Source organism: Eschrichtius robustus, chromosome 12, assembly GCF_028021215.1.
Source record: "Eschrichtius robustus isolate mEscRob2 chromosome 12, mEscRob2.pri, whole genome shotgun sequence".
NCBI classification, from domain to species: Eukaryota; Metazoa; Chordata; class Mammalia; order Artiodactyla; family Eschrichtiidae; genus Eschrichtius; species Eschrichtius robustus.
Window position 1 is genome coordinate 88576369 of NC_090835.1, and position 61630 is coordinate 88637998.

The 61630-nt window shown below is 41.1% G+C and overlaps 1 protein-coding gene and 2 pseudogenes across 1 annotated transcript; 2 read left to right on the forward strand and 1 right to left on the reverse strand.

Moving 5' to 3' along the window:
- Nucleotides 1-10007: 10007 nt before the first annotated feature.
- LOC137773968 (myc-associated zinc finger protein-like) lies at nucleotides 10008-12805 on the forward strand (annotated as a pseudogene).
- A 4927-nt stretch (nucleotides 12806-17732) lies between these two features.
- LOC137774117 (tissue alpha-L-fucosidase pseudogene) lies at nucleotides 17733-18591 on the reverse strand (annotated as a pseudogene).
- Nucleotides 18592-21017: 2426 nt separating this feature from the next.
- On the forward strand, nucleotides 21018-49933 carry LOC137773969 (cytidine monophosphate-N-acetylneuraminic acid hydroxylase). Its single transcript, XM_068559099.1, has 9 exons — nucleotides 21018-21108; nucleotides 22294-22431; nucleotides 24843-24978; nucleotides 32542-32682; nucleotides 36215-36389; nucleotides 37969-38085; nucleotides 42648-42763; nucleotides 45946-46042; nucleotides 48783-49933. Exons 1-8 carry the CDS (start codon nucleotides 21099-21101, stop codon nucleotides 46019-46021), a joined length of 909 nt encoding a protein of 302 aa, XP_068415200.1. The 5' UTR covers nucleotides 21018-21098; the 3' UTR covers nucleotides 46022-46042; nucleotides 48783-49933.
- The last annotated feature ends 11697 nt before the right edge of the window (nucleotides 49934-61630 follow it).

Consider the following 61630-nt stretch of genomic DNA (forward strand, 5'->3'; position numbering starts at 1 on the left):
AAGCTGCAGCCAAAACAGAACTCCTAATGGCCAAGCCCAGCTTATCCCCAGACCTGTCCCTCCTCCAGCCTTCTCCATCTTGGTAAATGACGCTGCTTCCACTCAACTGAACAAAACCTGGTGGTCACTCTTGAGTCTTCTTTTTCCTTAAACCCCCATATCCAAACCATTAATAAATCCTGTGCCAAAACACCTTCAGAATCCATCCACTTCTCTCCGTCTGCACTGTCTCCAACCAAGTGCAAGTCACAGTCACCTTTTTTCTGCACAACGGGCCTCCCTGCTTCCATGCTTGCTTCCTGCAGTCCATCCTGCTTACAGCACACAGCTTGATATTTTATTTTATTTTTGTTAATTTAATTTAATTTTATATTGGAGAATAGTTGATTTACAATGTTGTGTTAGTTTCAGGCTGGTTAGTACCAGACTGATATTTTAAAAATTCAAATAAATTCGTGTCATTCCCCTGCTTAAAACTCTCCAGTGAGCTTCCTATCACACTGAAGAAGGTGCATCCCTTTGACCCGGCAATTCCACATCCGAGACCATATGCCTAAGATCTTAATAATCACTGATATGTCAAAAGATATGGCTATGAGAATGTTCATTCACAGCAATACTATCTACAAAAGAGAAAAATTGAAAACAATTTAAACACTAGAAATAATTCCACTGTGTCTTAAAAGTGATACTATTGAAGAAACTAAAATAATAAGAGTGATTTTTGATAAATAAAGCAGATTATAAATATTACATATAGTATGGCCCTATTCTGAAAAAACATGTACGCATAAGCACCTATGGATGGGGGCAGGCTGACCACTGGTTACCTGTGAGGGGAGCTGAATAGTGGGCTTCCTGGGCTGGACCTCCAGTCTGGGAACTTTGATTACACTACCTCTACATCTTTTTCAGGCTATAATTATTGTATATGGAATAGGCTATCAGGGCCAGTGCTGTCCAGGTGTCTCGGTGAGACCAACTCCTAATCACTTTTTAAAGAAGGGTCTGACCTGCAAAGGCATTCTCCCAGTTCCCAGAGCAGAGATGTCACTTACTGAGGTGCATGTCCTTTTCCGGTCACCCCCCAAAAGAGATAGAATGCTATTCTGGGGAAAGTTGCTAATTGCTTTGACTACAAGTTCATCCTCCCCCTGCCCCTCAAAGGGATGCCTCGGTTACTAGGTTCTTTTGCCAGTAAGCCTCATTCCATGTCTGTTGACCTAGCCTAGGAAACCTGCAGACTGCATTGTTAGCAGGAACTGTACAAATACTGTTAAATTTATTTGGCAGAAAACAGGTGAGAAGCAAAGGTTTGAACATATCAAACTGTTTGTGTAAGTGAAAGGACAATAGACTATCAACTTTATGAGTATGTAACCCAGAAATCTGCTTAGGGACCTTTATAAAACCTCTAAGTCTTTTGGACAAGACCTATAGGAGACATTATAGCAAAGTGGTTAAGAGTGAATGGCGCAGGACAGCCTGGGTTCAGATCCTGATGCTCAAACACACAATTAAATGACTTGGGGCAAGTTAGTCAATCTCTTTGTTCTTTAGTTTCCTCACTAGGATATAATACTGGTAGTAACTATCTTATTGCGTTGTTGAAAGAATTTTCAAAGTGAGCAGCTGTTAAATTCTCAGAACTTGGTACACAGAGCATAATGTTTTATTTGTATATGTATGTCTCAAATAATCTGCACATCACCCCTGTAACTGGGACCTTAGGAGCAGGAGGAAGGGATTTCCCACCCAGCAGAAAATTGGATCAATTGGAAAATAGATCGAGGCTGGGAACTGATGCAGAGGGCTGATGTTTGCTGCTGTGGCAGGTGAAGGGCAGGGCTAGAGGTGGCAGCAGGGTCAGTGGAGGGCTGGAGATAACAAGACCCACTGAAGTTTTTAGCCTTTGCGCCAGTGAGGAAATGCTGTGAGAGTGGAAAATTTTGTTAACAGAGCCCACTTTTCAGTCCAGTGCTACTTACACTGTAGTGATTTCCTACCACATCCCAAGAAAGAGAAGGATGGCTTGATCTCGTACGAACTGAGATTATTTGATTTTATTATTATTATAAATAACAATATATGGTCATCATTAAAAAGGTAAAAGTCAGGAAAGTAGAAGGAAGAAGACGCTCACTTGCACTCCCATCACCTCAAGACAACACCTGTTTTGGTATCTTCCAGTCGTCACCGAGGTCCCCTTCCTTCCTCTCCCCAGCCTTCTCCTCCTCCTTCTCTTAACTGAGATATAATTCATGTACCATAAAATTCACCTTTTTAGAGTGTGCAACTCAATGGTTTTTAGTATTTTCACATGTTGTGCCATTACCACCACTATCTAATTCCAGAACATTCTCATCATCCCCAAAAGAAACCTTGTAACTATTAGCAGTCAGTCCCATTCCCCTCTTCCCTCAGCCCCTGGCCAACCACTAATCTACTTTCTGTCGCTATGGCTTTTCCTGTATTGAACCAGGCTGGCATAAACCCCACTTGGTCATGGTCATAATTATTCTTTATATTGCCAAATTGTATTTGCTAATATTTGGTTAAGGATTTTTATGTCTATATTCATAAGGAATATTGGTCTGTAGTTTTTTGTGTGTGATGTCTTTGTCTGATTTTGGGATCAGGGTAGTAATACTGCCCTCATAAAGTGAGTTAGGAAGTGTTCCCTCCTCTTCTGTTTATTGGAAGAATTTGTGAAGTTTGGTATTGATTCTTCTTTAGACATTTGGTCAAATTCACCAGTGAAGCCATCTGGGCTTGGGCTAATGTTTGTGAAGTTTTTTGTTTACTAATTAAATCTCTTTATTTGTTACGGGTCTTCTCAGATATTCTATTTCTTCTTGAGTCAATTTTGTTAGTTTGTTTCTTCCTAGGAGTTTCTGCATTTCATCTGGGTTATCAATTTGTTGATATATAATATTTATTATATTTCCTATGTTCTTTTTTATTTCTGTAAGATTGATATTAATGTCCCCCTTTTCATTCCTGATTTTAGTAATTTGAAACTTTTCTCTTTTTTCTTGGTTAGTCTAGCTAAAGGATTGGAAATTTTGTTAATCTTTTCAAAGAACAAACTTTTGTTTTCATTGATTTTCTCTCGTTTTTCTAGTCTCAATTCCGTTTATTTTAGCTCTAATTTTTTAATATTTCCTTCCTTTTGTTTGCTTTGGGTTTAGTTTGCTCTTCTTTTTCTAATTTCATAAGGTGGAAGGTTCGGTTTTTTACTTGAGATCTTTTTTATTATAGGTGTGTTCCTTTTATGCACTGCACTGTTTTAGCTGCATTCCATAAGTTTCAGAATATTATGTTTTCATTTTTCCTTGTCACAAAGTATTTTCTCATTTTTCTTGTGATCTTCCTCCTTAAACCATTTGTATTTAGAAGTATGTTGTCTGATTTCTACATATTTGTGAATTTTCCAACTTTCTTCTCTTATTGTTATCTAATTTCATTTCATCGTGGTCAGAGAACATACTTTATATGACTTGATCCTTTTTACTTTATTTTATGGCCTAACGTATGGTTTGTACTGGTTTGTGGAGAATATTCTGCATGTACTTGAGAAGAATGTGTATTTTATTGTTGGGTGGAGTGTTCTGTCTATGTCTGTTGGGTCTGGTTGGTTTATAGTATTGTTTGAGTCTTCTATTTCCTTGTTGACCTTCTATCTAGTTGTTCCAACTTCCAGTCATCTTTTTAAGCATACTTTTACAAATAATTATAATTATTCTATATATTATTTTTGCATCCTTTTTTTGTCTTGTTAATTTATTATATTAGTCATATTATGTCAGATTCTATATATACATAATTTTAAAGTATGCTTACATTAAATATTAACTTAAATAATTTATTTAGCCATTTCTCTGTTGTTGGAATTTAGGCTGTTCACAGATTTTTTTTTTTTTTTTTTTTGCCATCAAAACCAAAACTGTGATCTTTCTGCTTAAGAACTTCTCTGTTTTTGGAGTTTTTTCTGTAAGATAGGTGAATTACTGGTAACAGGGTATGACTAATTAATGCTTTTACCCATATTTAACACCTCATACATCGTAACATAAAGATGGGCTTCACATGGACTAATAGCCTAAATGAAAAAGGTCAGACTGTAAAAGTAACAGAAGAAATGTAGAATATCTTTGTGACCTAGAAATTGGTAGCACTTCCTGACTCTTCAAACAATACTTCAGAAGTACAGCTCAAAGGATAACCCCCCCACCAACACACACACACACACACACACACACACACACACACACACACACATACACACACACACAAAACCCTGGTGAATGTGATTTCATCAGCACTAAAGATTTCTGCTAATTGGAGGACACCATGGACAAAGTTAAAAGACGTATGACAGTTTGGGTGACTATTTTGCAATATTGGCAACCAACAAGGGAATATTATCTAGCATATAGGAGGAAGTAATGCAAATTGACAAGAAAAAGATAGGAAACCCAATATAAAAATGCAGAAAGGATATGAACTAGCATTTTACAGAAGAATCCGCAAAGGTCAATAAGCCCATGAAGATATGCTCAAACTCGTTAATTATCAGAAAACTGCAAAGTAAAGCAATGAGGTGTTACTCTATGTCTTTTTGACTGATAGAAAGAAACGAAGGTGCCGCAGAATGTTGTCAGAGATATAAGGGTATAGAAATAGTCATGCCTGTGGTGGGAATGTGGCTGGTACAGCCACGCTAGAGAGGAACCCGACAGTGACTAGTCAGGGGAGGTTTATGAATACGCCATGACCCATCACTCCCATTCCTCTTTGTATACCAAAGAAACCTTGTTGTGGCAGAGTCTATGGGTCCACCACTGGGAGAGTGAATCAGTAAAATGCGGTGAACCAGGGAATACTAAACTGCAGTTAGAGGAAATGGACTAGATGTACATGTGGTAACATGAATGAATCTTAAAAACAGGGTATTGAGTGAAAAAGAGTAAGAAACAGACTGGAGACCCAATACCGTTTATATAAACTAAAGATGCACATATACAATATAATACATATTTTGCATGACCCTTCAAATTGTAGCCTGTAGGGGAGGAGGAGGAAATAAGAGTGGGAAACAGAGATAAAGGGAATAAGTAAGTTAAGTAAGTAAGTAGCTTTGCCTGGACCGAATATCATGTGTCATGAACTGAAAAATATGATTAGCACAGTCGTCTTTACTTGAGGTACTAAATGAATGAATGAGTCCATTATTCATTCATTCATTCTTTAATATGTATCGCATTACAATCCATTTTTTAGAATGAACCAGTTTTTGTTCCCTCTAACTAGTTAATAAGCCTGCCTTTTCTCTTCATGCCTTACCAGCTCAGGGCATTCTTACTTTTTCAGACTTTCCTCGTTTGAGTCAAAAAGAGCATTGTTGTTTTAAATTACACTTGTTTCTCAAATATGTTGCTAATATTTTCCAAACATGTTTGCCAATTTTCTTTGGTGGTAGAACTTTTTCATTTTACATTTGTATCTATTCAGATTTTCCACTGGAATTGTTTCCATTGCTATTAAACTTAGAAGTCCTCCCTTTGATATTCTATTTTTTCATACTTTTTAACCACTTGGTTGCTTTTCTTTGTGTCTTTAATCAACTGGAATACTTAGCTAAACAGTTGCACAGCACCGTTGTTAGATAGCCCTTCCTTTTCCACCAATCTATGATCCCACTCTTAGAATATTAAACTGTTATTTAATTAGGATCCTCTCCTTGACCCTCCTTATGCCAATAATCAATGATTTAATTATTACAGTTTTCTAAAATGTTTTTGCTCTAATTCTTCTTCATTATTCTTCCTTATAAAAAGATTTTAATGAATTCCATTTGTTTGTTCTTCTGGATAAATATTAAGTTATAACCCAAATAACCTAGATTGCATCAGTTTGTGCAGTCAAAATAAGGATAACACATTCTCCTGCTTTATAGAGGCAGGGAGTTGGCAGATGTTATGCTTTTCTTCCATGCATAAATGCATTATCTTTGTGCGAGGGGCATAAAAACTTTTATGGTGTTTGCTTTGAAATAATAGTTAAGAGTTACAGACTCTTATTTTTTTCTGCTTTTCTTGAGAGAGAACAATTCTAAAGAAGGAAAATCCTTAAGAGTGGATATCAGTGCAGTTTTCTGAGAGTCTTCCATAATGCCTTGTATTTTCGAAATGGTATTTGCTAGTATATAATTTTGTTTGTCCAATACTGAACTTTCTTTTTAACTCTTCATTCTTGGAAGGTAAAATAATTGCCATAATAATTATATTATTTTTCAAATCCCTTCTCTGTGCCAGGCATAGTGCTAGACACTATAGGATTTATTATATAATTTAATCCCTACAACAACTCTGCAAAGTATGTATCATGATCCTATTTTACAGATCAGGAAACTGCAGCCCAGGAAGCTGATAATAGGCAGCCCAGTCATAATCCCAACCCAGATGTTTCCAAATCCAGCATTCTTTCTATTTCATGACACTGTTCTCTGGCAATCATATAGCCTGGAAATAATAATAATATGTATCTTTATTATATCACTTGCATTTTCAAGGACATAGTTTAATAAGAATAGTGCTATTAAGCATCCTTTGTGTGTTCCTGATTTTATTAAGAAAGCCAATTGTGTTTTACTATTAAATAAGTTGATAACTATTACTAGGAAAAATATTAATTAATATGCTTCTATTACACTCTTAAGCAATATTTAAAAGGTGTAAAAATAACAGAGTGAACAACCATGTGCCCAGTGCTCAGCTTAAGACATAAAACATTAACAGCAGAAGATCTTTAAATACCTTTCCTTGATCATATTACATACCCCCTCATCCCCCAGAGGTAATCACTCTTCTGAATTTGGGGTTTCAGGATAGCGATTCTTAATTACTGTGTTAGTTACATTCACAAAAGGAAAAAAGATGGCACCCTCAAATTGGGATGATTTGTAGAGCGTGTTTTCATCAAAGGATATTTTATAAGGTGTGGATGTGGGAGAATCACAGGGAAGGTGGAGTAACCTGGAGTTGATAACAACCAAATTATCTGTCTTTAGGCCCAAAGGGATGAGGGGGGAGCAGTTTCCAGAATCTGGAAGAAGAGAGAGTCATAAAGAATTGGCTTCTATGAGATGAGCAGTGACCTCTGTCCATGCCCAGAGCATAACTAGTTCAAGGTGACCTTACAGGGAAAGAGGCAGAGGTATTAGCGACCCAACCTCACTGAGTTCTCTTACCATCTCACCCTGGAGCTTCCCAATAGCCAAACTCACCTAAAAGGAGGAGAGTGTGGGAACCCTTTGATGTGGTCCAGCTAAGTCAACCTCCTGAAGGAGACAGTAGGTGGACAAGGGTGGAGACAGGTAGAGAAGAGGGGGTTTGTAGGGACCAACTGAAGCTATCTGGTGCGATCATGTTTCTAGCTTTTAAAATGCTCTTTTAAAAATGAAAAAGTAATATACTTTATTTGGGGCTTTTGTTGAGATAATCTTATATCTAAATTTCCCAACTTGAGGTGCCCAGTGTGGGCCGGAGCAGTGCCTGGGTTGGGAAAGGGGGCTGTGCACCCCAAGAGAGTCTTAGGAGACATGGAATGATGACCATTAATTAATCAATTAACTCAATTAACAGATTAATTAATTAATCAATTAACAGATATTTATCAAATGCCAATTGTGAGTCAGGCAACGTTCTTGGCACACTACTGACAGAGCATCAAACAAACCACGATGCCAGCTCTCACAGAGCTCATAGTCTTATAGGGGAGACAGACCATAAGCAAACAATATACAATACGTCCAGTGACAATAGGGCTGGGAAGAAAAAAATGAGGGTAGAGGGCCGGAGAGTGCTCTTTGAGATGGAGTGGTCACAAGGCCCTGTCTGATAATATGACAGCTGAGTCCCAGATGAAGCCAGGTAGTGGGCAGTGCTGATACTGAGGAGAGCTTTCCAAGGAGATCGTCTAAATGTGTTATCAGTGTTGTCAGGGGCAGAGAGGGAGAATATGTAGCCACGAGGGTGAAGCTAGGGCAGTGAGAGAGCAAAACAGACTTTAGGGGACGTAATTCTTTAAGTTTTCAACTCTTCTTTCTTACAGTCCCTCAAGTTGACCTTGAAAATTGAAATTTGACAGCATATATAAATTTTTGTTTTCAACTATTAGGGAATATTAAAAAATGCACCATTTTTCATTTTAGGGGTAATTTTTACCTCAGTTTCTTCCATTAGCAGTTGTCTTATAGTGAGTATAATTATTCATTTGGAAAGTGTAGGCAAAACATTTTTTTTATATGCTTTGAAGAAAGTAGGAAAATGCTTGGCTTTGAGGGCAGGGCAATGATGCCATTTCCACAGGGACTGCTTTGGTCTAGGACCTCACTTGCTTTCATTGAGCAGTTAGTAAAATTGCTGGCATTTATTAGGATGACTGTCCTTGGAGGTGGCTAGGGTTATAGATAAAAACAGTGAAGAATGGAGAAGTCAAGTAAGTTGTCCAAGGTCATCCAGCTATTAAGCTATTAAGTGGGAGAGTGAGGGCTCCAAACAGGCCATCTTTCTCCTGAGTGCATGTCCATCAGTGGTTTGCTGATGGCCTCCCAAAACAATGGGAGGGCTCTCAAATATGGTCCCACCTCCCTCCAATTGATCCTCTCCATGTGTCTCACAGTGGTCTTCCTAAAATGAAGTTCTGATTTTAATACTCCCTTGCTATAGCATTTAGGTATTGCTTTCAGCCATTGTAATAGAAAACACAAATAAGAGTGGCCCAATCATATCTGAGGTTTTCTTACATCACAAGAAGTTGGAAAGCAGGCAGTCTTGGGCATTACGGCTTTGGTTAATCAAGGAGCCAAGTTCCTTCTGTCTTCCCATTCTGTCATCTTTAGTATCTGACTTTTTTCCTCAGGGTCTCAAGATGGCTCCTGCTCCTCCAAGCATGGCAACCAAGTTTCACACAAGGGGCGGGGGGAAGATGAAGGGTGAACAGTCCAGATCCGTTGAGTTTGTCCCTCTTTGTCAGGAAAATAAATGTGTTCCTGGAAGTCCCACTACTACACTTCTGCTCACATCTCACTGGGCAGAACTATATAAACTGTACGTAGAGCTATGGCCACTCATAATTGCTAGGGGGTCTGGGAAATCATGATCTTTAGATAGGTGTATCACCACTCCTTAAAAAAAAAAAAAATTAGATGCTAATAGTAAAGAAGAAGGAGAAAATAGATTTTGTGCAAGCCACCAGCACGTCTGCTACAATTGCTTAAAATTCTTCATTGACCCCTCATTGCCACAAGATAAAATCCAAACTCCTCCTTAGCAGGGAATCTAGGGTCCTTCATGACCTTCTCTGACCTACCTGTCTATCCTGGCCTGGCTCAGACACCATTTTCCTCGGTCATAAATGAGTAGTCACTTTGTGCATATCAAGCTCTCTCGTGCCTCTATGCCTTTACACATGCTGTTGTCTCATCCTGTTTGCTTCACATCATCATATTTCTTTTGTTGGGCCCAGATACCTCATCTTTCAAGTCTAGCTGGAGCGTTACCTCCTACTTGAAATCGGCTTTGACTCTTAGAACCAAACTAGGTACTCCTTCCTGGACACTCCCCTAGCACCTTGAACTCATCTCTAGCAATCATTCATCTGATGGTAATGAAGCTGTTGGTGTGTGGCTGTGTCCCTGACACACTTGAGATCTCATGAGTTCCTTAAGTGTAATATGAAGAAAGAAATGAATGGGGCGCCCTCCCCGAGGCGCCGGCTGGGCGAGCTGCGGAGCTGGGGCGGAGGCTGTTCCCTCGCTCCCCCCACCCGCCCGGCCAGGCTCCAACCGCCGCCGCCTGCGCCCCCGGCCCCCGGCCCCCGGCCCCGCGGGGCCTCCCGCCCCGCGGGGCCTCCCGCCCCCATCCAGGGGGCGTCGCCACCGCCATCACCGCCGCGCTCCACGGCCCGTCAGGCGCCCTCCTTCCCTCCCTCCCTCCAGCCCGCCGGCTTGCGATGGCGGCAGAGCGGCCCGCCGGCCATGCATTCGGCGCAGCCCGCGCCCCCGGCCCCCGCTGAGCCCCGCCGTGGCGAAGGCCATGTTCCCCGTGTTCCCTTGTACGGTGCTGCGCCCCCCTTCCCCGTGCTGGGCCTGGACTGCCGGGGGTGGGGGGCGGCCTCTCGAACTCCTTCCTCCCACCTCAGGGTCACGCCCAGAACCCCCCGCAGGTCGGGGCTGAGCTCCAGCGCGGCTTCTCTGCCTCCCAGGGCTGCGCCCAGAGTCCATTCCAGGCCGCGCCGGCGCCCCCACCCACGCCCCAGGCCCCGGCGGCCGAGCGCCTCCAGGGTGACTTGCTCCCGGTTCTCGCCGCCGCCCAGGAGTCCGCCGCGGCCGCCGCCGTTGCTGCTGCGCCCCCGGCCCCGGCCGCCGCTTCCACTGTGGACACAGCAGTTCTGAAGCAGCCCCCGGCGCCCCCTCCGCCGCCCCTGCCGGTGTCGGCGCCCGCCGCCGAGGCCGCGCCCCCTGTCTCTGCCGCCACCATCGCTGCAGCTGCGGCCAGCGCCGTCGTTGCCCCAACCGCGACGGTCGCCGTGGCCCCAGTCGCATCTGCCTTGGAGAAGCAGCATAGAGCAAGGGGCCCTACCTCTGCGCCCTGTGCGCCAAGGAGTTCAAGAACGGCTACAGCCTCCGGAGGCACGACGCCATCCACGCGGGAGCCAAAGTCGGCTGGGTCCCCTCGGGTGCTATGAAGATGCCCACCATGGTGCCCCTGAGCCTCCTGAACGTGCCCCAGCTGAGCAGAGCCGGCGGCCGAGCGGCTGCAGTGGCCGCGGGTGCCGTGGGTGCCGTGGAAAGCGCATCCAGAAGAACCACGCCTGCGAGATGTGCGGCGAGGCCTTCCGCGACGTCTACCCTCGGAACCGACAGAAGGACCGCAGGAGCTACCACGTGTGCTCACACGACGGCGCAGTGCACAAGCCCTACAGCTGCTCCCACTGTGGCAAGAGCTTCCCCCGGCGGGATCACCTCAACAGTCACGTCAGACGAGTGCACTCAACAGACCGGCCCTTCGGATGTGAGCACTGCGAGGCAGCTTTTGCTACGAAGTTCAAGGATCGAGTGCGGGTCCGCACAGTACGACACGAAGATAAGGCGCCGGGTCATGTGTGTGGCAAGATGTTGAGCTCGGCTTATATTTCGGACCACATGAAGGTGCGTAGCCAGGGCCCTCACCACGTCCGTGAGCTCTGCAACAAAGGCTTCACCACAGCAGCATACGGGTTGACCTCATCCTGTGCAAGCTGTGCAGCGTGCACTGCGAGACCCTGCCCAGCTGGCCGGCCACATGCGGACCCATGGGGGGGGGGGCGACGCCCCTGTCCCGGAGACGCCTCCCCGGCCACAGCCCACCAGGTGAGGGGGACCCCCGCACCCACCAGGTACAGGTGAGGCCTGTCCAATGGTGGCGGCAGCCCCTTCCAGAGCTGTGGCTCCCTTTCGGGGGCCGAGGGGGTGCGTGTGAGCTCTCAGCCACTTCCCTCCCAGCCCTGGTGAGCTCCAAGTTGGTGCGGGGGAGAGGGGAGAATGGAGGAAAGTCCCTCCGTACCATCTCCTCTTCCCCTGTCTCTTCCCACCAACTCCTCACTACTTGCCCCACCAACCAAGGAGCCTCCAGAAGGAAAGGAGGAAGAAATGTTTTCTTAGGGGAATTTGCTAGGTTTTAACGATTTGTTTCTCCTGCTCCTCACTTCTCCCTATCAGACCTGACCCCATATGCACACCTGGCCCCTCAGTCGTGTTGAAACCCCCTGGACGGTGGGCAGGGGTGGCAGAGGACAGGAGCGGCCCCTGCCCTCACCCCCTCTCCTCTCTGTAACCCCCTGCCCTACCCTTCCAGGGATTTGTGAGCCTTCTCCCTTGATGGTCCTTCTTGCTGTCCTCGTTCCAGTGCCCACCCTACTGTCTACTGCCCCTCCCTGGGGAGTTGGTGCTTTTTGTTTTTTCCAGGAGGAGGGAGGAGAGGAAGGAGGGAAATCAAAGATTCTGTCCCAGAGAGGGGGAAAGGTGAGATTTGAGAAGGGGCAGAAGCAGGGAAAGCACAGTTTGTACCTTCATAAGGTGGGGTTGTTTGGGGTCAGGCCCTAAACATCATCCTGCTTGAGAATCTGTCAGGGGAAAACAAGTCAAGGGGAGCAAAAGAAGGAGCCACTAGGGCCAGAGGTAGGGCAAGAGATGGAATCTTAGGGGGCCAGGGTAAATGGGGGGATCCAGGGACTAGAGGTGCTCCCTGGGGGTGGGGGGAATGCAGCCACAGTGTCTCCCCCTTCCCTCTTCCACCCCAGCTCCAGCCCTGGCCTTTTCTTTTCATCCCTCCCCCCACGACAGAAGCTGTGGCCCTGGCCATGTCATTGTGTTCCTGTGTCCCCTGCATGTTCCCCACCCTTCACCCCCTCCTTTTGTGCAGACCCCATTACAATAAATTTTAAATTAAAAAAAAAAAAAGAAATGAATGGGTGATGGTCTTCAGCCTTCATCTCAGTAGATATTGCTTGACCCAAATGAGCATTGCCTTTTGTTTTTATTTCCCTTTGATTTTTGTACTCTGTGTACCTGAGCCATGCATTTCCATTTCAGTGATGCTTTTTAAAAGTCATTTTGTTATTGTTGTTAATCCAGATTTGTTCCCCTTTGGTTCTAGTTGTGGAAAAGAATGAAGAAAATGGACTTTTGTTTCTAGAACTGAATCCTCCTAACCCCTGGGATTCAGAGCCCAGATCTCCTGAAGATTTGGCTTTTGGGGAAGTGCAGGTAAGGAAACATTAAATTGTAATAATCTTAAAAACAAAAATAGAACTAAGATTTCCTCTTATATATATATTTACATCCTGTATTACCTTGAATATTCTTGGAGGTGGCTGGTTAGGACATATAATATAGTTATTCTGAACTCTTGAGCAAATTTTTTAGGAACCCCCAGAACTTGGCAGGGATTACAAGGAAATACATCCAGAAAAAAACAAAATAAAACAAAAAAACTTTTAGTGGAGGTCCCAAAGGAGAGTCATGCAAAACTATTGGTGGAAGTTCAGAAATTGCCCTTGATACCAAATCGCTATCAGGTAAAATGGCCAGTTGTATATTTCTGCACATTGCCCTGAGAACTTTACAAACCTTCTTGTGCATTTTCCTACCTTTAGAAGAGAGTTTCCTCCAGAGAAAAACACTTTGATAGTTTGAGAGAGGTAAACAATCAAAAATTAATTTTTCTGGAGTATTTGAGAATCTTTTCATTTGAGAAAATGGGCTGTTACTTTTTTGAGGAAACAAATGGGAACCTATATAGAGTAGGCATTATCACCTGAATTTGATTTCTTTTTTTTTTTTTTATAAATTTATTTATTTTTGGCTGCGTTGGGTCTTCGTTGCTGCGCATGGGTTTTTCTCTAGTTGCAGAGAGCGAGGGCTACTCTTCGCTGTGGTGCGCGGGCTTCTCATTGCGGTCACTTCTCTTGTTGCGGAGCACGGGCTCTAGGCGCGTGGGCTCAGTAGTTGTGGCACACGGGCTTAGTTGCTTCGCGGCATGTGGGATCTTCCCGGACCAGGGCTCGAACCCGTGTCCCCTGCATTGGCAGGAGGATTCTTAACCACTGCGCCACCAGGGAAGCCCTGATTTCTTGATGTCTCCTTACCCTCTTTATTGGCTTTTCACACTGGAGTTTCTATTACCTTATCTCTGCTCCTGGTGTTTTCCTTTTTCCTGTGGATATGCCAGATCAGGGGAAGGAAGTGAGGGATTGATTTAGAATCCTCTAGTCTATGCCAGTCTCTAAGTCATTGTTTATAGCCATTCTCAGAGGACCCTGACATCCTGAGTGAGTCAGCAGGTAATTTAGAAGAGAAAGCCTTACAAGCCTGTTTAGCCAGGCTGCATGGCTATGCCAACCCAATCTCGGGTGGCCTCAGCCTGCAGCGGCTTGAAGCAGAATCTCAGTTCCCTGACCAGAGATTGAAGCCAGGCCACGGCAGTGAGAGCACTGAATCCTCACCACTAGACTGTGAGGGCCAGTGACAAGGCCTTGGCTTGTCTGCTTTGTAGAAATAAATTTCAACAAAGAGACGAAAAGTAGTGAAACAAGTAAAGTGTTTATTAGGAGGAAAAATGTACGTGTGAATAGACACACGTGGGTGGGCTCAGAGAGAGATAGTTGTCCCTTCGTGGTAGTTTAAATCACTTATATGGGGCATTTCTTCTGGGTTTCCTCTGGCCAATCATCTTGCTTTGCCTGGCTCTGAGTCCGTATTTGGTTATAACTCAGGGTCCTCCCCTGTGTGTATGTGCATCTCTTAGCCAAGATGGATTCTAGTCCAGAGGCCTATGGGAAAGTTGACATCACCTACTGTGGGGTGGCGCCCCCTCCCTTTTTGGCCCTCGAGGAGCCTTTCTGCGCATGTGTAGTCAGGAAGGTCTCCTTGACCTCGAGAATGAGGTATATGTGGTCTCTTTATCTTTTATCTGGGCAGGACTCAGCTCCTCTCTGCTCCAGCTATTATCTTTGTCTTGGAGTATCTGTCCACAGGCGACAAAGTTCAGCTGCTCAGCCTGGGGCCCATCTATCTCCTGCCTTAAACCCACCAGGAATCATTCATTCATGTACCTATTCCCAGCCACTCCAGCATTTAAATCCCCAAGTGTCTGCCATAACATCTCTAATTGCCCTTCCTTGTAAATTGTGCTTTGAAGGACTGGCCGCAAACGCTATTCTGCAGTGCAGACTGTAAATAAATATTTAGGAGCTAATTTAAAGAGAGTAGAGCTGGGTAAATCAATTGGTTTGACACCTAAAACCCACCATGAACATTTCTATTCTACTAAACTAGTGACCTGTGCTGAGAGTTGTATTCTATATAAACACTCCTGCTGGGTCTCACTTGCATCCTGTTTCACTGAACATACTTAGGAGCCAAGTTCTCCAATGTGACTTGTCAGCTAAGCAGCCGAGTTCATTTTTGCTGGCTGGTAATGATTTAATAATCTGAATCTCACTGTCTTCCGACAGATAACATACCTGACTCATGCCTGCATGGACCTCAAGCTGGGAGACAAGAGGATGGTGTTTGACCCTTGGTTAATCGGTCCTGCTTTTGCCCGAGGATGGTGGTTACTACATGAGCCTCCATCTGACTGGCTGGAGAGGCTGTACCAAGCGGACCTAATTTACATCAGTCACATGCACTCAGACCATCTGAGGTAATGAAGTCTGAGCACTCAACTCTGAAGAAAATGCTGCAGTAAAGGCATCGCTGGTTTTCAGGTTCTTGTGCAATCACTGCTCATTTTGAGGTAGATTCAGTTGGGCTGATGATAAGAGGACTAATTTAGATAAATGCTTACATTTGCATAGCATAATTTTTAAAGTGCTTTCACGCTTTATACCATTGGGAATGCGAAAGGAGCTATTGTGGGAAGGAGGACAGGGGTTAATAACCCTCCACCCTCTCACTTCCCACCCTCACCCTCAGGGTACTTGGTGAAAGTCTAGGTTTAAGGATTATTAATGTTGACTCCCTTTTTTAGTTCAACATTTATGGTAGGAATCAGCACACGTTTCCTATAAAGGGCCAGGGTGTAACTATTTTTGGCTTCACAAGCCATATGGTTGGTGTTGCAGTGACACAGTTCTGCTGTTGTAGCACAAAGCAGCCATAAACGGTCCTGAATTAGCCTGATTGTCTTCTAATAAACCTCATTTATGGACCATGACATGTGAATATCATAAAATTTTCATGTGTCACCAAATAGGATTGCCCTTCTGATTTCCTTTTCAGCCATTTAAGAGGGTAAAAGGTATTCCTAGCTTACAGCAGCAGGTCACTGTGGTTTGCCAACTCCTGATTCGTAGCATTTCAACAACACTGAACTCCCAGCTTTTGAACCCTGAGTCCACTTCATCCTTCACTGAAACCAGAGCCATGTGATACTAGGATAGGAACTGAAACTTCCTTAACCCAGGCAATCAAAAAGGAGGGAGAAAGAGGAACTTGGATTTACAAAACCACACACATTTGTGAATGAACTGTTACCAGAAGAGGCAGGGTCATATTCCCAATCCCCTGGTGTCATTTCAGGGTCCTGTTTGTTCATGCTTATTCAGAAGTTTGTGTCACGACTGCTGGGCTGCCAGTGTAAACATCTAGCAGTGCCCACAGTGTTCTAAAATGAAGCAACTTCACCGTATTTTTTTTCTGTGACTTTACATGACAAAATTCACATGAAGGACATACTTTGATCGAAATGTCCATGGTGAGGGAAAATATGTTGTTTGCTGGTTGACTGGACCCTTGACTTTTCTATTGAAAGCATATGAGATCTCTAAGGCACGAGTATGTTCTCTCTTTTTTTTAAGGAAACGGTTTAAAAACAAGTAATTAACTGCTTTAGTAACAAATTAGCTGCAACACACTTAAAAACTGAACATCACCCACTGGGATATTGTGGTGCCACAATTAAAAATCGACTTGTCTACTGCGCAATACCTTTGTTCCATACAAGCTTCTGGAACCAAACACGTACAACTGCAGAATTATGAGAGGCCTGGGTTCATGCATTGTGTAATAACAGTGTTGTGTGGTACTAATTTTATATAGCTTGTATAGAGAGAACAGTAAACCAGGTGATTGCTTTATAGTACCTGTCACAAGATGCCGTTTGCCTAAGGTCCTGATGAGGGACATTCTATGGGAAAGTCCTGAATTATAGGGAAGATAAGAACTTTTCAAGTCACTTAGCCCAGTTATTTCTCAACCACTGTCCTGAAAACCAGTTTCATTTTAATTTCAGGGAATTGTGTGGGCAAAGTTGCCAGGCATTAAAACACTGGTCCTCTACTGTAGTATCACAGTGCATTGGTTGTGTAGTGTATTGTGAATAGTTTATTACTGAAAGTTACCAAAACTTATAATTTTCACTCCTTTGAGTTTATTTCTCTGATATAGAATAGACCCTTACATTCTGACTCTTACCTAGTCAACTAATAAACACCAAAGTCATTTGTCCCCAGTCCTCTTGTCTGACTTTGATTTACTGAATAAAACCTCCTTTATTTACAAAAACAAGGGGGAAAGGCCAATGTGCTTTAGAAAACAGTCTTTTTTTTTTTTTGGTAGAAAATAATTTGATGTACAAATTTATTTATTTGATTGTATTAAAGAAAGCAGGACAGAATCACATTCATTTTCTTCATAGTATCACTGTAAATAGACTGAATTTCAGAGCTGTTAGTTTGCTTTGGAAACTTCTAAAAAGCTGACTGTTAGCAGCCTAGGAAGCATTTTCCTTCCCCTCCAGTATCTCTTGCTCCTGGGGGTAGGTGGGGGTAATTGCTCACATTTGATGCTAAATAAATAGCATGTGGTGGATTTTGCCAAATCCTTTTCAGCTCCTCCCATAGGCAACAGGATGACTTGGCTTATTCTTGATCTGAAGTCATTTGAGTAAACAAGCAGGTTATGAAACACAGAATGGAGTGAAGTTTCCATCGTAGATAATTCCCAAAGTTAGGATGGGCTTAACTGTTCAATCCCTTCTGCTGATCAGAGAGAGAGATGCTAGCAATGGATCTCAGATCTTTGATCCTGTGAGACATCAGCGTAACATAATCCATTCCTTTTATTAAAATGCGTTGGAAAAGAGATGTCTGAGTAGACAAGAGTAGTTATTACTGTGATGGTACTATAAGAGGAAAGTCAAAGTGTAGGCAGTGTCCCTTTCTTGTTGAACTCCTGTCAGCTTTACAGTCCAAGCAAACTCAGTCGGAAGAGCAGACGGTGGTAACTGGGACAGGTACATGAGGAGACCTTTATCTGGATTTGTGGACCACTTCAGATCGTTTTCGATTCCCAGCTTTGTTAACTCTGTAGTCAAAGTAGTTATGGGGGATTTAAGGCTTAAGATTCCATCTTCTGGCCAGTGCAGGAAAATGGCATAAACAGGTGATCCTTTTGAGGTATACCACACAGAGGTGGTGTTTGTTTCAGATTGTACCCTCCATGGTTTGGAGGCACAGATAGCCTCCCCACTGATGCTCAGCCACTCCCCAACAGCAAGAAGCCTTTCTTGGAAAATGGGAGCAATCAGTCCATCTTTAGTTGGTCCAATGTTGAGAAGATAGTTGCCTCCCAAACTTACTGTCTGAATCAGTTCCGAAATGATTCGAGATTCACTTGTGATGTCACCCATTGCCATGTCGTGACGATAGCCCCAGGACAGCTTGTCTGTTGAGGTGCACATCTCCCACTTGTGATCTGGCAAGGTCTCTGGCCTGAATTTATCTTGACAGTTGTAGTATCCTCCATGGCGACAGTAAATGACCCCATAGGTCATTTACTATGACCACATTCTTAACTGGCCTATCATTGTAGAGCCAAGCAAGAAAATCTGTAGAGTTCCAATAAGTATCAGGACATTCCCACTCTCCATCAGACCAAATCAAGTCAGGTTTGTACCTGTTTAAGGCTTGTAAATAACAAGAGCCAGGATTCAAATACAAATCTGCCAGATGCCAAATCCTCTTCAGGGTCCGGCAGACCATGTTGCCCTTCTTCAGGGTCCTGCTAACAAGGTCATATAGCTCTGGCATTGTTTTTGCACAGACAAAATGCTGTGTTTTGAAGCCGTTTTTCTTATCACATAGGTAGAGAGGATGGAACCATTCTAAGAGTGAGTGATAGAGTCCATAGCGTATGTTCCTATTTCAGATGGCTGTTCCCAACTCACCAACCAAATCACGATGGGGCCCCAGATCCTTAGAGTTCCACTTCCAAGACACAGGACTTGGCCAGTTTGTGAAGCCTTCGTGATGCCTTGTTGTCAGAACTACATACCTGCTGGTGTTGGAGGGTTTCCTGCAGAGGCGGGGGGTGGCTGTGGCTCACCGTGAGGACAAGGACACTGGCAGCAGAAGTTCTGGGCTAGAAAACAGTCTTTAGTCAAAGAAATGTGATTTATTATGTAAATATATGAGTATCGTAATGGATGATATTATTAATAGATGCCAGTAAGAATTGTCAACAATTTAAAAATCGCAAAGCAATAAACATCCATTTTAGAATAACTTATCCTAACTCCTAAAGTCCTTTAAAGTAGAAGATTTAAGTGGTTAACCCAGAGACTGAAGACGTGTTCAAAGAATCCTTGATTTTTTGAATCCTTTGTTTTTAGAGAAGAAAACCTACTGATTTTTTTCCTCTGGATTCTACTTATTTAATATAGTTCTGGAACTTGAATATTAGTGAAGTTAATAAGTGCTGATATGCTGATTTTGTTTATAATTTTCTTATTATTAAATATCTTATTTCCCCTGACATTATACTCTATGCACAAGTCTGATTCTTAAACCAGATAGCACATTCATTAAAGTTGGAATTGCCTTCTTTTTTTTTTTTGAACCTTTTATTTTATATTGGAGTATAGTTGATTAACAGTGTTGTGCTTGTTTCAGGTGTACAGCAAAGTGATTCATTTATACATATACATGTATCTATTCTTTTTCAAATTCTTTTCCCATTTAAGTTGTTACATAATATTGATCAGAGTTCCCTGTGCTGTACAGTAGGTCCTTGTTGGTTATCCATTTAAAATATAGCACTGTGTACATGTCAATCTCAAATTGTCTTCTAATAGAAGAAGCACTAAGTTTAGGATCAGAAAACCTGAATTTGAATACCAATTTACTATCTGTTAGTCATGTATTTCTGAATATGTGTCCTCATTTATTAAAAGCAAACAAAAAATTAGAGGGTTTTTTGGTGAGAATCAAATAAAATAACATGTGAAATTGCCTAGCACCATGACTGATATATAATAGATATCTAAACAGCCATTTATTTGTTTATTATTCATGTTTTACCATATCCCACAGTGGTATATAATTCTTTTATGTAATGGATGCTCAGAAATGAGAATTGACAATCTATGTAGGTACTAAAAAAATGCTTGGATGGTTAATGGTGTACTGAGTTGGGATTACTACAGATGGTGAATGTCATTTTCCTCTACACTAAATTTTACTGTCTTGCCTACCTGCTAACCAACTCTCCTAAAGGACAAAGAACTCATTCTTTATACCACAGTGTGACTATCAACCTTTGATGGTTGAAAAACTGTCTCCAGTGATGGGCAGCTCATAGGTTCTCCTTGTTTAATGGCCAAGACCTTTCTCTTATTGGGAGCTGCTAGTTGAGGGATGAGAAAAAATGAAGATCATGGAGACCTTCACCTACCAGAAACCTCTTCAGCAGGACTTTTCCACTCTGCAACTTCTGTTAGAACTACCTTTGTTCAAAGCAGCATCAGTGTGGAAGATGGAATTTGCACTCTTGGTTTGATATACACACTGTGGTATATGGTATGTTCTCACAATAAAGAGAAACCTCCTAGGAAATTCCCCTCATTGTTACAGTCAACCTTGAGAAAAAACTCTTCTTTTGGACTCTGCGGAGAGTCTGGTTTTTCAGTACCTTTCTTCTTTTTTTTTTTTTTATAATTTTGCTTGTAGCCTTTTTTCACGTTTATTTATTTATTTATTTATTTTTGCTGTGTTGGGTCTTCGTTTCTGTGCGAGGGCTTTCTCTAGTTGTTGCAAGTGGGGGCCACTCTTCATCGCGGTGCGCGGGCCTCTCACTATCGCGGCCTCTCTTGTTGCGGAGCACAGGCTCCAGAAGCGCAGGCTCAGCAGTTGTGGCTCATGGGCCCAGTTGCTCCGTGGCATGTGGGATCTTCCCAGACCAGGGCTCGAACCCGTGTCCCCTGCATTGGCAGGCAGATTCTCAACCACTGCGCCACCAGGGAAGCCCAGTACCTTTCTTCTTGGTCAACATGTTGGTGTAAGGAGCAGACTGTCTCTTATACTAGATGATTCTATTTTTTCCCCTTTCAACCTTCAAATTCTTCTGATCCTAGTTACCCCACACTGAAGAAGGTTGCTGGAAGAAGACCAGATATTCCCATTTATGTCGGAAACACGGAAAGACCTGTCTTTTGGAATCTGAAGCAGAGTGGTGTCCAGTTGACTAATATCAATGTAGTGCCATTTGGAATATGGCAGCAGGTCAGATATCTGTGTTCTTTCCACACTTTTCAGTTATGCTTTCTGGGGTAAATTTTAGGCGAGGTAGTCGCTTTAAACACTAAAGAAACAATGGCCTACTTTTTCTGTACATAGTACTGTGTAAATACATAGCACTGTGTAGATCTCTATTTGAGCTAAAATAAAAGGTGGCTTTTCTCTCCATTTATCAATGGTATGATTCTACTGGATAATAAATCCAGTTCTGAATAAAAGGGATTTCTTTCCAGAAGAGATGACAATTTCTTCAAATATTGAATTAAAAGCCAAACTGACATAAACAGTTATTGGTTTTATTGTTAAAATTCCAGGTAGACAAAAATCTTCGATTCATGATCTTGATGGATGGTGTTCATCCTGAGATGGACACTTGCATTATTGTGGAATACAAAGGTATTTTCTTATTCTCATTAACAGTGAAAAATGAAAAATATTCTTGGTAAGAAGGATAATAAGAGCTATCCAAAATTTCATCCTATGTTCATCTTCTTCTTCCATCTTCATTTTCCATAGAATACAATATATTCTATCCCTGTCTTAGGAAAAGGGGGTGTCATTCAGATAATCTTACAGAGAACAAATTAGCAGTAACGTGCTCGATGTAGTGACAGGTGCAAAGATTTTTTTTCATAAGGCAACAGATATTCTATATTTCACCTATAGTAACTTATTCAAAACTGCCTTTATTGAATAAGTGTTTTACTTTCATCTTGAAATATTATGATGTAACGTAATCGTACCCTTCTGCCTTTCATGTGAGAAGATGGCTTTACACCAACAATCATTGAATAGAATTTCCAGGGGGTTGAGAGATTTGTGTTGATTTGGTTACTCTTTCCCCTGCATCCTTTGGGCTCAACATCTGAAGATAGCTGGCCGAGGAAAGTAGTCTTTCTACGATCCAGAGTGGAATCAAGCTAACTCTCCTCACCCAGAACCCACCAATCAGACAGGATGAGCTTATTCACTTGAAAGTTCAAAATGTGCTATTGAAGAGTTTAGATTTTGAAATCTTACTCTCTCTTTTCCTTGGACATAAGCAACTCTTCTATAATTGAATGAGTCAGATTATACAGACTTACATGGAAGACTTTGTTGACCTGGAATTTCAAACTGTGGTTTTCAAGATTTCACCTTGAGTATTGATGCCACTTTATTTTTCCACAGGTCATAAAATACTCAATACAGTGGATTGCACCAGACCCAATGGGGGAAGGCTGCCTATGAAGGTTGATCTAATGATGAGTGATTTTGCCGGAGGGGCATCAGGCTTTCCGATGACTTTCAGTGGTGGAAAATTTACTGGTAATACTTGATATCAAAGTGATGCCAAGGAGCAGGCATGGCGCTTTGCTAAATGCTGTGCGAATCAATACAGAGATAATTAAGACATGGTCCTTCCCCACAAGAAGCTTACAATCTTTTTGGGAAACCAGACTTGCAAATCACAGATACACAAGCTAAAGTTTCCAGCTCAGAATATGCTGATGGAGCATGAAGGAAACACTAAGGAGATTAGGGGGCATCTCAGGAAAAGTCAAGAAAAAGAATCATTTGGATCAATTTGATTCCTGATGTAGACTGTAGAGCAGAACAGGAAGAGTCTGACATTGGTAATCCAGGCTTAAATGCTCTTGGAATGTGGTTCAGAATAGGGTGTGGGCAACTCGAGGTGGGCACATCCCCTTGGACTTGTGGAATGCCCATACAGGGGAGGGATGAGGCAAAGGAAGCCCCTCTAAAGTATGAGGTTTCTGGGGGCCGGGGAAATAGTGGTCAAAGAGTACAGACTTCTAGTTATAAGATGAGTAAGTTCTGGGGATGTAACGTACAGCACGATGACTATAGTTAACAGTAGCGTGCTATATACTTAAAAGTTGCTAAGAGGGTAGATCTTACATGTTCTCATCACACACACAAAATGGTAATATGTGAGGTGATGGAGGGTAACCAGCCTTATCGTGGTAATCATTTAGCCATACATGCATGTAATGAACCCATCCTGGTGTATACCTTTAACTTATGTAATATTATATATCAGTTATATCTCAAAGCTTGAAAAAAATGTGGGGTCCAAGGCAGAAGCTCTTCTCCTCTGGGTCTAAGGGTGGTGCTAGGGTTGGGATGGGGGAGGGCGTGTAAGTGGTATATTTTGTTCCTACTTTTGCTCAGTATGTAAGCATTTCTAGCACTGTAAGTTCTCAATATATGTCCACTTAATAAATTAATATTTTCTGTAAGTGGTCTCTGTTTAGCAATGTGGCAGAAATGCCCTACTTGCAGTATGAGGAAAGCCTGTCCAGTTCCTTCCTTTCTTCTCTGAGTCTGTGGTCATTGCCTCCCAGAATGAGTCACCAGTGAGAGATAGAGGGGAGGTGCTGTCTTTACGGGGTTAACAGTGTGACTGGGGAGGTGACATATACCTACTAAAGGGTAGCTAGCATACCTCCATTCTTATGTGAGTGTGTGTGTGTGTGTGTGCGTGCGTGCGTGTGTGTGCGCACACACGCACATACATTTAAAAAGGTCTAGAATATACCAAAATGTTAATAGTGGTTATGTCTACCTTATGGATAACTTATTTTTTTCTGTATCCTTGTCTGTGTTTATCAGATTTTCATAGCAGTAGCAGTAGGAGCAGTTCCCTGACATGGTACCCCACATGCTCTGGGCCCTGCCTAATTTCAACTTCCTTTACTGCCTGTATCCCCATTGCTTGACAAGTGTCAGCCCATACTGGCCCGCTTTTTGTTCCTCAGACCCAATACACCAAGTCCATCTGTGCCCTGGACCTTTGTATGTGCTGTTTCCACTGCCTGGAGTGCTATTGCTTTTGACCTCCACATGGTCGGCAACTTCTATGTCTCTGTCTGTGTTCTGTGATTCCAGTGTCATCTTCACTAACTGCCCTAATATGCCCCTCCACCCCACACCTCATCACCCCAGCCACTCTCCATCCCGTGGCCCTGTTTTACTTTCTTCCTAGCTCATCACTCTTTGAAATGAACTTATTTCCTTATTCCTTATTTGCTTCTTTCACTAGAATGAATGCTCCATAAGAGCAGGGACCTGCTTTATCTTGTTCACCACTGTATTCTCAGTGCCTAGAACTACGTCTGGCACATAGTAGGTGCTCAATAAATATCAATCAAATGAACGAACGAGCAAACGAACAAATGAACAACCTGTGAGGTAGGCAACATGATTCTATTTTACAGAGGAGAAAACAGACTTAAAGAATTTAAGTGGTGGAGCTGCATTTTGATCCTAAATCTTAACTGACTCCAACATCCACGCCCTTGACCACTGTGCATCGCCTGGGTGTAATGAACATGCTTTGCTTTTATAATCCATCCAAATAGCAAAGCCATTTCCATGTTAGTAGAGAGTTAAGCATTACAAGAATTACAGTGCCCTTAAAATATGCATGCATGCAAGATACAACTACACATGCCACGCTGTTTATTCAGCTAGGGTCCAAATGAATTGCCATTAACAAGGAGAGGGTTCAGTGTCTCTGGCTGGTTTGGGAACATTTTCCTAGTAACCAACTGAAATTTGCAAAATAAAGCCACTAATGACAAGGAGCTTTGCTCTATGTCTGCATTAGTCAGCTGTCAATTTTTATCTCCTGAAAGCCTTCTAATCTACTAGAACTCTTGTTTTCCTGTGATTTCTGAACAGAGGAAATTCTAATCCAAACCCTGTTATTCCAGAGGAATGGAAAGCCCAATTCATTAAAACAGAAAGGAAGAAACTCCTGAACTACAAGGCTCGGCTGGTGAAGGACCTACAACCCCGAATTTATTGCCCTTTTGCTGGGTATTTTGTGGAATCTCACCCATCAGACAAGTATGGCTGGACGTTTTGCATAACATATTTACACACGAGTTAATGTATGCTGGGATGAATGATTTAGCTGTGAATACAACATGAAATGAGAAAAAGTAATTAGTAGGAGTCTGGAGCTTATTTAACAAGCTACCTGGGAACAGAGAGCCATGCTTGACAGCTAGAGTTAATTCAGATAGATTTTGTCCAGAAGGATCCTGGAAAGAATGAAGGCAACTGATATGTATTCAGTATACACTAGGAATTGAACTGGGGCTTTTAATCATTTAGTCTTCCAATGACACTGTAAGGTAGGTGTTATTATGCCTGTTTAAGTTAGGGAATCTGAAACTCAGAGAGGCTAAGGGACTTGCTTGAAGTCACCCCGCTGGAAACACTGGAGGTGAGAAATGAATACTGGTATGCCTAGCTCTAAAGCTATTTTCTCTATACCACACTACCTCTCAGAACAGAGACTGTATGATTATCAAGTTATTTTCTCATTTTTGAGTATCTAAAAGGACTTCTCTTGCAGCGACATAACTTCTAGATCTTGTTTTTCAAGTGTATTTTTGGAGGTCAATGAGTTTTCTCTGAGAATGTTTAAATGTTGAGTTTTCATTTTAATGGTCAAATGAATGACAATCTTAATACTGGGTATTGCACAAGATTTCATAAATGTGAATATTCACACTTATGGTTCTTTTTTGGTCACATTGATACCAAGTCATCATTAAAGATTTAGCAGTTAACTTTTAATAAAATGTTTCTCAAACAGGAGAAACTTCAAATTTAAGAAACATTGGTTTTAGTTCAGCTTAACTACTGTTTTTAGATTGGATTGTCCTTCTTTGGACTTTACTACTGTCAGGTGCCTGTGCTGGGGAAGTGCTTTTCCTTTTCTCTCAAAACATGGACCCTGTGATCCAAAATTTCTTATGAATTACTAAAGCCAAACTAAACATTTGCAATATTGTTAGTGTCCTTTTGAGATTTTGAGTAGACCTGCTAGGGCCAAACTATGAGAACACTTATTATTTATATTACAATCACATTAACTATATAAATTAGTTTAGTATAAATGATATCATTTTGTTATTTAGTCCAAAAACAAGGCATGTCTTTTCATTTGTATAGGTTTTCTTTTGTGTCATTCAGTGGCATGTTAAAGTTTTCTTTATATAAGACTCACACACTTCTGGTTATGTTTATTCCTAGATATTTTCACTTTTTCTTTTGGTTGCTATTGCAAATGCAGTCTTTTCTATAATTATATTTCCTAAGTAGTAGTTGTTTTAATTGTTTGGAATAGTTTTCAGCTGATTTTCTTTAAATCATCTGCAAATAGTGGTAGTGATACCTCCTTTCATTACTTTATATGTCTGATTCATTGATGTTGTTTTGTTGGATTATTTCAAGTAAAATATTCCTGACTTAGAATGTTTATGCTCACTTAACTATGAAGGATGGAAGATGGAGTAGGTACAGTGGAATTAATGGAGGTAGACAGCAAATGAAGGACTTAGTGAACCAGGGAAGGGTTGTCTGTGTCAAGTGACAATGATACAGAACCAGGGGAATGAGCTACTCCAATATTACTAGAAGTTGATGGCCCTGGAAAACTTCCCTTCAATTTCCCCCAAACCCTTCAGTTTTCTAAAGAAAATACTAGTTATCAGTGAATAGGTGTGTCTCACACTCAATCTTGATCTAGAGCGAAATGACAGTTAATGTGACAAAAATAAACTTCTCAGTGCCAACCAATGTAGACATGGCACAAAGGTTTCACTTAAATGCACTAAGATTCAGTGTAGTTAAGAATCAGTATGGCATAGACACCAAACAATCAGAACAGATAACAGGTAGTGCTGGATCAGGTCCTGGAGGCTCTGCTCTCTCAAACTTTAATCCTTTAGTTGACTGAATTGAGAGAGAGCTAGGAGGCCCCAGGGGAGGGTCAGGTGCCTGGGACAGCAAAGAGGGCACTCAGGGAAGCAGCTTTGAACCAACTGGCATAGAACTATTTCAGTATTTTAGCAACTGTTATGCCTTCTGGCTGAACAACAATCTGTCCTTAGAGCAATGGAAAAAGAGAAGAGATTCTGCTGCCATTTCCAGCTCTCACATCACACTACGTGGAAATACCCAAGAACTAAGGGATTAGACTGTGGTGGTATTTTGCATACCACACTGCTTTGGACAGTGGTGAGCATCTGTTAAAAGATATAAAGAGAAAGCATGTCTAAGATAAATCCAGGAGAGTCTGAAAAGGTGAAAACAGTGGGTTGTTCTATCACTTTCATGTTCTTAGTTATGGGTCACTCAAGTAAAAAGTACAAAATCGATAGCTATATTTGCCACATGACACTGTGGAGAGTATTAAAGTCAGGCCAGTGAGGAAGTATTATGGAACTTGAATTTTTTAAAAAACTCGGAGAATTTCCTAAATTGGCTTCATGTTAAATGTTCCATGTCAAAGCAGGTAGTCTGAATGTAGATAAGTTAAGCATCCTTTGGGATGATCTACGGTCTAAGGTTTAACTAGAGAAGATGAACCAGACAAGATAATGGACATTTGAAGTGACTTAATCTATTACCTAAAATGTGAGAAGGAAATAATTTTTTGCATCGGACCCACAAAGGGTTCTCTGCCTGAGAGGTTAAAAATGGAATTGTAGCCCAGACTCAGATGTATTAGAGAGGTAGAGAGATGGGCTGTATCTGTGGAAAAACAGAAATACAAGCAGAGAAAAGAATGCATTGTTCATATGGAAAACTTCAAGTAACTGGATTTCTAGTCATAAACCATGGAGACTAGAAGGTGGTAAGATAGTATTTTTAAATTGCTTAAAGAAAAGAATGGTCAAGATAGACTCTATATCCAGTGAAAATATCCTTCAGGAGTGAGGGTAAAATAAAAACATTCCCAGATGAAGGAAAACTAAGGCAATTCATTATAAGAAGACCTACTTTAAAAGAAATGCCAAAGAAAGTTATTTAGATAAAAGGGAAATGACACTAGAGGGAAACTTGTGGAGGGACCACACTACCCAATTGTAAGACTTGCTATAAAGCTCCAGTAATCAAGACAGCATGATATTGATGAAGGGATAAACACATAGATTAATGGAATAGAGTCCAAAAACAGAGCCACCCAAATATAGCCATTTGATTTTTGACAAAGGTACAAAAACAATTCAGTGGAGAAAAGATAGTCTTTTCAATAAATGTTATTGAATGTTGAGCAATTAATTGGACATTCATATGCAAAAACTGAACCTCAATATAGTAGACCCTGCACTGTATACCAAAAAATAAGTCAAAATAGGTCATAGATCGAAATGTAAATGTAAAAGTATGAAATTTTTAGAGGAAAATATAGGAGAAAATCTTCATGACCTTGGGTTAAGCAAAGACTTCTTAGGACACCAAAAGCACAATCCATAAGTGAAAATTTTAGTAAAATGGGCTTTATCAAAATTAAAATTTTTGCTCTGTGAAAGACACTGCTAAGAGAATGAAATGATAAACTACAGACCATGAGAAAAAGTTTGCAAATCATATATCTCATTAACAATTTGTATCTAGTATATATAATGAACTTTCAAAAATCAGTGTAAGGAAACAAAGAACTCAATAATAAATGGGCAAAACATTTTGAACAGGTACTCCACCAAAGAAGATATATTGATGCAAATGAGCATAAGAAATGACGTGCCCATATCACTAGTCATTAGAGAATGCAGATTAAAACCACAATGAAATAAGAATTAAAGTTAATAAAATTTTGAAAGATTAACACTATCCAGTTATGGCAAAGATACAGAGCAATAGGACCTCTCAGACATTGCTGTTGAGAATTCAAAATGATACAGCTATCTGGAAAGCAGTATGGCTGTTGCTTTAAATATACATTTATCATACGACCCAGAAATTCCATTCATGGGTATTTACCCTAGAGAAGCTAAACTTTTATTCACACAAAACTGTACACAAATATTAATAGTAGTTCTAGTCATAATTACCGAATCAACTCAAATGTCCTGCAACAGGTGAATGGATAAACAAACCGTGGTATATCCACACCATGGAATACAATAAAAAATAAATAACTATTGATATACACAACAACCTGGTTGAATCTCAAAGGTATCGTGCTGAGTGAAAGAAGTCAGTCTCAAAAGATTATATATTGTGATTCCACTTATATGACATTCTGAGAAAGGCAAAACTATTGGGATGGAGAAAAAAGTCAGTGGTTGCCAGAGGTTAGGCTGAGGGGAAGGGAGGGTTTGACTAAAAAGGGCCAACATGGGGGATTTTTGAGAGAACAGAATATAGAGCAGAGAGAAGTGCTCTGTATCCTGATTTTAGTAGTAACACAAATCTATACATGTGTTAAAATTCATAGAGCTGTTCACCAAAAAAAGTCCAAAAATTGGATCTAAGTAAATCTTAAAAATCAAAAAAACAACAACAAAAAAGCTAACAGTTATTCTTAACACTTCAGTCATGTTAATTAAAGCTACATATTTATTTAGGTCATATTTGTGATACAACAAATATATATGCACATCTTATATAATACACAACCCCTTGAAAAAACCAAAATATACAATTAATCCATTTGGTAGTATTTGAAGCATAGTTTTATTATTTTAAATGTTAAAATCTTTTAGATGTTTTAATTTTGCTTTTATAAGATTCTGTCAATTGTATAGAGCATCTATTTGATCACAAAGTGACTCAGCCCCTAACGTTAATAGTGTTTTTATGAGCAAGTACCAGTACCATCTGCTTCATTGCTGATCACTTTATGACCAGTACCTGGAGCATTTTGTGAACAAAGGTCAGGGACTGCCCACATGCAGACGGGGAATGCATATGTCTTTCTACTCTGAGACTACACTTACCTGTAAATTTGTTGGATAGTAAAGAAACCAGTCCTTGAGGTAAGTTTTTATGATGAAATCCTGTAAGTACTCGCCATAATTTCTCATCCATTGAGGCAGCAGAGTACAGTAGGGGAAATGGTGTACATGGAATTTAGGGTCTTTCCTACTACCACTTATTAGGACCAATTTTTTTGACTTCTCTGGGCTTCATCGTTAAAACCTGACTGTTTTCACTTTGAAGTTCTTCTTTGTCCTCTGATGACATATCTATATGTGTCTAGTCACTTAATATGTCCTTTTGCTGATATGTTTCCTTCTTTATTACCTTCTTGTTGATATTACTTAGCTGTCCCTCATCTTCCAAATATTTCCAGAAAGATTGGCCTAAGGTTAAAATATAGTTTCTTTCGATCAATGCTGTTCATCATTCATTCATTCATTTATTGAGCAGCATGTGCTAGGTGCTGGAGAACTAGAGATGAAATGACTGTCTTCAGAGTTGGAAGAGAAAAACAATGGTAATACAGAATGATAAATGTTATGGTACATGTATGTTCTGAGAGGCAATGGGATACAGATGGGAGTCGGAAAATGACTACTGGATGAGACTATGAAGCAAAGTTTTGAAGTATGAGTAGACACCCACCAGCAAAGATGGAAAGATGCTGAGATGACAGGTTGCAGTTCAGTGTAGGGGACTGAGGCGGGTGTATTGAGGGGGGGCAGTGGGAACCAGACAGTGAACACCACTGTGTGCCACTCCACATGGCTTGGATTTTATCCTTAAGAATGGGGAACCTGGTGAAGGAGTCTAACAAGGAACAGAGACATGATCAGATGTGCACTGGAGAGGTTAGGTTGTATGTCTGTGTGGTGGGAAGGGAGACAGGAATGTCGATCCTGGAGTACAGTTTGAAAATCATTACAATAATCTCGGAAGGACTGATGAATGACAGTGGGGACTGAGAATTCAGATTCTAGAAATAAAAAAGAGGTTGAATTGCAAGAACTTGGAGACGAACTGGGTATGATGGTTTCTTACTTAAGGACACTTGACTACTTAATGTGATGCTGCCATTTAAAGTAGTTATAAGTCACACTTTTGTGTATTAGTAGTTGGCAGATGTTACCCTCTGTACACACAATACCCCTCAGAGGGCAGTGTCTGGGTATTAATATTATTTTAGAGAGGCAGACAAAGAAGCATCAAGAAGTTAAAGACTTTTGTGAACACCACACATGTTTTAGGAAGAGTGATCTGATAGCATCCCAGTTCGGAGGCAGGGAGATCAGTTGGTGAACCATTTTGAGACTAGAGCTAGTAAGATGATGAGACAAAGAGGTGACACTGCTTCAAATTGAGGACTGCGCCAGTGGGAGGACACTCACATGTGTAGGAAGGGACAAGTTAGACATCTTTGGGTGGAGAGATATCTTTACTCATGTCTGCAAGATCATAAATGATGTAAGTCACCTTGGTGCTATAGAAATACAAATGCTTACATATGTTTTGTGTTTGTCTATCTGACTGAAAATATCTATCCAGTCTAGGTAACCCAGTTGTAGCTCAAGAAAGTAAAATTCCCTTGAACAGAAATGTCTGTCCATGTAACCCAGGTCTGACGAAACACAGTGACAAATCCTAGATCTCTCTTTTTCTGCTCCAGCATCACCACAATTACCTTCCCATATGACATTAAAATTGATGATTTACAGCTTTTCCAGAAAGATTGTGGCTTGGAATTAAATTTGGGAGATACCCAGCGCAATAGCACAATTAGAAACTAGATCTCAGGATGGACTCTGAGGATGTGTGTGCTCTTTTGTAACAGGTGGATTTTAATGGTTTTGAATGGAAAACCTTTTTGCGGGGAGGGGGTTTATAAACAACAGAAATTTATTTCTCAAACTTCTGGAGACTGGAAAGTCCAAGATCCAGGCACTGGCAGATTTGGTATCTAGTGAGGGCCCACTTCCTGGTTCATAGACACCTGTCTTTTTAAATAGAACCTCACATGATGGAAGGGGTTGGAAAGACTTATCAGACTTTACTCCCAAGGCTGGGGAGAGGCTCCGCCTTGTGGCCTCCTGGGAAGGATAAGCCCTGCTTTGGCGGTGGAGAGCTGGGTGGACACTGCCGACCTGGGGCAAGTCACCTGACCCCTCTGATCCTTAGTCTCTTTCTCTATAAAACAAGAGTAATTAATAATGGCAGGTATCTCAGTGGGTGGTGAAGATAAAATCAATTCGTTCATGTTAAACGCTTAGTATATACCTGTCAAGTAATATTTAATCATCTATATATTTCATTAATATTAAATATAAGAAAATGAATAACTATGCTATAAACTGAAACTAACACACTACTGTAAATAACTATACTTCAATTTTAAAAAACTGGAAAAAAATACAAGATTGTGCTATTCCTACTTCTTTATAATAGTCTTGCTACCTGTAACTTCAATTCCAATCACTATGTGATTATACTAAAAAACAAAGTATAGATAATAGCTGTTCCCTAATTAGGGACATTAGCCCAAATATAGTCTTTATTTTTCATGGGATAAGTGCAGGGGGATTGGGAAGTAGGAATGCAGAGGAAACAAACAAACAAAAATTCTGTCATTTTTCTAATCAAAATTTCATCTGAGAGTAAACTTTCTTACATGGGAATGTTCTTATTTCTCAGGTATATTAAGGAAACAAACATCAAAAATGACCCAAATGAACTCAACAATCTTATCAAGAAAAATTCTGATGTGTTAACATGGACCCCACGACCTGGAGCCACTCTTGATCTGGGTAGGATGCTAAAGGATCCAACAGACAGGTGTGGCTTAAATACTTATAGAGAAAAAAATGATTCAGGGATTTTTTCAATTTTATGAGAAAATAAAGGACATACCTATGGTCTCTTGGTAGGTCCCTAGTTGTCAGAATATTAAGTTTTTATTGAGTAGCATCCTGAGTTTGTCATGCATTAAGATCCACACATCACTTTTTAAAATGGAAGTCTTTTTTTTTTTTTTTTTTAATTAATAGCTACTTTATTTATTTATTTATTTATTTTTGGCTGTGTTGGGTCTTCGTTTCTGTGCGAGGGCTTTCTCTAGTTGTGGCAAGTGGGGGCCACTCGTCATCGCGGTGTGCAGGCCTTTCACTATTGCGGCCCTTCCCATTGCGGGGCACAGGCTCCAGACGCGCAGGCTCAGTAATTGTGGCTCACAGGCCTACTTGCTCCGCGGCATGTGGGATCTTCCCAGACCAGGGCTCGAACCCGTGTCCCCTGCATTAGCAGGCAGATTCTCAACCACTGCGCCACCAGGGAAGCCCCTAAAATGGAAGTCTTAACTGTCTAAAGAAAATAAACTATTAAATAAGTATCTTTCAAATCTAGGGGAAAAAAGACTGAGTTTGTTCTCAGTCCTATATAATAATTTTCTCATCCTATGTAATAATTACTCAAACGTTTTCCTCATCTCAGAGCCTTACTTGAGAACAAAGAGTGAGGAAGTTTTTTCTATGAAGGACAATTGATGCAGCTCAAAAATAAGTTATCTGAAGTAAAAAGCAATAAGCATGAGAATTCGTTTTCATATCAGTATAAACATTACCCAACTGCCAATTCCACAGACAGTACCTTTGAACAAGTAACAGTGCACTGGGAGTGCAATTCAGGAAAAGTTACTATTGATGTCACAGACCTATAATTTTACATATACTTGTCTTGAGCCAAATGGAACAGTTAGTTCTTCACCCTTATTTAGAAATGGACTGAACGTGTTGGAGAGCTGGGCACACAGCTGTCAAAAGCACACCCCTCTCCTGGCCTTACCCTTGCAAAGTTGGTGTGAATGGCGCAGCCAGCTGATTATGCCCTTTTGCTGACTTCCCATATCCAACTAGTTACCAAATCTGGTCAATTCTTCATAAATCTCTCACAAATCCACCACTCGTCTCCAGCCTCTTCCGTCGTGACCTTAATTCGGCCTCTCACAATTTTTTTTCACCTAGCTTCAAGCAGCGGCCCTTGACTTGGCTCTGTGCCTCCACCCTGCTCTCCTCTGATCTGTCCTCCATGCCAGCCTTTTTCAATCTGCTGGCCACAGTCCGCTGGTGGGTTGTAAAATCAATGGCATTGATCACGACCAGCATTTAAAAAAATGAAATAGAATAAAACAGAATAGACCTGAGTACATTGCCCGAGTACATATAACAAGGAGTAGTATTATTTCAGGAGACTTTGTTTCACAGGTATGCTTGGTATGTGGACCCCCAGGGTCCTCAAGTAAAATATAATTCTTACTGGGATCATAAGCAAGGAAAGCCTCCACTCTGCATTGTTGCCGAAGAAACCTTTTTTAAATGCAAAACTCTTCCTGTTCCTTTCCCTGCTTAAAATGCCTTAGGATCTCCCCAGTACCTCTAGGATAAAAGCAGTTTGTATTCTCCAGATCAAGGGTGAGAGAAGTTTTTAATTATTTCAGGATTTAGCAGGACATTCAAGAGTCTGGCATTTGGCACTTGCAGAATTCTCCATCATTTCTCTCCATTTCCCCAGGTGTATCCTATGGTAATAATCCTCAAACTTGAATGAACATCAGAATAACTTGAGGCACTTGGATAAATGCAGCTCCCTGGGCGCGACCCCCTGAGATTCTGATTCAGTAGATCTGAGGCAGAGCCTGGGAATCTGCATTTGTATCATTGTGTCACACCAAAGCATTCTGGGTAACAAGAGAGTCGATATTGTTGGATTCTCAGTAGTAAGACAGAGTGTAAGGACACAGGGAGACAAAGTGCTTAACTCTGCCTTGTGAGGGGAGGAGGGGCCAGGAGAGAACAGGAAATGTGGTCAAGGAAATCTCAATCTGAAGTCTTAGGCATTTGAGCTATGTCTTAGAGATCAGGAGAAGGTTATAATTAAGAGAGACAGATGGAGATTCCGGTCAGAGGGACTGACACGTGCTGGAGAAGGGAGGTGTAAATAGTGTCCTGAGTTTGGTGAGTGCAGATACTTTAAGTGAATAGACCTATGCCATTCATTCGGAAATGATTTATTGAACTCCTTCTGTATACCTGGCATCATACTAAGTACAAGGAAACAGCTGTGACGAGGTCCTTCCCTCATGAATCCAACCATCCACCTGACTGTAGGGTTGGTAAGTGAAGGTGGAGGAAAAGGATGAGATGGGAATGCCCTGTTGGGCCAGGGTCGGAAAGGACTTGTGAGACAGTCCAAGGAACTTGCCTGTGAGTAAGAAGAACTTGAGAAAGTTATAAAGCGAAGAAGGAACATTACTGCGTTGTGTTTTAGAAAAACTACTTTACTTTTTGGAAGACCATGTCCTGGGGAAGAGGCCACAGGGGGAAGAACTAGAGTCAGGGAGGCCAGCTGGAGACTGAGGCTTTATCCAGGGAGAGATTAGTGAGGCTGTAAACTGAGATGGGGGGAGGAGTTGGAGAAGCAGATTTGACATTCATTTAGAAGTTAGAAACTTTAGGTTTTGATAAGTAATTTATTATTGAAACCAGTGCCTCTCTAGCTTTGGGCAAATAATGGACTAAAAGTGTTGTTTTGATAAGTGGGACATAGTTACCAAATCTCTACTAGCCAGGTGCCCATTTCCCTCCTCATCTTTCCCTTATCCAGATCACACCCTATTCTATTGCCAGGATTCAAGATTCCACGTTCCTTTCAATGATCCATCTTCACACTGGATGGACAGCTCTAGGAATGTCAGAGAACTCTCTCGTCCATATTGCTGACTGGGCTTACATACAGAGTTGCCCATCTGTCTGAGAGCTGTGGTTTGATTAGTATAGTGAGAGGACCATATATTAGAGACACAAAATTCTGCGTATATCTCAAAGATAGGCTAAAGTCATTCCTATGTTCAACAAATATTTATGGTGCCCCTTCTATGTGCCAGTCATGGTTGCTGCTCTCATCAAACTTATATTCTAGTGGAGGTGGGGGGCAGGGCAGGAGTGAGCAGACTTCCACAAAATCAATATGACCACTTATATTCAACATTTCCATAATTTAGTTATTTGAGCCGAAAGGGTCCACATTAGTGGTTTTCCAATTTTTGTTTCCCCGACGCGGACTTTTATCTTTAAATGTATTCTGACTTGGAGAGCCATCACACTAAACAATTAACAGGAGCTGTTCTGGTTTAGGCTGGGCTGGGGCCCTACCCCTCAGTGTTCCCCGAGGCTCTTCTGTGAGACCCCTTGGTATCATCTGAACAGTCTTAAAGCTGCTTGTCTGGTTGACTGTTGAAATTGAAGTGCTAATTTCTGCCTTCCTTATTTGTTGCTTTCTTCTTTCCTTGTTCTCTCACGTTTGTGTCTTTAAGCAAAGGCATCATAGAGCCTCCAGAGGGGACTAAAATTTACAAGGATTCCTGGGACTTCGGACCATATTTGAGAATCTTGAATGCTGCTGTAGGAGATGAAATATTTCGTCACTCATGCTGGATAAAAGAATACTTCACTTGGGCTGGATTTAAGGATTATAACCTGGTGGTCAGGGTATGCTATGAAGTATTATTTGTCTTTACTGTCTTGTATTATGAAGTATTCCAATTTGTTTCTCAAAAAAACATTTATTAAGCCCTACCATCTGCTTCACAGAAAATAGATTGGACAATGTGCTAAAACAATCCCTTGTTGAAAACGTAGGGGACGTTCCGAGGTCCAGCTCAGTTTCTCTCTGGGAGCACTTTTTCCTCCCATCACCATTGTTAGTTTTTGTTTTGTGGGTGTTTTGTTGTGTTGTGTTTGTAGCAGAAACAGGCACTTAAACTGTGGAACAGGCAAGTGGGCTCCACTGGAGAGGTGGTGTCCTGTAGCAGCAGAGAGGCAGGTAATTCTTATCTGCAGCTGTGGTAAGGAATGAATTGCACAAACCATGAGGTCAGCTTAGAACTTAAATTAGCCCCAACATGTACGCACGGAGCTCAGACGCCCAAGTGGTTCACGTTAGAAGCTGGTCACCAAAACTGAGGAGGTATCCAAAAACAAAATAAGTACCAACAGGCAGGGGATGAAAGAGAAAGAGGAGGCCTGAAATGGGCTGGAAGTCCCTGCAATACTTATATGTATATTTTATCCCACTTAAATTTAGTGCCTGAATTTGTGCATGGGGAGCAAAGTTTAAGGAAAGCATCAGGAAATGGACAGCATTCATACCCTTAGAAACAAAGACTGGTTACCCTCAGGCTGAGGGCTGTTCCCAAGTTTCCCTTTCAACCCCTGAACATTAATACTGGGTACCAGGCAACACTTAGCATTCTCAAGATCAGTGAGTCCTAAAAACCTACCTGGGGGTCAGTGCCAGTCTGCGACGAAGTTTTTGATGGTCAGTAATGAAACAAGTATGAGTATGCATGTGAGTGTGGTTACAAAGATGTCAACTCTCTTTTCTTGGGATGAATTGTTATTATTCCAAGATTAGGTCCTTTCTGTTTTTGAGGCATGAAAGCAGTCTTCCTTTAATGAAATAAAAGGATAGTAGATGTAAGAATTTTTTTTAAGTCCTCACTTAGCAAAATGAAATGTTGATGCCTACATTAGCTACCAAATATTTTTTAGAAAATTGTCTTTGAAACGCAAAGACCTGGGAAACATTGGTCTACATTATATTTTCAGTTGAGCAATTAGTATGAAAAAGAGAAAACATTTGGAATTTTCAATGACACTCTTTATATTTAGCTGCTATGTGATGGTGAGAAAAATTTCACATTTTATTTATTTTTTAGCCTGCAAACATACAGTGGTATTTGATATCTCATTACTAATAGTGCTTAAGATAATGATATCCTTCTCTGTAAATTTGACTGAAGCTAGTGATACGAAGCAGTTTTGCTAGTGTAGAAGACTAGGATTAGAATTCAGTTCAGGAAAGAGGAGAGAGGGAGAGAGGGATTGAAGGAGGGGGTAGAGGACGGGGGAATAGAAGAGAGCAGAGAGGAGAGACTCTTTTTGTATTAACTCCACTTCGTTGCTATCATTTAAGAGCATTTGGGTCTTGTATATTCCAAAATTTTTTAAGGACCTTGACCACCAGATTGATATGCTTCTTCCCTTTACCATGTTGTCATTTGCACAGATGATTGAGACAGATGAGGACTTCAACCATTTTCCTGGAGGATATGACTATTTGGTTGACTTTCTAGATTTATCCTTTCCAAAAGAAAGACCAAGCCGGGAACATCCGTATGAGGAAGTAAGCAGGAACACCAGTGGCAGTGCTCCTTCCTTCCTTCCTTCCATCTTTCCTTCCTTCCTAAATAAACTTTTTAGATTGGAATACCCTTTAGATTTACAGAATAGTTGCAAGGATAGTACAGAGAGTATTGTTAACATCTTACTTTACTGTGCTACATTTGTCACAACTAACATGCCGATACTGAAACATTATTATTAACTAAACTCCATACTTGTTTCTTTCTGAGTTATTTGCAAAGATTGGCTTTTCTACCTGCTTCCTTCCAAACAGCTGACCCGCCTGCACTGTTATCAGACCTGCAAGCACTGATCTCTGCCTTCCTTGCCTTCTCTCCAGTGGTGTCTCCTTCCCCAAACAAACCCAATGGGTGGCTCTCTAAAGAAAGTGAAGTCAGCATAAACCAACACATATTTTGTTGAGCTCCAATTTTTAACAAATCCCTAACCCACGGCAGGCATGGTGTTAAGAGCCGGGGCTTTGGACACAACGTCAAGACTGGGATGGGTACCCCATCCCTACGGATCAGGATTATTGATTATGAGGCTTTGAGTCCCTGTCCGAGCCTTGGTCGTTTGTTTGTTTTTTTCCTTCCATTGGGCTTCTTCCCACCTTATCAGTTGTTTTTTTATTATAGTCAAATGACATAAAATATGTGAGCATACATTGTAATTTTAAATTCTATATAAGTGCAAAAATCACTAAATAAATAAGGAGGGTGTATAGTCTACCCTTAAGTGTATTACACATGCCATATAAATGTGTGATGCCTTAATTATAGAGGTTTAAATTTACCTTTATAAAATAGATGTATTCTTAAACTACATTTTAATAATTTGACTTGTATTTTTATGTTTAGTACTTGCTGTTGAAGAGACTCTTATGGTGAAACTTTAGTAAAACCAATAATCCACTGCCTGCTTTATGGGTTTTAAAAAACTGGGTTTTCACATATAGGAAAACCCTACATAAAAAACACCCATTTTAAGCAAAATGAATCTGCTAAATTTATTGCTTTATTTACCAAACACATACATAACACAGCTCAGCTTCATAAATATTAGGTCATTTAATACAACCACCTCATGAACCCATATTACTATACTCCCCATTTATGGATGAGGAAAATGCCATGCCAGTGGGTTATATAACCTGCCCAAGGTCATACAGCTAGTAAAGGCATGGTGCAGGGCTTTGACCACAAGTGGTCTAGCTCCAGATTCTGTGTATTTAGCCACTGTCTTGCTTCTTAACTCTGAATTTACAAAACTTATAAATTAAGGTATCTGTTGCCGTAAGGGAGATTTTTCTTTGGAATTTTTAAAATCACAAGTTCCTTTAAAATATTTCATTGAAAAAAAGTCACTTTTCCACAGCTTTTCATAATGTATCTGTTGGATAAAGCAGGCAACAGCTCTCTTGCAGATTTAATACACCATGGGGTAAACCATCATGCCTGCTGTGTACGTGGTGGTCCCTATTTTGACTCTCAGTGCTTTTCTCTCCCAGGATTTTAGTGAGATTTCTGTATGTTGAGGTTCATATATAGAGGATATGCCTATACTTGGAAGAGCTCCTTTTCTTGCCACCTGGAGCCTTCTCATATTGCCTTTTTTTTGAAGGCGGGGGCCATTCATTGCCTTTTAAACTCATAAATACATTTTCTATCACACCAGCTCTCCATCTTTCCTAGATGCATGGCTCCTGTAGCTGTACATCCTGCTCCAATCTGGATGGGCTCCTCTCTAGGTCTGCTGCCAATCTGTCACCCTGTGACATCCCTTACCCACTTCCAGACCCCACCCATGTCTTCACCTTCTTTGCTTTCCTCCTTTGTGGGACTTTTTTTGCTTAAGTATCTGCCGAAGAAATGTTACACGGGAGCTAAACTTCAAGTACTTTCCTGTCTGATCTTGCACGATAGCTTGGCTGAACCCATTATGCGGGGTGGCAATCACTTTCCATGGTTACCTGAAGGCATTGCTCCTTCGGCTTCTACTGTAGTTACATGCGGTGTTGCTTACCCCAGGCTGACCTTTCTTCCATTGTAGGTGACTTTTAAGAATTTAGGGATTAATCTATATTTACCAAAAAAAAAAAAGACCTTTTCAAGCAGCAGGCTTTACTTGAAGGCAGGGGTTACACACTTAAATGCTCACAGGCGGACCCGAGGCAGATCTTGTAAATAGGGGGAGCTGGGTGGGGACTGTATCAAGTGGAAAGCATGGGAAGGGAGGAGCCCCTGCTGAGCTCCAGCTGATCTTCCAAATTTTCCAGAAAACTTGGAAATCTGGATTTTCATGTAAAATACCCAGATTTATAAATGTGGAAAGTTAATTCAATTTTTTAAAAAGGAACTGTAAGCTATCAACTAAGACCTAGGTTGTGTTTGGACAGGGGGTCACCCGTTTAAGTTATGAAGGTGAGGAGCCAGCTATTAGGCTGAGGGACCCCTAAATACCAAAATGTGGAGGTCCTTGCTCTGGGGCATCACATATACACTCCTGCCCTCATTCTCCCTGAAAAATTGATTCCATTTATTCAGAGAACTGTCTGAATGTATTTGGCCCAGGAGCCATGCATAGGCGTAAGGAAGGGGTTGACTGTTTTGTGTACATACTTTTGTGCTCTGTGTCCCTGCTGTCATCCATGGTACGTACCTCTTCTCCTTCTGAATCTGAATGTCCCTCCACATACTCTCTGGGATCCTGCAGCCTCTGCCCTGGTCTTTAGATGCCACTCACCCTCCTGCTTTCCAGATTCACATTAGTTAATTGAAATCTCCTGCTGTCAACCACTCACTTCATTTCTTCTTCACTGTGACAGTTCATACCTGTATGCTTGCTTTGTCAACACTTCAGCTGCATCTGGAAGTGGGCAGAAGGCGGGTTATGAATGGGATTTGTCCCTCATTTTGAATTAGAAGTCCTTTCTCAGCTCCAGTGACACTAGCCCTTGTTTTCTTCACTTCTTGACTGTTCTTCTACATTCTTTCAGGGTCTCTCTTTCTCCAGCCACCACTTAAATCTCTTGTTTTCCTCCAGGGTTCTGTGCTCAACCCACCGAACACATCTGCTAGCACCGCTTCTCTGACGCCAAAAATCCATAGGTCCTGCCCAGACTTTGCCCAGCTCCCGCCAACTCTGTCCAGCTTCAGATTCATTAGAGTTAATCGCCTGCTAGATATCATCACCTGGATATCCAGATCCCTGTCACCTCATTTTCAACCTGTTCAAAATGCGACACATCATCGTTCTCTTAAAACTGCTCTTTGTCCTTTTCTGTCTTGATCGTTGGCAATATCAGTTCCTCCTCCCCACTTCCCCCCACAGTGAGCCCAGCTAGAAACAGGGGGGTAATCTTCAACTTTTTCCTTTTCCCTCATCCCCAAATCTAATCAATCACCAAGACCTTCCCATTTTACAATCTAAACGTTTCTCAAAACCTCCCCAATTCTTCCATGTGCTCCTCTCTAGTTTGAAAGGTCAAGAAAGGCCATCTCCCCTCCACTGTGAGGAACTAGATCTTGATACTGCACTTTAGCTGGGCAATCCTCAACTTAAACTGTGCAGTCATGTTTCTAAGTCTCTGTTGGCAAAACAGGAGATCTTCTGACCTGTGTTTGCGATCTCAGTTCAAAATGGATGTAATCGTTTTGTAGGAATGGTGCAGGAAAGAGAAATAAATCCTAAATGCCAATCTTCTGATCATTCCGTGTCATTTAGTAGCCTATCATTTATGATAAAGTTGCCTCTACTGGCATTAGCACGGTATTTATCAGGGAAAAAAATGTGATGCCAGATACTGAAAAAGGCTCCTGGTAAACTTGAACATGTGTACCTATGAAGTGTTAAAACCATGTCCAATCTTAGTAACTTCCCTTCATGCTACCTCATGCTCTTTTTTTTTTTTAATGAATTATCTCTTTTTTTCTCACAACAGTAACAGAGGAGACCGAGGCTTAGCAAGGTTAGGGTCACATGATTAGTAAGTGCTGGGCTAAGACTCAAAACCATCTCTGCCTGTCTCCTAACCCTGTGCACCTTTGACTATTCAACAGATCCCGTGTCAGGAGTTGGGATTCTTTAAAGGTAAGGGCCTTGCCCACCGAATTAAGGTAATCTTGCTCTGTGGCAGGCCTTGTTTTCAGTATTTTATATACACTGACTCAGTGAATCCTCACAGTAATCCTGTGAGGAATGTTCTATTATCTCCATTATATAGATGAGGAAACTGAGGCACAGATTGTTTGCCAGGATCACACAGCTAGACCATGGATTTGAACCCAGCAATCTGATTCTGTCTGTGCTCTCAGCCACTCTGCGCCACCCCCCAACCCCGGCTCCTGATCCATTTCCTGGTTTCCTTCCCTCAATTTCTACTGCACTCAGGAGCCTCTCTTTCCCCCTCCTCCTGTGATATCTACTTCAGTAGGCTTTTCTCCTTGACTCCTCAGACCCCTGCCATTATAGGCAGCTGCTTCTTTCAGGGACACAGGGGGTCAGTACCGATGCTCAGTGCTGGCTGTGTCACCCCTGCTAGTTGTTCCATATCTGTTGCAGGTTCGGAGCCGGGTTGATGTCATCAGACACGTGGTGAAGAATGGTCTGCTCTGGGATGACTTGTATATAGGATTCCAAACCCGGCTGCAGCGGGATCCTGACATATACCATCATCTGTAAGTCTGAAAATGCCTGTCGTGCTCTAGGCCACTGCAGAGGATGCTGTGGATATATAAGCAGAGTTGGTGACTGACTATGCCCCCAGATTTTGATGGGTGTGTGAGATTCCGCCATTAGAGCTTTATTTCTTTGTTAACGTGTTAAAAAGCAAATCTGGTTAGGAAAATAATATTTTAAAGAGTCATTGTTTCTATTTTCATGCAAATATGTTTCAGTCTTTTCTGAAAGTGGTTTATGGCATAGGAAAGGGAAGGACATTATGAGAGGAAAAGGGTGTGTTTGGCCAAGACAAGAATGAGGAGGGGGTTTTATGTGGCAAAGATGTGATCATCAAAGACAATTATTTCCCATGACAAATTTTTGCCTGTGCCCAACTCTGAGCATGAATCTGGTGAACTAGTTGGTTAAGGGGAATGGCCCTGCGAGTCTCTACCTGCTTACACTTCAAAACCGTGTCAGTTTCTCATTGCAAAACTGTATATGTGGGGGCTTCCCTGGTGGCGCAGTGGTTGAGAATCTGCCTGCCAATGCAGGGGACACGGGTTCGAGCCCTGGTCTGGGAAGATCCCACATGCCGCGGAGCAACTGGGCCTGTGAGCCACAATTACTGAGCCTGCGCTTCTGGAGCCTGTGCTCCGCAACAAGAGAGGCTGCGATAGTGAGAGGCCCGCGCACCGCGATGAAGAGTGGCCCCCGCTCGCCGCAACTAGAGAAAGCCCTCACACAGAAACGAAGACCCAACACAGCCATAAATAAATAAATAAACAAATACTTAAAAAAAAAAACTGTATATGTGGACCTCCCTGGTGGCACAGTGGTTAAGAATCCGCCTGCCAATGCAGGGGACACGGGTTTGAGCCCTGGTCTGGGAAGATCCCACATTGTGCGGAGCAACTAAGCCCGTGCGCCACAGCTACTGAGCCTGCACTCTAGAGCCCCTGAGCCACAACTACTGAGCCTGCGTGCTGCAACTACTGAAACCTGCACGCCTAGAGCCTGTGCTCCGCAACAAGAGAAGCCACCGCAGTGAGAAGCCCGCGCACCACAACGAAGAGTAGCCCCCGCTCGCCACAACTAGAGAAAGCCCGTGTGCAGCAACGAAGACCCAATGCAGCCAAAAACAAAAACAAAACCCAACTGTATATGTCTTTAAGACTATAGTTGGAATATCTGAGTTGAAGTGTCAGAAGGGCCCATTTGCCATTTTCATATTTGCAAAATAATCAGCAAGAGGGAGAATACTTTCTTATCATTACCACTGACCCTCTGAAAAGTTCAGGAATTTAATTTTAAATAAGCAAAGCCTACTATCTAGCTTCTGCCTTGAGCTCCCAGGCACAGGCATGTCTTGAATTTTCTTTTTTATTTATTTCTTTTTGAATGTTTTGAAATGATTTTTAAAATATTTAAAGAATGTAGATGTATATAAAATAACAGGAAAGAACCCTACCCCACCCTTCCCAGAAAACCTTGTCTGTTTCCTGTCTTTCTCTCTGCCCACTCTCCGGGGTAACACTTGATCACAGCACAGTGTGTGTCATCCCAGGCCTAATTCTGAATACATCAACATTTAACTAAATATATTTGTTCTCAATAAAACGTCCCACATAGTTGGGGAGGGAAGGTTATTGTTGCTGTTGTTTTTTAATGTAATCCTAGTACATCTGTAACTTGCATTTTTTACTCATTAATATATCTTTGGTATCCCTAGTGTTGGGACACACAGATCAACCCCAAACATTTTAACAGCGGTAGAAAATTACAGGTTTTGTTCATTTTCAACAAAACTTATACGTGTCTTCTTGTTCCGGAAAAAAAGGAAATGTAACAACTTTGGGGGAGATTCGAATGTTACTTTTCTTAAAAAAATAATTCCATCTTGGAAGCTTCTGGGATATTGGTGCTGAAGCCTATTTTCTTATGTTGTTTTGATAGCAAAGGTCATAAATGTAAGAGAATCCCATAATGAATCTTGGAAAGCAGTCACAACCCAATTTATCTTTGTTGCTTTCAAAATGGGATTTATGAGTTTATTAAATATTTTTCTGGTCATAAAACTAATACATATCTACTGCAGAAAATTTGAAAAAAAATTTTAAATACAAAAACAAAACAAAAAACAACAGTTAAAACCACAAATGATCACACCATCCAGAGAGAGCAATTTGCACTTTGGTATCTAGTTAATCTTTCTTCACATGCACTTTTTTTTATAAAAATGGGATAATACTGGACTTCCCTGTGGTGCAGTGGTTAGGAATCTGCCTGCCAATGCAGGAGAACACGGGTTTGATCCCTGGCCCGGGAAGATCCCACATGCCACTGGAGCAACTAAGCCTGTGCGCCACAACTACTGAGCCTGCGCTCTAGAGCCCCTGAGCCACAACTACTGAGCCCACGTGCTACAACTACTGAAGCCCGTGCACCTAGAGCCTGTGCTCCGCAACAAGAGAAGTCATCGCAATGAGAAGCCCGCGCACCGCAACGAAGAGTAACCCCCACTTGCCACAACTAGAGAAAGCCTGCGCGCAGCAACGAAGACCCAACGCAGCCATAAATAAATAAATAAATTTATTTAAAAATAAATCAATCAAAAATTTTAAAAACTGGGATAATACTGTACATACTTTTGTTCCTGCATGTTTACTGAACAATCTTTGATCCACCCTGTAAGTTTCTAACTTTCACTATTTGAAATGATGTTTTGCCAAATAAACGTGTAGGTGTGTCTTGCACACTTTCATAGTGATTTCTTAGGATAAATTCCTAGGAGTGGAGCTGCTGGATCCAACACACACTCAGTGTGTAGACTTCTGCTACACGCTGCCAAATCATTCTTAGGAAGCCAGCTCACCTCCCCAGAAATAATGTACAACACATTTACCTGCACCTTCACCAATACCAGGTCCTTTTGTGTTCAGAATACAAATCTATATTTTTACATATAAGAATTCCTTAAAGCAAGGCGCATCCCAGAAAAATAAAAATAAGACACAGTTGTCATGTTTTAAGGGACTGCATTCAACACACTGGAAATGTTAAGCTACATTAACATCTGAAACACTACAGGAAAATGCTGCCTCAGGGAGAGCTGAGGACCAGGTACCCAACAGATCTTGGCAAAACAATAGGCATGGAAGTTTCGAAAACATATTTTTCTGCTTTATCTCTTTTACAGGTTTTGGAACCATTTTCAAATAAAACTCCCCCTAACACCACCCAACTGGAAGTCCTTCCTGATGTACTGTGGGTAGAGAGGACCTGAGATTTCCCAGGTAAAGCATCCTGTAGATCTGGGAGACACCTTTATATCCATCCCATCACACTCTCTTTGGCATCTGAATTAAGCAGGCACCATGCCTGTCAGAAAACCTGACTTTCGGGGGAATGAGAGGAGCTAACATTACAGGAAGAACATTCAAGTTTAAAAACAAGTAAATAAAATGAGTAGTGAGTGCCTCCAGCCCAAAGTCCATGGGATCTTTGGTCTGGTTGAGGTGAACGTGCAGCCAATTAATAAACAAGACAAAAATTATCCTAGGTGGTCAGTGAGTGTTCAGAGCTAAATCCTGAACATATGAAGGAAGGCAGCAACCAAAGACAAATACTGTGTGATTTCACTTATATGTGGAATCTAAAAAGCAAAACAAATGAACAAACATAACAAAACAGAAACAGTTATAGAGAATGAACAAGGTGATTGACAGAGGGTAGATGGGTGGAGGGAGGAAGGAAATGGGTGAGGGAGATTAAGAGGTACAAACTTCAGTTTAAAAATAAACTTCCAGGTGCAGTCACAGGTATGAAATGTACAATGTGGGGAGTATAGACAATAGCAATGTAATATCTTTGTGTGGTGACATTTCATAACTAGACTTATGGAGGTGATCATTTTGAAATGTATAGAAATATTGAATCACTATGTTGTGTGACAGGAACTAACACGGTGCTGTAGGTCAATTATACTTCAAAAACAAACAAACGAACAAACTCATAGAAAAAGAGATCAGATTTGTGATTGCCAGAGATGGGGGGGAGGGGGAGGGGGAATTGGATGAAGGTGGCCAAAAGGTACAAACTTCTAGTTATAAGATAATTAAGCACTAGGAATTTAATACACAACATGATAAATGTAATTAACACTGCTCTATGTTATATATGAAAGTGGTTAAGAAAGTAAGTCCTAGGAATTCTCATCACAAGGAAAACACATTTTCTACTTCTTTAATTGTGTCTCTATATGAGATGATGGATGCTCATTAAACTTAATGTGATAATCATTTCATGATATAGGTAAGTCAAATCATTATGCTGTATACCTTAAACTTATATAGTGCTGTATGTCCATTATATCTCAATAAAATAAACAGAAACACTGGAAGAAAAAAATAAACACAAAAAAGAAAAGCAGCAACCAAAACTGAAAGGAGAAAAACTAAAAACAGAGTGAGATGGAAAACATCACCTCTCCATTTCAATAGACCCCTCTCTTTTTCAGACTGATGGAGATCAGCTTGTCTGACACAAACCAGACTTGACATTCCTTCCTACACCACTCGGGATGTGATTTTATAAACTGAACTACAAAACCTGTTTCCATACATTTGTTATTGGAAAGGTCACATAATATTACTACAAAGATAGTAAATTCCTTGACTCATGCATTTATTTATTTATTCCACAAACAGCTATGCCATCACGTTGTATTGTAATAATCTGTTGTCTCTTCCAGTCAGTAGACTCTGAATTTCTTAAAAGTAGACACTTTTGCCTGCGTAACCCTGGTACTCAGCGCAGTGCTCTGTGCACACACAGTATTATTCATAATATGAATTTAAGGAAGGAAGGAACAAGTGAATTTCCGTCTTTAACTGTCAGTGTGACTTACATCTTAAACTAAGCTTTGGTGTCCTTACCAGTAAAATTAAGGATCTAAATAGAATATTCTTTTCAGTTGTAACGTTCTTTATTCCATACTCTAGCCTAGATCTTCTAAGTTACCATAGGCTAGAAGAGATGTGAAAGGAATTCACATACAACTAGATTATAAGGCAGACTTAGTAAGCACTATATTTGTTGTACCAACTTAGTGTTGGGAATACTGAGAAGAGAGAAATTACATCTGACTTTTTGCAATGACCAGGAAGAACATTACAGAAAAGGTAATATTTCAGGGGTGTAGGGAGGGGGCGTTAGGAGAGCACCTTGAAGGTTGGGGAATATTTTTAATAAGCTGAAATGGAGGGAACGATGATAGAATATTCCAGACAGAAGGAGTGGGTGAAGTTAAAAGGTAGAAAAATACAAGGTGAATTAGAGCAATGGCAAGTCCTCCTGGTGTGACAGAGAAGGAAGGGAAAGCAGGAACGAGGCATGAGTGGCCCTGGGAGAATAAAGAGAGTTAAGAGGCTCAATGGGGATGCTGAGCGTCTTCAGTAGTTGCGAAAAAGCAGGAGGCATTAAAGGTAAGGAGGCAGCTGAACGAGAGTATGCCAAGTCCAAGGTCTTGGAGATGGAGCAGATCTGAAAAAAGGTCAAATATCAAGGAGGCAATAGTACGGTGGTCAACACTTCAGACTTGGAAACTGACTTCTTGAGTTAAAATCTTGGTTCTATCACCTACTATGTGACCTTTGGGGAACCTGTGTCTCAGATTTTCATCTGTGAAGTGAATATAATAATAGCACCTACCTCACAGGGTTGTGTTGTATTAAGGCCCTTCTAGAAGAGTGAGTGGCACATGGTAAGACAACAATAAATGTTGACTATAACAACCTTATGAAATAAATAGGAGAGTCATGTGACCTATAACCAGCCATTTGGTGAATCTGTAAAAAGTTGGGAGGAGAGTCAATTCCAGTTTACATTCCAGCTTTAGATCCTCTTTTACCTTAAAGCATCATAGACTATATAACCGGAACTAAAGACTAAAAATAAAAATTCACCCCAATGCAATAGAAAAAGAAAAAGTATTAAAATGAGTTTCATACTGTTGCTCATTAGTAATATCTTTAGTTCACAGGGATACCAAGCAACATGAAAAATTCAAGTATTTGCTGATGCTACATCTTGAACATAGAAGCTTATACCAAAGAGACCATGCCTTATTGACATCAGCAGTGGATAATTACATGTCGCATTTGTGAAATGTTCACATATCTTATGTTTGTTGGATCACTACATAGCCAGATTATTAATATTTTACTTATTCCGTCAATAATTTTTTATCAAAGAACCAATGAACGCAATAGGAACAACTTCTCTGTGGAAAAGAAAGATAACAGGAGATGTAAATCCAAGCACAGAAGAAACAGAACGGGCAGAGAAAAGGTTTCCTAGAAGACAGTGAAGAAAAAGGAAAGGGGTGGGGGAGCAGAAGTTAAGCTAGAAGAAGAGAAGAAAGAAGAGAAATAGATAAATGAGAGGCAATAAGAAGAAAATAGGGAAGAGAAAAAATTAAGATGGAACTTAAAAAGGAGAATGTAAAAACAGACATTTTGCTCCTTAATAGATTGATTCCCCAAATAGAGTCCATGAATCTAATTGAGTAAGAAGTGTTCATGAGCTGTTTTCAATTTTTCAAAAAGCTTTGTTGAAATCATCTATTTACCAAAACAAGGCTGCAGAGGCTACCCTAAAATGTAATACTTTCGTTGGGACTGAAAGCATTTTAATTCGGTAACAAAATCTGTTATTTAATGTAAATTATAAATTCTAACATATGGCGGTATCTTTGACTAAAAATATGAACACTAGCTAGTGATAAAATGAGTTTTATAGACAATAATTTTCAAAATTGATAGAATAATCAACAATAAAGACCCATATCTTGAAAAAATTAGGAAATCTTCTTCTGAACATTTGAAAATGCTGTTGCAATGGTTAAAATAGGCAACTAATTTACTTCTGCTGATGTCTGTAGTTTTTGATGATATTCCCATGATTATCACATTACCCCTAGGAATATGTGATTGTTAACTACATTTCTATTTTACATATTGCTGTTTCCAGTAACACAAACCCCTCATTGATCTGAACATCAAAAGTGATTTTCTGATTATGTATACTACCTCTTTAATTCTGAAGATAACAAGAATCCAGTGATGGAATTTATCTCCTTAAATCTCTTGATTATCTACTTCTCATAAAGATGAACACCAGTGAAGTTTGATGGCTCTGGTTCACTTCACACATTATGCATATATTTTGTGATTTTGTGATTTACATTATGCATATATTTTATAAATTATTTAACTGTCACCAAAAAATAAATGTATATCAACAGAATATGTGTTAAAATGTATATGATGAGCAAATAAAAGATTATTTTAAAATACAAATTTGTTTTCTCGCCACCAAGCCTATCTTTATTCTCTTGCTGTCTTCCTAGTTATTGCCGTCTGATACCCTGACTCCAGCATTTCTTTGATATTACCAAGACCTTCAATCCATTGACCCTACTTGTCCTCACTTCTCTCCTTAATCATCTTCAATGGTTCTTTCCTACCTGTGTCCACATCACCCCCCCCTTTCTTTTTCTACCCCATATCACCCGCCCTCTTTCCCTCTTCCATATTCCAGATCTCATTTCCATGACTTAAACCCCAAACTATGAAATCATTCTTTATACCTTGCTCTAACATTCACTGCATCAGCAGATCCGTCACCTTTACCTTCAAAATATACCCAGAGTGTAACCACTTTCCACCATCTCCACTGCTATCAAATCAGGAGAAAAAGGAAACCCACAGAGGTAATCTTGGCAGTAGGAACTGGTTTTCCTTATGCCATGAATAGGCATCTGTCCATTCCAAAGAAGGCTGACGAGCTGAATGCCTTGAAACTGGCTCAGAGCCGCTCAAGGGGATGCTGGGAAAGCCGTTCTTGGGGAGGCAGGCTGCACAATCCTAAAGCCACTTTAAAGGGTCCCAGAGTAACAGCTAGATGCTGGGCGCTGCTGCTCATATCATACTTCAGGAACCCAGCTCTGGAGAAACTAAGGAGAACCAGAACAGAAACCTTTTCCTTCTCTAGTGCCCTTCTAGTGCCCTCTACAGACAAAGCTTCATACTAGCTAGCAAAAGAGAAATAATTCTTTTTTGCGTAGCCGGCAATAAAGAGTGGATTTAAAGCTGAGAGCCAATAAATTGATAACTGACACACACTTGATAAGAATACATTTTGTAGTCTCTAGGGTAACCACTTAAGGAATTTTAAAAGAATGTGTAACCACAAAGGTCATAGAGGGAACATGAAATAGTTTAAAAATATTAATCTGTGAAAGAAGCCAATTAAAGAAAAAAAAACGTAAATGAGACAGTAGAAGGTAAAAATCAAGATGGTAGATTATATCAATAATTGCATTAAATGTAAATGGATTAAATGCTGTCATTAAAAGACAGTTTGACAGACTGGATTTGAAAAAACACTGCTTACAAGACACATACTTAAAAGATAAGTACACTGAAAGCTTGAAAGAAAAAAGAGGAAATATATACCATGAAAATACTAATAAAAAGATGGCATAGCTGTCTTAAAGTCAAACAAGGAGGAACACTTCATAATGTAAAAAGTCTTAGTTAACCAGGAAGCTATAAAAATCTAAGTTTATATGCACATAATAAGAGCTTCAAAATGTATAAAACAAATAACGACATAACTAAAAGAAGAAATACAAAAATTCAAATCAAAGATATTTGAAAACACCCTTTTCAGTAAATGATAAGCCAATAAAATTTTCAAGGCTATACTTGTACATCTTTTCTTCAGAATTTTAAGATCAGTTTATCATGCTCCAACTTGCTTTTGGAAAAATTTATTATCAGCAACTTTATTTCCACGTCTGTTAAGGATCTAAGAGATTCTAGTGAGGGAAATGCTGAGACCTGGCCTAACGGAGGTGGAGGTGCAGAAGGAGGGGAAAAATAGACACGGTGGAGACATCCTGTCTTGAAGACGTCACAGTTTAAATGCCTAAAGATTTTGAAGGACCATTAAGTAACTGGAATTATTTTCCTTGATGACCCAGCTGCCCAAGCTGGATACCCCACTTGGCCTCCTTGTTTACTGCCAGGTAATAAGTAGCTTGCCAAAGAAAGGAAAACAAAGTTTACTATTCCCAAACTGTGGTTTTTCTTCTCTCTCTCTCTGCTTTTTATTTTTTGTATCTAAATCCCATTTTTGGTGTGTTAAGAGGACATGAAAACAATCTGTTGATTGATTTCCCTTGTATACAAGCAAATTATAGGCTGATGATTATACTTCTTTGAGTTATTTGACAGATCATTATAGGTTTAAGAAACTGCTGTGGTTTCAACTGGAGCTGGTAACTGTTTCAGTTAAAAAGTATTTCAGTTATGTAAATAGCCATCGAAAATGTCTTCCTTATGTAATATAAATTCCCACAAGAAGTGTACGGGATCTAAAGAAAACAATAACATTTTGTCAAGGGACATAAAAGAAAACTAGAACAAATAGGGAGGGATATTATGCTCTGGATGGAAATATTTTATGTTGTACCAATCTCTAAATTCAGTGAAATCTCAATAAAAATCTAAAATTCATAAAGAACTCCAACAAATAAATTTTTAAAATGTAAACAATGAAATAGAAACTTTTGCAAGAGATATGAATAGGAAATTCTCTAAGGAAATACAAGTGGCCAATGAATAAATGAAGCTTAAATTCATTAATAAGCTGTACCAGGATAAGTATACAGGAGAGCTCATTTGTAAAATTATTTAACATTTTTAAAATGAGAAGAAATAAGTATCAATTGTGAAATAATTAAATGTATTAGAATAGATCACATTCAATAGTGGTTAAAAACAATATAAATAGTAAATATATACTATTGATCCAGGAAGACCTATAATGCAGATTTTAAAAAGAATCAAGTTGCAAGTAATACAATATTATGACTTTTATGTTAAAATAACACTACAGGGAATTCCCTGGCGGTCCAGTGTTTAGGACTTCGTGCTTCACTGCAGAGGGCCCAGGTTTGATCCCTGGTGGGGGAACTAAGACCTCGCAAGCCGTGTGGCCAAAGAAAAAAAAAGTTTCTAAAAAAAATAACACTACACATAGTAATGTGTGCGTGTGTGTGTGTGTGTGTGTGTGTAACTCCAAGGAAGAAGATCTGGAGAGCTTACATCAATCTATTAACAGGATCCTTCATGTCTTAATCTATTTCTATATAATTTAAATGTAATGACAAGAAAGCATTCCTGTATTTATCATGTAATTAGGAAAATATAAATATTAGTATACATAGCATTGTAGACTCTAAATCCACCCTCTAACTCAATTTTGATATTTTAAATATTCTTTTCCAGTTTTATTCGATATTTCTATTTTTACTATTTTATATCTTCTTGGGTATGCATTTTTTAATATTGCTGTGTTAAGATAATTTTCATGTCTGCAATATTCCATATTTTGAATGAACAATAACTCTTCTGTTGCTGAGCATTAACTAATCTTATAAAGACTATCATCCATATTACTTTTTTCACATTTTGGGATTCTTTTCTCGGGATAGAATTCTTGAAGTTGGATTACTGAATCGAAGAATATGAACAATTGGACTTTTGGTAGCACCTTCTCAATCTTCCAGCTAATGTACAGACTGCTAAAACATATGGACAGTCTCCCATGCTATACTTGCATTTGTTCATTCCCCATGGAGCTCCATAATGTTAATTCTGCAGACCTGACACACTCTCTTGCTTGCAAATCTTACTCATATACTATTCCTCTTCTAAAGAGTCCTTCATTACCTGTAGGGTGATCATTTTTTCTGAAAAGCAGCAACAACAAAAAAATACACAATACATTATGTATTCTAAAGCATTAAGCTAATGTAAGAAAGACAATAACAAAACTCTGCCTACCTCTTACTCCCAATATATTATTATTTTGGCAGCTGAAAATCAGAGCTAATTTACTCAGTAAAATAAGCCATCCAGATTTTAAGAATATGTATTTTCCCTGACGACTCAATAAATCTATATTAATTTGAAGGCAGAAAAATGTGCCTTGAATGGTTTTAAGTTTCCTGGACTACTCCTTATGCTGAATTGGTCCACTTCATAGGGAGCCTAGGGCCCTTTGGAAACTGCAATGAGCTGATGCTGTCGCTAGGTGGCGGAAGAGGAGCGCATCCAAACCTCGCGGCCCGCGAGACCGACCCCTGCGGCGGGTTTCTGGATGTGGCCTGAGTGCTGGATGTCGTTCGCTCAGTGATGTCTTCAGAGTAACTCAAGCAGCAGCTCTCACTCTTTCAAGAACCCTCTTCCTCTGGTGTATCTGGGAAGAGAGGGGCTCAGTGGTCCCTCGGAAGCTCGCAGTCGTCTTCCCCGGCTCCTCCACAGGGCACGGGACCCCTGTCGTCCGGTCTCCACGCCACCGCCTCGCAGACTGAAGGTACGGCCACTTCACCCCAGTGTTGGGATAATTAAGGGAACAGCGGAGCAGGAGGTTAAAACTTAAAAGTTGTGCGCTAAACATGGCTTTCCCCTATGTTGGTGGGAAAACACGTGAGGCATCAAATCCTTTCCAGGAGGGCCCCTGGAGTGGCACACGATCCCAGGCTTCACTGTAGGAGAGGAGACAGATTAAACACCCTGCTTCCTATATCAGCCAGGCATCCCTCACCCACCATTTAGGGGACCCTTTCCCACCCGTTGAAACGGACCCAGGACCACGCCTCTTCCCAGGTAGTGCATGTCCTACAGTCCGAAATATTTACTCAGTAATTCCTCGAGGGCATCAGTGACGCAGTCAACACCAGCTTTACGGCTGCAAGACCTGCAGGCCCTGCCGCTTTGGCCTCAAGGACCCCCATGTCCAGGGCAGGGGTGGGCCTCTTACCCAGTCCACTTAGAGCTTCCTCTGAGTAAACATGCAGGTTACAGTTGAATCAAACCCACCGTTCATCGAGGGACAAATGTTTATTTTTGGAAAAAGCAGTTTCAAATTTTCAGAAGGAAGGGATAGTTTCCTAACTTGCTAAACAGCAGAGTTCAGACTTTGCTTTATGGGTCAAAGCAGTGTTACTTCTTGTCCTTTGACATCATCGCGCACCCGCTCCCGTCCAAACCTTCTTTTCAAATTGCGCATCTTTGGGACAAGCGGGCATAAGAAAGAGCTTTGTGTCTGAGCCATTTCCCTCTTAATGGACCCTCCCTTTGGTACACAAACGCTAGAGTCCCTTAACTTTGAAATGTCATTTTGTAAGGGTTAGATTCTTAGTGTCCTCCTCAGCCTCAGTCTATGGGAGGATGGGAAGTTGGGTGGTTTTATTCTTCTGTTTACATAATTAAAACACCAAGATGGGAAGATTGTACTGCTATGTGTTACCACAACTATCATACAATTGAAAGGCATAGGCCTGCTGAAAGGGCCTCATGTGTTACTAATAATCTGATAAAGGATGGTGGACCTGCCCAATAATAATCCAGCTAAAAGAACAAAGAAGGGATTTTTTTCCTTTTGGAGGCCTGGACCTATCCAAGCTGGACCTGGGAAGCCCTTGTTTCCATTAAAACGGCATTTATAGAGCTGATTATTTCAGTAGCTAAAATTGACTCAGGCGAATGGAACCTCTTCAGCAGTAAAAACTTTCATTTATCCCTTTTGCATGAAAAAATTCTAGGACCAGGGTTAATTTGCCTTCACAAAAATAGATCAGGCAAATTCTTATAAGACCAGGCAATGAAACAATGTTCCCAGATCCTCAGGCTAATATTTCCCTAGAAAAAAAATTAAAATATCAGTGGCCTCACAGCCCAGGAACAAACATTCTGTTGCCCTCTGGGTAGACAAACATTATTAAGTATGAAGTTCAACGAGACATTTGGGACCCAGTGACCAGAGCATTTATGACTATTGCAACAGTGGGTCCCAGCTGCCCTGCCCCCACCAGCTGAAGTGCCCAGGAAGTCAGGTGCAACTCTATGGAACTTACAGTGAATTCTGAAAATGGCACATGTCCAATAATAATGATCACTGTTATTACTGTATACTTTTTACGAAGTACTTATGAAGCCAGATAGCTTATTATTCAACAACATCACCCAGGAAACGTGGCACTTGTGTTCCTGCCCAAAAAGAGAACCATTTGGAACTTGAGTCCCATCTAGAATTTACTTTTCCCTTCAAGAGGACGAAATACCAAAATTCATTTTCATCTCCCATCAGTGACTAGGGGAGAAAAGAGGCAAATGGGAGAAAAAAGTGCTCTGAAGAGCAGTGCTGCAAAATTGGGCAAATAAAGGAAGAAATCCTTCCCAGGATAAAAATTCAGCCGAGACTGATAGTTTGCAAAGCTTATTAGAGAAAGCAAGAACTCCTTAGGAACATAATTGCAAAATACTCTGAACCTGCAGTGCTATGCCAAAACGAAGAATTTTCTTTGATGAGTAATTAGATAGTTTTAGCATTTACCTGAATTTAGCCCCCAGTAGAATAACTTCGGATGCAGAGGGTGGTAGGAACTGGAAAGCCAGAGAACAGTAAAAGCCCAGACAGTTCAATCTGATCATCACACTCAGCTAAGAGTTTTCATCAATTTATATTGGAAATGAATGAGCGATTCACATCAGAAATTTGCAGTATCATCTGCAGTTTGTTGTATGTAATGTCGCTTTAGAGAAACCTGTACCCGGCTGTCATTCCAGAGTGTGGCTTCCATCATTCTCAGCTCCTGTGCTGGTTTTTAGAGGCTTGTGATTTGAAGAACCCTTGAATGCTGGGTGGTAGACATGTGACTCCTGTCAGAGGATCTGCCTCACCATTGAGACCAGCTTCTGGGCCTCAGCTGGGATAGCTCAGATGAGGGGAAAGCAGCTCCTGTTTCCTTCTGGAGTGCCACCTGCCCCGTTTACCCAGCATGCCTCTCCTCCGGGCTGTGCTGGCTTCCATTGAGCTTTTTCTTTCTTTACATCTTTCAAAACCCCAAGCATCCTCATCGCTTACCTCCTGGGCACGTCCAGCCTGCACCTGTCTGCACCCACCTCTTTCTTCTCTGAACCCTCATCACACCAAACAGCTGAGCACACGCTGGATGGCCAATCATTTTATGTGATTAGTCTTGTCTCCCCTTTGAGTACATAAGCTGTGGAGGTCAGGGTCTGTATATTTCTATGCTCACACTTCCTAACACAGAGATATTTTCAATGAATACTTATTATTAACAATAGTTAACATTTATGAAACTCGACTAGGTGTCAGGCACTCTGCTAAACATACACTATACATTGCTTTTTCTTTTATTAAGGGATGGCTAATTTACAATATTATATTAGGTTCAGGTGTACAACAGAGCAATTCAAATACATTGTTTCTTTCAAGATAGGAGGAAGGTTGTATTATCCCTATTTTACCAATGAGGAAACCAAGGCTCAAAGAGCTAGTTAACTAAGTTGCCCAAGGTCACACCATCCATTTGTTCTAGAAACTTGAATGGGCGTCTTCCTGCATATGAAGCCCTGGTCCTAACCCCTCAGATGCTACTTCTCTGGTAGGTGGGGCATTTCTCAGTGACTGTGTTTCTCCTGTGCCCTTTGCCTGGGCGTCACTCAGGGCTTGAGGGAGGTGGTTCTGATTAACTCATTTGGCCGCAGGACCTTTGCAAGGACTGCAGGGAAATATGTAGCATTCTCCCTGAGTACCTGTAAAACAGCTCCTTTGCAATGCTAATGGCTTTTCTGGAGACAGGTGGGCAGCTCTTGGGGTGGAATGGCCCATGATGCCTGGTTATGCATTCCTAGCACACGAGCCTCCTTTCGGGAAGAACTGGGGCAGATGATTAAACAACTATTCTCTCTCTCCCTCCCCACCCCAATCTGCTGCCTTCTGTCCACCGAGGATACTTGCTTTTTAAAAAAATAACTCTCTGGGTTTAAGGATACATGTGAATATTTTCTTTTCCCAACTGCATCAAGAAGTAGCTGGATGTTTCAGATTCTTGGGGCTCTCAGAGATGGTTCACGTCAACAGTTCTCTCCTCTTAGGGTATGGCGGGTTAGAAAGATGATCCAGATTAGTGCCTTCCAAATTACAAATGTAAGATAACAGTAATCCTGAATATTAAATTATCATCATTAAGGACTATCATTTATCCAGGGCTTTCTCTTAGCTTTCAGTCAATATGCTAAGTTTTTAATAAGCTTTGTCTCATTTAATCACCAAAAAGCTCCCACCAGATAGATATTTATTAATTACCTGGAGTAAGTCCTTAACCTCCCTGAGCTTCAGTGCCTTGGTGTGCAAAATGGAGATAATAATAGTACCTGCCTCCTAGGTTTGTAATGATGACGGAATTAACTAATCCACGTAAAGGGCTTAGCCCCACCCCTAAAGACAAAGTAAGAGCTCAGTGTGTGCTCTCATCCCCATCTTACGGATCAGGTATCTGAGCCCTCCAGAATCTTGCCTAAGGTCTCATGTCTGAGATCTAAACCTCAAAGTAAAATCCATTAACCAGCCTGGTATACTGCCTTCCTTAGTTAATTGCTGGTTTAATTTAAAACGGTAATTATTTAAACTGTGTCTTTTGCCCCCTAACTACACTGTGTCTGGTTGGGTAGGGAACAGGGTTACCTCCCTCAAAAGGTTTACATTTTAACAATAGACATGTTTTCAGCCCAAAGAGGTGGATTTATGCAGTAGGATTTTAGTCTTCAGCGTCAAGCTGAGGTGGCCAGAATATTTTGAAGTGGGAAGAGGAAGTAGAGACAGCCCAATTCCACCACGCCAAGGACTGTCTTATCTGCTTGGCATTGAGACTGGCCCAAAGGCAAGCCAGTCCTGAAGCTTGTTTGACTTCAGGCCTAGGACACAGCCAGCCCTGTATCATCTCTCCATGTAAGAACCGTTCTCATTGAAATCCACTCGAAGTGTTCATCCTCATAACCAGCAGTAGCAATCCGTGCAATAGGCATTAGGAGTATTACTATGTAAGAATCAGCTAAGGTGGCAGCTTGTCCTAGAAATGTCACCTCTTATGCTGCCTTCACTTACTGGCCTTCCCATGTTTAGCTTTCAGACGGGCAGCTTGACTTGGCAGGAAGAGTCTATTTTTCTGAAAGTTAAAATGGCTCTCCCAGCTGGCGGGAGGAAGGGGGCCAGCAAAGAAGATCAGGTCACGTACCAGACCAACCTTCTTTTTTTTTTTTTCTTTCTTTCTTTTTTTTTTATTTTTCTAATCAGAGTGGCTCTCCTCCTTGTTTTCTTTGAAAGAAGATCATTTTCTGAAGGCAGAGAGATTGGGCTCTCCAGCAGCCTCTCTCGGTGGGTGGGACCTGCTGAAGAATGCAAGGGTGAGAAACAAAACCAAACCTCAGAGGATGGAAAGAATCCCTTTCCCATGGACATCAGTTACATTCATTAATGGCTCACAAATGAGTTCAGACTCATTTTTTGATCTGTGGGATTGTTTTAAATTGAGCTCCAGAAACAGGTCCCGAGAGCAGGATTCATGTGTAAGTGATTTATTAAGGAAATGTTCCCAGGGAAGCCAGGACGTTAGGGGAAGATGGACAGAGAAGGGAAAGAACCCAAGAAAAGCGCCATCTCAGGTCAAATACCTGCCTCAGCCCGATCCTCTAGGGGAGCTCTGGAGGGTGAATTATGCCTCAGGGTGTGTCCCCACTTCAGGGCAAGGTTGCTGGGCTTTCAGGCTCCCTCACCAGCACTTGACACTCCCAGTTATGGGCCGCCCTGGAGGAAGGGAGAACTCCCAGGCCTTTCTGGCTCTTTATCACGAAAGATTACAAAATGCAGGCTTTCTGGGCTCACCCCTTTGGGGAGGATTAACCAACCCATGAAGACACCCTTTTTTTCTTTGAGAACTACCATGGCCCCCTCCACTCCCATCCCTCCACCCCTGTGCCCACACACACATGCAATGCCACCCTCCACATCTGAGTTCCTCTGTCTCCATGACCACAGTCCAGCCAAGGAGATTCTTTCTCCCGAGATTTTGGTTTGGGGACTGAGAGAATCCTGTGCCGTCTGGCTGTTGGCCTGGCTGGGGGTCGTGTGGACTTAGAAGTGAGGTCCCCATGTGGGCTGGCTGAGCTTGGACATGGGCCCAGTGAAGCAGAGAAAACCAATCCACGGAGAGAAAAAAGAGGATGTAACCAGATTAATAGCTAATAAATATGAAGTGCTGGCACTGTTTTCACATGGATGAGCTCATCTGATCCTCACCACGACCTTGTGGGGTCAGAGCTGTCGTTGTTCTCATCCAAGGTCAGGGACACTCAAGTCTCAAGTGGTTTAGTAGCTTTTCCAAGGTCACACAGCTTGAAAGGGTGCAGTCAGGATTCACTCCCCTGGTTTAACTCCAGTGCCACACGCTGCCCACGAGGCCAGGAGGGCAGCTGAGTACTCAGAAGCCCAGATTAGATTTTGTGACCCTTGAGAGCAAGTGAAGGCCAGGCAGGGTCTGACTGATTGCTGCGCAGGTCCCTGGTGGTGGTCCTCTCCTCAGAAACCTGCTTGAAACATTTGCTGTAACATGTTATTATAAATACTACCCCCTTGCTTAAAAAAACAAACTCGGATAATGTTTATAGTGGATTTCTGTTGCTTGCAACTAAAAGACTCATAGGGAGAACACCTGCTCTTGATGAAATGAGTAAGAAACTGAAATTTGTCTCCAGTTCTTTTCAACTCCAAAAGTTCCTTTTCTGGTCCTTGTGCCCCGGGTTGGGTGCACAGGAGTTTCACCCACGTTAGACTCCAGGGTGTCATAACAGGCAATGCCCGGGCAATGTGATGCTAGCAGCTGCATGGCCTATAACATCCCCACTACAGCCTCACCTTTGGGCCCTCTGAGTTTGAGAGTAAAAATCTCCCTGGGAGAGAAAACCCCTCCTAAGAGAGATGAGCCTTTTCAGGTGGAGGTGATACAAGGGAGAATCAAGGAGGAACCCCAGACTCTAAGAACTGTCAGAGAAATCATGCTGTGTGTTGTATTTAGATTATGTCTGAGTGGCTTGATTAATGCTCTTACAGACATAAGAAGAGTCAGCCAAAGTGCTCACTGTCTAACAGGAGAAATGAGCAATGTGTATAGTGGAAGAGAAAATAACGCAAGGCTGATAACTTCATTCATAGTTTAAGTGAGAAGATTCAGTTTCCTATTAATAGTCATATTCTATGGTCAAGGGAACAAATACAATTTCCTCTTTCAAGCACATATTACAACGTTTATACAGGATTAAACAAAATTTTATTCTAAACTATTGGATAGTAAAGGAAATAGTACATGAGTATAAGAAATAGAATAGAGATTTAAATTTCAGTAAGATCTTCATTCCTTCTCTTTAGCCACTCTTTACAACACTCCTTAAATGTACTATATAAATACTGTAATATATAGATCTTTATAGTGAATACATAATACTCGCTAGAATGTAACATTTTTTCATCTTCTTTATCTTTGCTGAGCAGGAGATTTGCAACAGAACATTTACATTCTTCAAGAACTTATGTCAACAATTATTCAACCCTTGATATCAAATACAATTGTAGCTTATACTTCTAAGATTAAAGTTAAAGAAATCCGTCTAAAATTTCTGATCTCCAGTGTTAAACTCACAAAATCAACACCTTAGTAGAAGATACCTTTAAGATGACAGTATTGTTGTAAAACAAAAGAAGAAAGACATGGTTTTGTCAATAGTCTTAACCACAGATGGCAAAACTGCAATTATTCCCCCTCTGGTATCCTAACAGAGACCCCCAGTCCATCAGAGCAGCCTTGCTCACTGAGCCTGGATGAGGCCTCAGAGTTCTTTCCAAAGCAGCATCCAGGAAGCAAATATTAAGCTGTTGGTGATGGCATCTTA

Excerpts from the sequence above, each read along its gene's own strand:
- LOC137773969 (XM_068559099.1), top strand. Across the intron at positions 32,683-36,214 it reads CTAAAGGATCCAACAGACAG|CAAAGGCATCATAGAGCCTC; the intron begins GTGTGGCTTAAA and ends TGTGTCTTTAAG. Across the intron at positions 42,764-45,945 it reads CCTGACATATACCATCATCT|GTTTTGGAACCATTTTCAAA; the intron begins GTAAGTCTGAAA and ends TCTCTTTTACAG.